This window comes from Arvicanthis niloticus, chromosome 21 (genome assembly GCF_011762505.2).
Source record: "Arvicanthis niloticus isolate mArvNil1 chromosome 21, mArvNil1.pat.X, whole genome shotgun sequence".
Taxonomy (NCBI): domain Eukaryota; kingdom Metazoa; phylum Chordata; class Mammalia; order Rodentia; family Muridae; genus Arvicanthis; species Arvicanthis niloticus.
In genome coordinates this window covers 11,977,985-12,050,073 of record NC_047678.1, presented here as the reverse complement: position 1 = coordinate 12,050,073, position 72,089 = coordinate 11,977,985, and positions in this window count along the sequence as shown.

The following is a 72,089-nucleotide window of genomic DNA, read 5'->3' as shown; positions in this document are numbered from 1 at the left end:
TTATTGATTCTTTGTGACTGTCCTATTATGCTCCTCAGTCCCGCTCATCTCCCTATTCTTTCATATTCATTCTCTGTCCTTGCAATTGCCTTTTCAAAAAAAAAAAAAACAACTGAATAGATAGAATTTTTAAACTGGGGGGGGAGGGGGAGTGGGTAAGAGGATAACATCTGAATTGTAAATAAAATATCCAATAAAAAATTTTTTTAAAATCTTGTCATGGAAGCTGTATTGTGTCACACACTATGTACCCTTTTGTGCATATATCTTTACTTACAAATTTTCATTGCAATGAGTCATTGATCTGGTTTAAAGCCTCTGGCTTCTGCTACACTAGCTATACTGAACCCTTTTGCCTTTCACGCACTCCAGCAGATTATAAATGGGGCAAGTGTTGGGGTGGGCCAACTCAAAGCCCTGCATCTGGTCCTGGGTAATAGCTGAATTGGTTAACCTCTACCCTCGCCTGTGTGCCAGCACTGACATGGCTATGGCTAGCTTACCCGCTGCAGCCAGCAAAGGCCAGGGTCAGCCTTCCTGCCGTCATATCTTCAGGGCCGGCTCCCCTGTGCCTCGGCCACCAGGGCCAGATCTATTGTGCTGCCCAGTCAAGGTACAGGGCCCTGTTCTCCTTAGTGTGCAGTCAGTGAAGGGTGGGCCAGCATTCTTGTTCTCAAGAACTCAGGGCCAGGTCATCTGCCTGTGGAAGGCAGTGAGGGACAGGTTTTGCTTGTGTGTGTGTGTGTGTGTGTGTGTGTGTGTGTGTGTGTGTGTGTGTTGGGCATCTTGGGGCAGGGCCACCACCAGGATAGTTCTACTGTGCTGCCCAGGCAAGGAACTAAGCCAGCTCTCCTGAGTGTGGTGACTGGCCAGCGGTCGGGCTAGCTTAGCACAGCGTCTGAGGCAGCAGTCCAGACCAGGGACATCTGCATGACTTTGGTGGTAACACGAGCCTTGGACATCAACACAGAGCAACCATGTACCCCATAGCTCCCAGCAGCAGCATGGGTCGGAATGTCCTCATGGCCTCAGATGGCAGGATAGGCCACTCAGATCAGCTTGTTCTCCCCTCAGCGCTCTGGCCCTTAGATATCCACATGGTCTATGGTGGCAGCCAAGGCCACGGACATCTGACATCTGCTTAGCCTTTGGTGCTAACTCGGGCCAGAGACACTGACACAGACACCAGCTACAGCAGGACCAAAAACCCAGATATGGCTATTGGCGGCAGGCAACCAGGGCCTGGACCTGTCTTCATGCTTGCCTGTTCCTCACTGCCCTCATCTCTCCAGTTCCAACTTTCTCCACAGTGTAAGAACTCCTCGGCTTTGCTTTCTCTTCCACCTCTCCACCACGTACTCCATCTTTCCCATCTGTCTGTCAGACTTTAGTCCACCGTAGTGTGCCTGCTGCAGGAGCCTGGGTGTCTTTATTCCAGCTGCTACAGGTATTGGGTTATTAAATATTACATTGTAGCTACCTAATATTTTTCTGTATGTGGCTTTTAAAAATAGATTATTATTATTAATAAAATGCTTTCAAATACTATGGTTGTTTAAAGAATATATATATATATATATATATATATATATATATATATATATATATATAGTGTGTGTGTGTGTGTGTGTGTGTGTGTTAATTTGTTGCCTAGATATTTATTTATTTATTTGACTCGTGATGTATCTTCTAAATCAAACAAATTCCAGGAAATATTTTCTTTATAATCAAGAAGAAAGAATAGAGTTACAAAATCTACTTCTTATTTTTTGATAGAGGGCATATATATATGTATATATATACATATATATATATGTATATATATATATATTGCTTTCTTTAATTACTGTCATCATGTGGCTAGTTGCAGTGTCTTCATGACAGCACATTGCAACATAGTATTTGAACATTTCTATGAGTGAGTTCATACAAAGAGTTTCAAATAGGTGAAATTTTTGCTAAGATAGTGTTCAAGAAACCTTTGAACTAAAATGTACTTTCTACACGTTTGTGACTATAGGAAGTAAGATTTGAAACATTGGTACCACTTGCTAGGGCACAGGTCTCTGGGTTTTAACTAGACCTTAGGATATTGCAAGGATTCAGCTTGAATATTGGCACAGCACATTTTTTGTAAGTAAAAATATTTGATCTTATAACAGAAGTATGTGACTTGCAAAAATAAAGATGCTTTGAAAACTTACTTAAAAGATAAATATAAACTTCCAATTGGGACAAAATATAAATTGATGTTTGTGAGAACATGCATGTAGAACATTGTGGAAAATTCACCAACATAGAGATATTTGATTGACTGCATAAAATTATGAAAAATGATTGCAGCCAGCCAAATTAATGAGTATATGACATTAGTTATTTTTCTATATCATTTTTCTCTGTGGAAAGACAGCTAGGAGAATGTGAGCCCATGCTTGATCCTGTATTCTGTTTCTACAGAAATTACATGTTAGCAACATATTCTTTTTATTTAAATGCCTTTATTGTATTAATAGTATGTTGTCTCATTTCGCTTTTCATATCTAGGCATATTGTGGTAGGTTTTAATTTTGTTAGGGATATAATTTTCTTCTTGCACTATTTAATTAATATAATTATGTTTTATTTTTTTTCAAGAACCAGTTCTGAAGGATCATTTGCAACTTTGAAGCTGATTTACCTTTAGCACTTCTCATACCTTTATCACTTATACGTAATCTGAGTGGGATCGCTGATGATTCGGGCTTTCCTAGTCTTTTTCATCAAGAGTTTGTGAGTTTCCCAACATGGATTGAAAATACCATATGTATTGCTCTGTTTTCACCTCTTGATGTTGAACTACCCATATTATCTCTGCAGACATTTTCTTACTTGTTACATATGTGGGCACATGTTGACAATAGAACATATTCCTACCCTCGTGCATCTAATGCCCCTAAACCTCATGCTTTGCTTTGGGTGTGTCTAGAATTTTAGTCATCTAATTAGGCCATTTCTCCCTTTTGTCTGGTCCACCCACTCCCATATAGAACTTAAAATGAAAGTTGTAGATCCCTAAATTCTTTATACTTGAGAGAAGGAAAGAAAATCATTTAAATCTGGTTTCTCAAAGCATAGATTAAAAAAAAAACACCCCCCCCCCACACACACCAAGAATGGCAGAAATAGCATCAGTATATTTTATTAAGTTTTGTGTGGTCCCATGATAAAATCTGGGGGAATTCTGAAAATTTCAAATAAACTGCTCTATCTAGGGGTAGTTTCCCTAGTTATGGACCAAATCAGATTAAATCAGACAGGGTTATGTGGGAGTCCTGCCAGATGACAGCACTATTAGGGTCAGCTGTAAGATCTCATTATCTGCATCTGTCTGGTGACATCACTCTCCCCACGTTTGGATACAGTTCCTGATATAGCAGATACATTTCATCTGGTAACTGTCTAAGCAATCATCACAGTCTTTAATTTTGGGGAATTTTTTTAGCTAGCATCATCTTAACATTTTAGGTAGTCTGTGTAAATAGTTAATGCTTTTTCTATAATCATATAACAGCAATGCAGGTAATAGCTATAATGGTTACTGACTTTTTTTATATATTTGAATGTATTGGCTTCTGAATAGAGTTTGAGTGAAATTTATTAAATATTCACAGCATCCTATGAGCTAGTTGTCATTATCCCGTTTATATTCATGGGACACTGATGCACAAGGAGTTTACATTCCTCCTCTAAGTTTATGAGACTGGTTAATGAGTGCACAAGAGAGCACATAGGTGGCCTTACTTCAGAGGCCTCAGCTATTCTACCTAGGAAGACAAGCTTTCCATTGTTCAACATAAGCAAAGCAGGGGAGAAATGAGGTCATCTCAGACTGATTGCTGTCATGTCATCTCCAAAATCTAAAATTTTTATACAGAATCGTTTATTACCATATCTTTTTATTGACTGTAATCTATTTTGCATTGATTTCTTTTTAAAAAAACATTCTAGATCATATAGAATAAACTAGAAAGCACAAACTCATCCAGATTTTTGTGTTTTTTCTTTTCTTTTTGAGCCTATTGGTATTTTTGGTATCTTGGTATTTTTGTATTTGTACCATTCATATTCAGCTAGAGTTTTCATACATTTTCCCCTCAATTCAGACTGTATCTAATATGAAAATAAGTGTAGTTCTTTGGAAATAATAAATTTCTGTGTAAACTATTTATTTTAGGTCATTCATATCTCAACTTTGTGATCAGATTAATAACCATGCTTCAAAAGAATTTCATCTTTTTATTCCTGGTTCTGTTTTTAAACTCTGAGCCAGCTGTCAAATTCTCCAAAGACACTGTACTGATGTAAATGCTGAAATGTAGAAAGCTTTAGTTATCAGAAACATTTGAATGGGTTAAAAGGTTGTTTCATCATCTAATTTTACATGTTCCTTGATTAATTTACCTCATTTTTCTATTATGCTCCCTTTAAATTTATTATACTTCAAAAATTTCAGAGCCTTCTACTTAGAAAAATGTAAAATTTAGGTATAATATTTTATCATTATGAAATAACCACATAACTAAGGAGTCCATATTTTCCAAAAATACTATCATAAATCTTCATTCAGTGAGAAAAAAAAGATAATTTGACTTACAGTAAAAAGTGATATTTCCTACGTGAATTCCATTAATAAAGAAGATTTTCTTATTAAAATACAACAAAATGAGTCATAAGACAAATCTATAGCATCATCTGAAATTTAAGCTGCCTAAATTTATTTTGTTTATCTACAATCAAAACCAATTGCTTCTCACCTCATAACTGCTAAGGCAGTCCCAAAAGGCTATGCTTAAATGGTACCTACTACAATAAAAAACAGTCATTCCTGCATTGGTACAAAGAAAGCATCTTTAAGATAGTAGACAAACAAACAAAAAAAAAAAAACAATAAAAAACTCCCATAGGAAACATGCCATGAGCATATGACCTCGTCTGTTAAAGGCTCCAACTTGTAAAAGTACAGTTTTGTTTGAAAGACAAGAGAGCGAAGTAGGAAAGCCACTGAATGGCATTCTGGGTGAGAGTCAACTGCCTATGGGAATGTCTTTTCTGCTTGGCTACCAAGGTACACAGAGGACCTTACTGCTGTAGTAAAAGGGGGAGGGGCAGACTATCTCTAGCTAGCAGCAGGGATTGGCAACACTGTTCATGTAGTTGTAAAATCCAATATTGAGGCATCATGGAATCTTTCCCTAAGGTTCCAGAAAGCATCTGGGGTCAGACAATGTGGAACATGGTTAGATCTCATGCAGAGGACCCAAGCACCCATAGAATGAATCTGTGAAGGGGAAACCCAAGTTGCCATGGAGACTGCACGATATCAGAGATGCCAGGTGCGTGAATGGCTTGTGTGCTACACTAGGAATCACGAGTAATGTACTGTTATCAAGGAAGTTGGCACCCTCGTCTGTGGACTCTTAATCTCATTAATAAAAGAATTTAGAAATGGACTCAAAAGGAACTCAATGACAATTTTATTGAAGTTTTAATAAAACAAACAAACAAGTAATAAACAACAGGACAAGCAAATTGTAAGTACCCACAGCTGCCTGGAGTAGGGAGATGGAGAGAAAGCCATGGCTTGTAAGTGAGGCATGTCAGAGAACCAGAGAAAAGAGCTTGAGAGTGTCAGGGAAAAACATGCTTAGGCTTTCAGTTGGTATTTGAATAAAAACTAAAGATGAAAGGAAAGAACCATATATGCTTAGTGTTGGCCATAGATCTGAGTTCAATGGGCACCAGCGTCCAGGGTCTTGTGTCCATGACAAATTGTCTCTTTTACCAGGAATAGCTAGAAATTGACATAGGGTTACTTACTTTAAAAAGAACACTCATTTCTGAGATTAGCAGTGGGTTAGTAAGCTGAAGGTAAAAGTCTAAATGGGGGTTGGGCTATGAAGTACCTCCAACCCTTTATAAGATGTTTCCAGAGAACACATATTTTATTTTATTTCCCACAAATGTTCTGTTTGTTACATGAAGTCCAGATAAAGAAGACCTGGAATTTCTCTATAAACTGGACTATGAACATGGACCATGGTTGCATGAGACCCAGGTGAGGAAAGGAGCCCAGTCTTTTACTGGGAACTGACTTCTCTCATATGCTAGCAGTGTTTCAGTCTCTATCCCCTACTCTGCTGCCACACAGCACTACCACTCAAGGCTGTTGAAGCCTAGATGATACAGTTATGTGCTCCAGATGCCAGACATGGGACTACAGGATGTAGTGTCCTGCATGTCAGGATTTAGTCTTGCTTCTTTAATAGTTTCTTTATGTCTTCTTCTTTCTCCCTTTCAGAATGGGAATGTTTGTCTGTTCTGTGTCATTGTATTTTGAAAGTCTGTAACATGTTCTTAGTTTTTTTTTTTTTTTTCCTTTGTAGGGGCTCAGAGTTAAGAGATTACTTTGTCACAGACTTTGTACTTACATGGTGTTTCTACCTACTGAGTGAGCTAGCTCTCTTGTCCGTAGTTTGTGTTTTGCCTTTCTTTCCTTCCTTCCTTCCTTTCTTCCTCCCTCCCTCCCTCCCTCCCTCCTTCCCTCCCTTCCTTTCTTCCTTTTTTTTTCTCTCTCTGTTAGACTGGATTTGTTTCCAGTTTTAACTTCTTATTTCCAATTCTATTTGGTTGTTCTATTTTCTATGAGTCCTCCTAAAAAGGTGTATGATCTTGAAATTTCATTTCCTGCAGCTATTTAGGGAGCAGATAGAGCAGTGTCCTCCACTTGGGTTGTTTTTTGTTTTATGCTGATTTTACTTTAGAGACAGAGGTTTGGGGGTAATGGTTAGAGAAGATGCAGATTATAAACTTTTTTTTAGAATGAGGAGCATATCAGTATTTAAATAGTGAACCGAGAGAGAAATGAGGAAGAGGAGGAACTTTAGTATGTCTAAGAAGAGAGCACAGGATTTGGAGATGTATATTTCAATATGTAGACTATTATAGATGCATAAATGTAGAAAAGATGACTTTTTGTAGATACAGAAAAATGTGGGGACAATTATGAAGTCTTATTCTGGTAAGATGGAAGATAAATATACAACCTTGTAATTAGTTACATTAAAAAACACAGAAAAACTAGGATACTGTAATGTTAGAAAAAAAAAAGAACAAAGGCGAAACAAAAACTTAAGAAGCATCTCTCTCTCTCTCTCTCTCTCTCTCTCTCTCTCTCTCTCTCTCTCTCATACACACACACCAATAGTTTATTCTAGTTTGTATTCTTTATTAGTTTTATAAAAACCGAACATTCGGCCTGGGTGCTTAAGATTTCTAGAGCCAATTCTTCATGAAGTTCAGCTTTGGGGACTGATGAAGCCTGATATTGATGGCTATATGTTGTTGCCAGTGCAATCCAGTCTAGTCTAGATGGCAACAGAATCAAAGCTCCTGACCCACAGGCTTGTGTCTGCTATGACTGGTTGGAGGTAAAAAAAAATCCCTGGCTCTGCTATGATCTTTGGGTCAACCAGTTAGAATCAAAATGTCCAACCCCACACCAGTTTCTAGGGCTGAGGTGGATCTCCAGTCCTTGACTGGTCTCCAAAAAGAACATTTTGAAAAGGTCATTATTCTGCCACCTTTCCTTGGGCTTCAACCTTTCACATGCTTGGGTTATAATGTGGATTTTTCTATTTTCAACATTTGTGCAGTGAGGATCATTAGACCTGCCATCTGTTGCTGACACATGAACTATCTTCCCACACAGCTGGTTCTAGTGCAACAATGCTTTTTCTAAGTCACCATTCCTTCTGTTTCCTGCAATGGACTCCGCACTAAAATCCTATTGGACCAATGTTTTCTAACTGAAATTTGATAAGCCTTTTTCATTCCCTGCCTATGAGTTTTCAGGCCTGCCCCATCTTGTTCATATTTATCTCTTGTCCTATGAAACATGCACACATTTGCCATCACTCTGAGGTTGACTCTTCTCATTGTGCTCCAAACCATTCCCAGACATTTAATTTTAACAAAACCTTGGGCAGGTCCCTTCTACAATAGTCTGTGGCTTTTTCATAAGCTTCAATTGTCATCACCATCTAGAGAGCCATTTATGTACTTACTAGGACCTTCCCTATTCCCATGTTCATGCACTCAGTCTATTGCTTGAGTTCTTGAATTTACCAGTGGCTACATGACTTCTTTCTCTTTCAATTTTCTTCTATTTTTTTTTTCTTTCAGGGCTCCTTGAATTTTCTTGATAAACTTTTCTGTGCTTCTTTAACACTTAATTTAAGATCGCTTTGTACTCTGGCAAGAGTTGCTCATATCTTCAGAGATGTCTCTATACTTTGAAGGCAACATTTTAAAGATCGTTCTTCTCTTCTTGGATATCGAGTTCTCCTTTTGTATATTATATTCTTGACGTTATTCCCTAGATCTCTTCCTAGCTTGATTGGAGGATTGTGCATTGAATTCAGAAAATACACAGTAGGAATGATAGATGAGCACACAGAAGTCACATGAGAAAACAATTTCCTGTGTCTCATAGCTCCAACATAAAGTTTCTGCTTCTTAATCAGTGTTCACCTGGAAATCAACAATTGAACTGTTCTGTTTTTTCCTAGTGTTAGAAATTCAGTACCTGGAAAGACAAAATCGATTTTTGGATAAGATATACCCACCAAATGATGTCAGTGCTCCTGAAGATTTTTAAATTACTGAGTAAACAAGCTCCCACCAGTGAAGGGTTCATATATTCACAGGAAGTCCATTTGATAAGTTTATTTCAAGATCATTTTTAATGCCTTTTTATCATATCAGTTATAATTAAGCTAATTCATATATATATACATATATATGTATATATATATAATTATGTAGTGAGGTAATGGAGACAGTATACGATTGAACAGTGTAAAACAAGTCAGACAGATTGGTACTTCTTTGGCGCTCTGTTAGTACTTAATCTGCTTCTGGCCACCCACTGAGCTGGCCTGGAAGAAGCTGTCTTTTGATCTCTTTTGTGAAATGACCTTTGAGGGCAAAAATAGATGAGAACAAGCCTTAAAAGGCTTGTTATAAATATTCTGTTTGGATCATGTATCTTTCCAAAATGCCAGAATAAAACACTTAACTAAAAAGGCTAACTTTAATGCCTTATACAAAAAGGCTAAGCCTACTGTTACAGACTGCTTAGAATGTGTGTTAGTCAACAAATTTACCACAAAGGTCCCAACAACTTCCTTGTTCAGAGGCTTAAGAAAAACAAGGAAGAAGAAACTTCCATGCTTATAAATCCTGCAGCTGCTATTTGATTATTTCAGCATCCCTTCTCCCTGTAATCCCCAGTCTTTGGAGTCTATACAGCCACCAAAAGCTCCCATCTGCCACTAGAAGCAACACATGCCCTCAGGAAGGAACAGTGCACTTTAATGACATCAACATACTCTATCCCCCCATAATAAAATCAGTGTTTATTACATCCCGTGTAAAGGCTTCAGGTGAATATGTCTGGTAAAGATCAGATGTAAACGATTCCAAGATGCCTACAAGTTTGTTTTATTAAGATTAAGCACAAGTGTGGTTGATAAGCCAGTGTGAGATTTCTCTTGGAAAAAAAAGGATATGTGAAGGTTGATTCCCTTTTATAGGACGTAATCCATCATTTATTAACTCATTCATCCAATACAAGAGGCCAAGTGAGAGGGATAGTAGCTAGCACCAGAATGGGGGCCCCAAAGTCTCCAATCTCAGCTGAGTCAGGGGTTGTATTTTCATGGTTACTATGATTCTTTTCCATGGACAGCTCTGGATTTGTTCAGGTATGTTTTGTTCAACTTTAACTTCTCGGAATTGGCTTCTGGTTTTGTTTACTTACGCACTAACACCCATTTTTATTATGGAGAAGTGGAACTTTTGTGGAGATAGTGCAGAGAAAATGCCAGTGACTTATTATAGGAAGGATCAGTTCAGAATTTCAGCCACAATAGTTTTAAACCCTGGTGAAGTGGAAAACTCCAATAGAATTGTGTTTGAATATCTGTGTTGGCATAAAGGAAGCTCTGTTATGCATGATGTTAACATGATGTTAAAGGGAAATCAACAATCAAAAGTGATTGAAATGGCTTAAGTGTCTTAATGTAGAAAATGCTTTCATGGACTAAGTTAGTCAGATCACAGGAAAGAAATGGAAAGAGGAATTCTGAAGCAGAATGTAGGTTTGTGAATATTTAAACAAAAATGTTTTCTGTGTGTGTGTGTGTGTGTGTGTGTGTGCATGTGTGTGCACATGTGCATGTGTGTGCTTGTGTGTCTGTGTTTTCCTGTCTGTCTGACATGTAATGAGGAAGGTTTCTATAATGGAAGAAGTGAATAAATAAATGAGTAGACTGATAAAGAAATAAAATTAATGAACATGAATAAAGATAATAGCCCTACTAGAAAAGAGGAATTATATTTGAAATTTATTCTATAATTTTATTTTAAGCAAGTAGGTTATAGTTTGGAAGCTTTGGACACTAAAGTAACACACACACACTCACACACATATATATATTTAATTTTAGTGATATCTGAAGTATAGGTTGTATGTAACTTTATAGAAATTATTACTTAACACAAATTAATAAAAATAACATTTTAAGCCATTTGTTGTGCATAAAAAGATACTTTAAGTGCCAGAAACTTATTTAAATGTCTCCTAGTCATAATATGAGATGTCACCATTCTGACTTTAATAGACATTTTATGTGTTTGAATAACTTGTAGTAATGTTGAAAGTTTTTTTTAAAGCCTAAGATTTTAATTTTTGTGGTAGTAGATGTGCATTTTAAAGAAGATTAAACTTAGCCTTTAAGTATGTATTCAATGCACTTAATGGCTGAAAAAAGAAGAATAGAATAAAGAAAAGTAAACTGACAAATGAGCATAGGTTCATGCTATCACCATCTCAAACCATAGCTACATGTAGCACTTTAGCATCCCTTTTCCAGAACACATATCAGTATACTTGTACTTCTCAAAATAAAACATGCTATACAATATCTTTTTCTTTTCTTTATGGTAATTTATTTACTCAATACCTTGTGAACTCTTTTAACAGTAAAATTAGTGGCTGAATGCTTCATATTTTAACCTGAATCACAATTAATAGAATCAATGATAAACAGTATTTGTATCATTGTTGCCTATAATCCACATACTCTTCAGATATTTAAATGCATCACGAGGCATTTTGGATCCACATCATACATCACTTTTTTAAAATAGTGCTGTAAATTGCCAGATATTGCTTTTTATATGTGCTCAAGCAATATAAGAATGTTTATTTTTTCCCTAAGCTTTGTTTTTTTCCTATCATTTTAATTTTACCACCAGAATAATGTTTCCGTTTTAATTAGTCAAAGGGAAATTTTGAATATATTTTTGTTATACTATATTTCCTCTTTTTGAATACTTCTAATCTTCACTAGTTTTTCTAGTGAAAAAAAAAAACTGGCTTTGTAGAACCTTAAGAATCATCATATCTTAACATTTCACCTTTGACATGCATTAAACATTACTCTTAAATTTTCTATATGCAGAACATTTTAAGAAATCTCTATTTTTCAGTAAATAGAGTAAGCCAATTAATAAAGCTATAAGGAAATTCTTACTTTTTAACTTTATATCCAATAAATAAAAAATAGATCAGGGCCATTATATGTACATTGACTTTATAACAGAATTCTATCACTATTTCATTTAATTTATCCTTAACAAGATGTGCTTTCCACTAATCAGGCTGGCTGTGCAGTATTGATCCTTTATGACATCATTAAACAATAAGTTTTAAGATACAGAATATTTTAGAAATGATATTTAAAATATAGCATCTGTTAGAAGAATTATTCAAATAAGAAGCATCCTTAAATGATTAGAATTTATTCTTTGAAAGATGTAATCTTCAACTTATTATGACTTCCCTAATGCTGGCCGCCAGTCTAAAACCTCAACTCTTATTCATTTGTTTACAGGTAGATTGGCCAATTGTTCTTTTCAAAAAGCAGTTTCAATGTTTATCAATTGGATTATTGAAGCCTGGGTGCTTCGTGGGCAAGATTTCACTGTATTTCTCTCAATGAACTGAGTGTTTCCATTCTGTTTTTATTTCCTGACAGTGCAAAGTATGTCTAGAGTTCATTCACATAATGAATGGGGTGGGAAATTAATTCCGTCGGGACTATGATTGTTTGGTTTGCCACGAGACACATGAGACATTTATGACTTTCCCCTTTTGTGCTATCCCAGTGCCCTGCTGAAAGATTGCAGCATAAATCTAGAGGCATGTTTTGCAAAGTTCATATCTGTATTCGTTACCTTTAATATTAATAGGGATGTATCTTTAAAGTGAGTAAATTGAGAAAGTGGCTGAAACTATAGTTTATAAAAGAAGATTAGTGGGTTTAATATGCACTGGAGAGTAAAAGAAAAATCTTATTACTGTATGGAGAAATTACCTCATAAAGAAGCTAATACTGCAGACTAGGGAGCAATTTTTAACAAGGATTTTATGATGTGCAAGTGTAGGCAAGTTAATGAACTTATCTTTCTAGTTATTTTCAGATTGTAATGATGCTTTTCTTTTCTAGTTCTTGTGCTTTAAAAAGTAAAATACATTTAATCACCTACAATAAACCTAATTCATTACTTTAATAAATCAAGTACAATCTTATACTGTACACTTAAATGTTCTCGCAATAATGCTGGGAGGCAGATCAGGTGCTAAACTTTAGCACAGATTAGAGCAAAAGGTAGCCATGCAGCTTATTTATTATTTAAATTAAACCTTCTCATTTTGATAGTGCAGTCATTTTGAGAAGGTTTGACTCCCTTCCCAGCTATTGGACTAGAAAGCAGAGACAAAAGAACAAGGAAATATTTTGTTCTAATGACCACCCAATTCTTTGCAATATGACCATAAATTCTTGAAATTCACACACACAGAAAACTGTCTGAAGCAATTCTACAGGAAAATTGCACCAACAAAACAAATGTAGTCAGGATGACTCACTCCCAGCAAGTTCTTCCAACCAGGTAGAGTTTGTTTAAAAAGATAATGCCTGAAGTTTTCCACTCAGAGATAAATGATATACTGTTAAACTCTCAAATTAATTACTATAACACTTTCTGTAATGAAACTGGGATGAACTTATTAAGAAAATAAAAGAATAAATGGAAATAGGTAAGAAATTATCTGAAAAGTAAATGACTTCGCACTAATTTATTAAAATTGAATCTGTTATAACAAGTTCAGTTCCTATTTTGCCTTGTATGGTACCAACACATGTGAACACCAAAAGTAGTACCCTCTCTGTGTGTATCTAGTTTGAATTTGAACCAGGATGGGTATTGTGTAAAATAATATATATCACCTTAGACCAAACACATAATTTAGACAAATTTTTGAGGTAAGAACACCCATTCTTCTGATATTAGAATTCTTTTATCATCCCTAAATTCACTATAATTAAAGAATTCATGAAGAAATAGACATGTTTCCTCACCTATAAATCATAATCTACTTGCTGACTATCCCTTGAGCATGAATTACTTAAAATTAATATGGCCTACATGATTTAGTAGAGAAGACATCAAGTCTGTATTATCAGTCAGTATGCTTATTCTGACTGAATGATTCTTCCTTTGGGGGAAGAATTTTGACAGACTGTATTTACCTTCTATAGTCTTGTCAGACTAGTTGGTGATGGAGAAAGTGTCATAATCTCTCAGAAGGCAGTCTAGGAAAATGCAGTAGATGCTTGGGTAGAGTGGCAGAGGCAGGATTGAGTCAGGCTCTGTCTAGGCAAAGCCTACAGGTATGCCCAAACTACTCAACATGTCTGTGTCTCCCAAAGCCATCTCTCTCCAGTCTTTTAAAAGCATTACATTCATCAATGTCACTGTGTTTTAAAGAGAATGAACACCTTTAGAATTTTATTTGTCCTGCTCTAGACACAAAAATTATCCCATAAATATGTAAATGGAACAATGGGATGAAAGTGGGTAGATAGAAGATTAACGAGTTAAGATATGGGTGCTTTAGACCTGCATATCAGTGTGTTGGAAGTGAGTTTGATCCCTCAGCCTTTGACAGTGGAATAGTCTGGTACGCATCTTAACTAAAATAGATAATGGCAAAGGATGGTGAAATGTGACAGACAACTATAAGGTGCTATCTAAAAATCTCTCAAACCACAGAGGTGACAGTTTGGCAAATGCACAGATGTCTGAGGCTGTAGAAGAATTAACTCAGTACATTATTTAATTTCACATAAAATAATGGTTTCACTTTTAATTCACAGAAACTAACTCCCTACTTACAGATAGACTCAAGTGTTTTCTCCTTCTCTGTTCCTTTCTCTTCTTTATGTCCCTCTTTCCTTTCTTTCTTCCAGTTGTCGACAATTACACAGTTATTGTCAAAGATAATTTCTAGAAATAAAATTTTGTATTAAAATGTAACAAAAAGTCAAAATGTTTAAAAATATCTTTAAAATGTTCTCAACAAAACTTTACTACCATCCAATCATCCAATCAACAATAGAGGGTATTATAATTCAATAGTATCTTTTGTGTCTTAAAAAGCATAAGGAAGGAATCAGAAAATGTACTCATACAATGGTTCATATCAAGACTGGGCTGGACTCATCAAAATTCAGTATTTCTTAGAAAACAGACCAGAGTGCATAGTAGTTTATAAGCCACATAATAATTTCTAAGAAATGATTTTACATAACGTCTTTCTGTAAATTATTTATTAGAAAGATGCTTATTTATTTTTGTGTAAGATTTTATTTTTATTATAAATTTGTGTACATGAATTCAGTACATCAGAAAAAGGTGCTGGATCCCCTGGAGCTGGAGGTAGAGGTTATTGTAAGCTGCCTGATGTGAGTACTGGGTCCTCTGCAAAAGTAATAATCAGTTTTAATCTCTGAACCATCTCTCTATCCCTAGTGTTTAAATTTCATTCATTCATTCATTCATTCATTCATTCATTCATTCTCATTCATTCTTCATGAATGCATTGGGTTTGGAGGCCACAATTCACAAGTATGCTTCTATCTTTCCACATTGTGGGTACTGGATACTGAAATCAGATTGTTACTAACACTTGACAAGTGCCTCTGCACATGGAGAAAATGGCTCCATGTGTTCCAGACTCAAGTCTTCATTTCTTAATGTAACAATGCTAATATAAAAATTTTAGTATGGTGATTTACTATAATTAAAAATTCTTCAACTATACTTAAATTATGGTACTGAAAATCAAATAGGTTTGAGAAATTAACTTTTCTTTTATTTCTTTTTCTAGGACATTAGAGTCATCAGAAGCCTTTCAAACATTGTTTGGCTTCATTTCCTTGATGTGTTCTGTAGGCAGTTAATTTAAAATTGGTCACAAGTGCAACTGGTTGTAAGTTCTATGGCATTATTAGTGATTGTCTACCACAGGGTTGCACATCTCAGAACAGTACACTGAAAGTGATATCATCCATATATATATATATATATATATATATATATATATATATATATATATATATATAGCATACATATGTGTATGTTATTCCTGGAACTTAGAATAAGGAAATAGAAAATTAATGTGAATAAATGATTATATAAATCAGTGGTTCTCAATCTTCCTAAAGCTATGACCCTTTAATACAGTTCCTCATGTCATGGTGAGCCCCCAACCATAAAATTATTTTTATTGAGATTTCATAACTGTTATTTTGCTATTGTTATGAATCATAATGTAAACTGATATTTCTGATGGTCTTAGGTAACCCATGTGAAAACACCCTAAGGGTGTCAAGATGCACATGTCGAGAACCACTAATATAAATGCAGAAATTCATTTTGAAATTATTTTTCTTGATAATCATTATTTTGCTGACATGAGAATGTGGTATAATAAATATTCTAATCCATAGTATTGGAAATACAGTTTTTGCTTCACTATTTAGTCCTGCTTAACAAATGTTATGTTTTTCATAAGCTTCTCCAGCCCATATGAAGTCTATGCTTCTTGATTCCCTTCTCCATAACTCAGTTTCAATCCCACTGAACACACTGGCTCTTAGACATGTGGATTGCGTCACCTATTTTGTTCCTGTTAATGTTTTCCAAACATCCCTGCCTCATATTGTGAAATTATTTCATTTCTCTGTTTTATTTGTCTCTATTCCCTCCTGCTCTGCACACAGCCTTTCTCTTTTATTCTGATTGCCACTGAGAATATTCAATATAAAAATTTTCCAATCATAAATTTATTCTATAGATAAATGACAATGCTTCCCACATAATTCGGACTACAGAGGGCCAATCCTCTGTAATATACATGTTATAAATATTTTAACTTTAAATATAGACTTTAAAGACAGGGGCAGAGATTCAATTGGCAAGAAAATGGCATATTTAAAAATCCGTGACTCATATAGCATCAAGCAGGATCTTACATTCTTGTTTGTTATTAGCTTTTGTTATTTGCAAAGCCTTTAAATAAATAAGTACCCACTGAAGACTCACAAAGCACTCTTAAAAACCATATATTAAAACAAATTTTCTGAGTATTTTTGGCAGAAGACAAGTATAAAGAGGATGTATTCCTACACAAAAATAGAGACACTGAGCTCCTAACTACAATAAAACTGGAACACATCTGTGTACGGCAGGTGGATGAGTTATGCTAATCCAAAGGCTTTTCTGACTCATGATCTAAGCCACAACATAACATACACTTAAGACATTCAGGGAAAGAACATGCTCCTCCATGCCCATTCCGAATCAGGTGTATTTGTAATCAAGGCTGCAAATCTCTCAGCCAGAGCTGTCAGCCTCCCAAGCAGCTTTAAAGTCAGCTGACAAATCTGTCTGTGGAGACACAGGATTACATACAGGGCCATGCTGATCTTGGCCAGCTCAACAATATTCATTTGCATGTGTTTCTGCTTTTCAGTTTGGCTCTTGGCCCCACAGAATAGCTTTTCTTTGTCTATACTTTGGATGGACCACAGCATGATACAGAATGTGTTCTGGAGAAGCAGTTTGCAAGAGAAAAAGGTAGAATTACATATGCTACAAATTAAAAAAATTACTTCACTTTTACTGCATACAGTACCTGAAGAAGGCAATAATCCTTGTCCTTACTTACTCATAAGATGATTATATTCAGACAATTTGATAAGGAGCATAAAATACTTTAGAAGTTTCCATGTTCTTCAATATTGTGCCTTATCTCTATTTACAATTTTCCGGTAAAAAGTATATACAAACACATTTGCATGTGTGTGTGTGTGTGCACGCACTCATGGTTTTGGAAACAAAATCTTATATGTCTAGTCAGGGGATAGAGGTATGTGCCATTACAGCTGACTAAACATATATTTTAAATATGTGAAAATGAACCAACATATTTAAAATTTTCTTCCTATATGTGATGTTTGCTGACAAAATGAAATGACTATAAGTCATAAAAGATGGAAGTGACAACTTGGTTATAGATTTTCATAGAGTAGAACTGTACCATGAGGTAAGTTCATTTGTAGAAGCTTGACAGAAAACATATGCTTAAATAATCACTCCTGTTACTCCTCCTCTTCATCCTCTTATTCTTTCTCCTCTTCCTCCTCCTCCTCATTCTCCTTCTCTTCTTCTTTCATTAAAAAAAAGTTAAACTACATTACTAAGTCTTATTTTCTAACTAGGGTCACCCATTTCAATAGTAACCAGTGCATTCTCCACTCCCTTGGTCTTGATCTATCAGAGCAGGAAATTTCTTGGGGTATTGCTGGAGTCATTGTGTCTCCTTCCCTGACCCATAGAACTGAGTTCCAGGGAATAGTTATGGGAGAAGATTCAACCACAAACTTTCATTTTCCTCCATTTTGTTTCAGAATATCTTCTAGCATCAGAAGGAAGGTGTTTGACCAGAGCAAGCAAGACATTTGTCCCAATAAGGAAATGGTTACTGTAAAGGAGAGCTCTTAACCAAATGGTGAAGTGAGTTGGTAGTATATAAACAGGGCTCATAAAACCCTAATAATCTATTTCCACATAGCCTGACTCAGGAAGTACAGTTGTAATGGAATGTGGAAGGATTGAGTCATACCAACAGACTGAACCATATGTGAAGGGTCCTGCAGTTGTGTAGATGAAGGGAATAATTCTAGTAACCAGCTCAGCTCTTTTGCTCACTTTTCTGTTTGGGGAAAGTCTTTGTATTTCAATAGAAAAGGACAACTGCAACCATGTGACTATGAAGAAGAAGGAGATAGCAAAGACTCCAACCATGGGATGGAGTGGAGGGATTCCAGGTCTCTGATTGGAAATGAATATTTCTATCAGGAAACTTGCAAACAATAGACACACTAAGATGGCTGAGCTCTGACCTGTATTTTTAGTGTAGTAGTTTGTGGCTACAGTTTCTCTAATATAAGAGCTGTCACAATGGAGGCTTGGGACAGGATAGACATAGAGTTGAGTGGCTAAGACAGCACCACAGAACCTGTGTATAGTAGGAGAAGATGGAGACTGTGGGAACCAGAGTCCGATTCATTACTTCATGCTCTATAGTTGCTTCCAGACAAGCTCCCATCAAGTTTCCTAGAGAATTTGTTCTAGGACAAACATCTCAGCACCATTTATAACCATTCCTCTGCAGTGTTTTATCAGTGTTTAGTTGATTGTGTGGACCATGTTCTTCTGCTGTACTGGAGCCTTCAGGCTCCCACAATTCTTTCCCTTCTCTTCCATGGGCTTCCTCAATTTCTGAGGATAAGAGCCTGATGAATATCTCCAATTTGAGTTTTGTCTCTCTCTGCCTAAACATTTGGTTGGCTGCCAAAATGTACTTCTTAACTTTCAACTATGCTGTCAAAACTACCCAACATGATAACATTACCCTATGGTAATACTACAGCCTAGTTGCCATCTACAGTGTTACCTAGGATTTGACTGGCAATGAGAGAGGACTCTGGGAGCCAAAATGTTTCAACAAGGGATGGTACTGTGGTAATAAAGAAAGCAAAGGGATACGATTCTGGTTCCTCTAAAACTTAAGAACTACTTGCTTTGTACTAGGTTAGCTGTATTTTAAAAAATAGAGAGTAAGCAAAGAAAGTAGGAGTGCTTATTCTTCATTGTTTCTTCATTTCTAGCCATCTGTCCACCCAAAACAGTCATTTTTAAAGTATACATGCAATGGTTTAATCTTGCCTTTTGTATAGCCCATCTTCCTAAAACTGTGTTGCTATAATCCAGAAATGACATTCACATTTCGACAGAAGTATAAAACCCATAAACTATGTATATATGTTAGTTCTACAATTTACAATGATAGTCATAAATACGAAGAAGTTTAATGACACTTGAAGTACATTTGGCATAATTCTAACACCTCTTGGGATATTTTAATGATACATAGGGAGCTTATGAATTTCAAGAATGCTGCTCTGCTGAGCATTGATGCGGTAGATACTGCAGATAAAATTACACATGGCCTGAGGTCAGTATTTCTATTTGGGTCAAGCTTTAAAAATGGCATATATAGCTTGATCATGCTAGCCCTTTTTGTCCTAGGAATACTTTTATTCCTGCCCATCTTGTCTTTAAAACATCAACATGTTGGCAGCCAAAGTACATAGCTTGAAACTGAAAGGGCACCCCAGACAGAGTTATTAAATCAACATGCTGGCAAGCCAAGGATAGGTAAAATTCTATAAAGAGCCTTACCAACCTAAGGCTGAAATGCATTGTTTTTGTTAGTGCATATTCCATGATGGGTAAGGAAGGCATTCTTTTCAGAACAACCTAAGACAGGCTAAGTCTTGTTAATAAAATAAAAAGGGGGGAGAGGCAGAGAGCCTTTGGGGGCTACTTGGCAAGAAGCTGACATGGGCCAAGGACAAGGAAATGGGCTACTTGACAGGAATATGATATTGGCTAAGGACAAAAGAGTGGACTTCAGGCAGGAATCTGACATTAAGCTAAGACAAAGAAGTAATCTCAGGCAGGAATCTAAATATTAGGCTAGAACAAGGCTTCAGACATAAAAATGACCTTGGACTAGGACAGGAAAGTAGGCTCAGATACTTTGGTCATCCTGATAAGCCCTTAGAAACAGTAGTCACAGGCGTGTTCACTTAACTGGATTTAATGCCTTGCTCTTTCTTTGACTATTTGTGTTTATTGTCTTGCTTGTTCCTTGACTGTTTGCATCTATTGTATTGCTAGACCCTCAACGTAGAACTGACCTTAATACATGCATGTAATCAAGATGGTATAAAAGTATAAACAAGGAAGGGTGATGTGGAAGGGGGTTCTAGGGAGGGGAAATGGGGAAAGGAGATGACATCTGTATTGTAAATAAATAAAATATCCAATAAAAAAATTTTCAAAAAAAAAAAAAAAGAGTATTGACAAGACTAGGAAGACCTATCTTCCTCTGGTTGAATAATGAATTTATTTTAGTGACATTTTGTTTACATTTCTAATGATGTACTAATTGGTTTCAGGCAACCAGATAAAAAGGTTAGAAGTGGGCAGTATGTCTAGGAGGAAAGGGCTTATTATTGTTGTTGTTTTCAAATAGCATAGAAAAGAATGGGTCTTACTTGATTTGTGACTTATTCCATTGCTCTCTTTTAGCCTTCTTGCCACTTCCCTGCCACTTGCTTCTTGATGGCCTCCAGACCATAGATTCCCTTCTGCTCTCATGTAATATGAGAACACCATATCACCACCCCTCCACTTAACATCCATTTGTCTTTTTTCAAGGCCCATTTTCTAGTTTAATACACATGCATACATGTAAATTTTGTTTAACACTAAAAAAAACCTTGAAATTTGTTCCTCTGCATCTAACATATTGTGTTTAATACAATAATTTCCAGTTACATCTTTTGACTGCAAATGTCAGACCATTTTTCTACATGAAATTTTATCTATCAGTTAAATCACAAAATTTAAATGTCAACTGACTGAAATATTCTAGTTTATTAAATAATCATGTGATGGTATAATATGATGGTATATCATAGTGTCCACTGAAGGTTGATGCAGAAATCATAACTTTCACATTAAAGGAGACAAGAGATATTGGGAGCCAACTTTTAGCAGAAAGCGGCTATCAGCTTTGCAGCCATCTTGAGCCATATACCTGACATGAGACTTGTATTACAATAGCCTACAACAGCTGAGCACACTCTGATAACATCTTGCTTTAGATACCCAGGACTTTCCTTGGGTGTGTGAGATTAAAGGTGTGTGACTTAAAGGTGTGACTTAGAGATCAGATTTAGAGACAAGACCTAAGGGCATGCCTTAAAGGCGTGACCAAAAGGCGTGGCTTAGAAGTGAGACATATAAAGGCGAGAGAATCAGACACTTTAGGGAGGAAAGAACAATTTGGAGTATGAAAGAATCAGACACTTTAAAGAGTACAACTTAGAAAACAATTTGGAGTAACAGAGATTCAGACACTAGGAGTAGGAGTAGACATTAGACACTCGGAAGAGAACAGATTGAGTACAACTAGGAACTAGGAGGAGTACAACTAGGAACTAGGAACTAGGAACTCAAGACTTGGGACTTGGACTAGGAAGAGAGACTGAAGAATAAACGGGATTGAAACACACTCTGTCTGGTCTCCATTCTTCGAGTCCGTCCTCACTCTCTCTCTTGCTGAACCCTGACCCGTGGACCAGAGCAGCAGCTTGGGCAGGGATACAGTGGCCGCCAAGGGTGGAGTGGAGAGGGCCACAACATTTTTGGCATCCGAACATGGGGCTAGTGCGGTTCTCAACAGAGATGATTTATTCCGACACAAATATGAATGGCCATGGTCCTGGAACATGGATTTAGGTATCTTCAAATTCTATATTGTTACAGTTCCAGGCAGCTTTTACAGCAATGGAAGAAAGAATTCTTTTTTATAATACACTGAGGTAGGTGTGTTATAGCAAAGTGGGGAAATCTCGGCCATTAGCCTCAGGTTTATCAAATAACATTCTTAGCTTTTTGGCTGATGGAAATTATTTAATCCATTTAAAAAAAGTTTCTACTTCATAGCTTTATGTGGTTAAAGGTATCCCAAGGAAAATTTTAACTAGTCTCTGGATTTGTTCACCGAAGTGCTGGTCAGTCACCCTTTCAAAAGATTCAGTGACAGTTGCTGCTCTTCCCAGGAATCTTTGTTCATATATCATAGAATAAAAGTAGCAAAGATAGCATTAGCTATTTCTAGAAGTGGGAAATTGTGACAACTTTTCTCACTCATGTGAAGGATATGGCCAACACTCCCATAACAACACAAGTTAACAAAGGCAAAGCATAAAAACTTTTTACAACACAGAAATGAAAACTCTGACTCACAAAATATTTCTTATTTATAAGTTTAGCATCAATGAAGACTAGACTGCCATGGAGAAATTAGTTGAACAAGACAGTGTTAAAAAAATTCTAGTAGCTGCAGTACTTTCAAATACACCAATATAATAAGCTCATGGATGAAAGTTGTATTTACAGTGGTCCAGAATGCAGTATGTGTAGAAGCTTCATGAACAAATTTCAGCAAAACCAATATAATGTTTACTTTCATTTGTGATGATATCAACCCAAGTACTACTACTTAAATTGAAGATAAACCTAAATGAATCAACTAACTTCATTTGTTTTTAATTACATGTTTTTATCACCAGTTTTATATGTGGGGAGCCGACAGAAGGCGGCTATCATCCTTGAAGCCATCTTGATCCATATACCCTGACAAGAGATTTGATTACAATAGCCTACAACAGCTGAGCACACTCTGATAACATAACATCTTGCTTTAGATACCCAGGATTTTCCCTTGGGTGTGTGAGATTTAAAGGTGTGTGACTTAAGGGCATGACTTAGCGATCAGATTCAGAGACAAGGCCTAAGGGCATGACTTAAAGGCATGGCTTAGAAGTGAGACATATAAAAGGCAAGAGGCAGACAGAAGAGTTCAGTACAACTTGGAGTTAGGAATTAGGCATTGAGGAAGAAGGATTATTAGGTATTAGGCACTTGGCACTTGGAGAAAAAATTTGGAACTGGGAAAGAGATTAGCAACTGGAACTAGGATTCACTGCTAGGAACTAGGGACCTGGAACTAGAGACGAGGAGAGAAGAAGAGAGACTGAAGAATAAACGGAATTGAATCACACTGTGTCTGGTCTCCATTCTTCGAGTCTGTCCTCACTCTCTCTCTTGCTGAACCCCAACCTGTGGACTGGAGCAGCTTGGGTCAGTGCGGGCTCTAACAGTTTAGCCCCCAAGGCTTTTGGCAGTGCGGGTTCCAACATTGACAGAGACATTTTGGCCCCCAAACGTGGGGCAGCTCAGGCCGCAACATTTATAGATGACATATTATCTCTGTTAATTTTGAACATTGATTGGCTACTTTATACTTAACCAAAAAACAAAAAAACAAAAAACAAAAAACAAAAACAAAACAAACAAAAAAAAAACAACAAAAAAAACCTTTTTAGCAGGTTTGCATACAAATATTGCTTTTTCATTTCTTATTGTTTTTTTCAATTTTTTTGTTTTTTTTCCATTTTTATTGGATATTCTATTTATTTACATTTCAAATGTTATTCCCTTTGGCCATCCCCTCTCCCCCATAAGACTCCTATGCAATCCCTTCTTTTCCTTTTTGCTTTTATACCATTTTAATTACATGCAAGAATTAAGGTCAGTTCTAGGTTGATGCAAATAGTCAAGAAACAAGCAATACAATAAACACAGTAGTCAAAGACTATTACATCATCAATCAGGAGCCATTGCTCATAAAATGAGACAGTATTGCTCAACATTTAAATTAGGTCTTCCCACACCAAATACCCTAATCTAGAAATTCCCTGGCAGACATGTTAGGATTTTTTTTTTTCATGGCGATTCTAAATTCTATCGAGGTGGTAATTAAGATTAACCAGCACACATTGCCTTTGTTGTAAACAGCACCCTGACATATGTGTATGATAGGAAAAATTGACCACATTGCTCTGTAAGAACTTTGATGCAGATCGACCTGGACTTAACAATGACAGGAATCATAGGACTTTTTTTATATATGTTTTATTTACATTTCAGATGTTATCCCTTTTCCCCATTTTCCCCCAACCAAGGACCCCCCTATTCCATCTCCCCTCCTTCTGCTTCTACGAGGATGTGTCCCACCCACTCAGCCACTCCCTCCTCTTCACCCTCTGGAGTGAGCAACAATACCAACCAACCAGAGCTCCCAGGGCCTAAACTACCAGCCTGGGAGCACATAGGGAGGGACCCATGGCTCCAACTGTATATGTAGGGGAGAATGGCCTTATGGGCCATAAAACTTTTTAAAAATAATTGTTTTATTTATTTACATTACCCCCTTTCTCTCCCCTCCCAAAGTTCCTCATCTCATTCTTACTCTCCCTTGCCTCAAAGCACATTTCACTTCCCCAGAAATTCCTCTTCCCTGGGGCCTCAAATTTCTTGAAGATTACGTATATCTTCTCCCACTGAGGCCAGACCAGTCAGTCCTCTGCTTTATATGTGCAAGGAACCTTAGACCAGGACAAGCTTGTGTATTCTGTCTGCCTGTTTGGTGGCTCTGTCTATGGGAGCTCCAAGGGATTTGGGTTAGTTGAGACTGCTGGTCTTCGTATAAGGTCACTCTGCTTCAGCTTCTTCAATCCTTCTTCTAATTTAACCATAGGGGTCCCCTGACTTTAGTCCAATGGTTGTATGTAAATATCTGCATCTATCTCAGTCAACTGTTGGTAGAGTCTCTCAGAGGACAGCCATGCTAGGCTCCTGTCTGTAAGCACAACATGGCATCAGTAATAGTGTCAGGCCCTGGAGTCTCCCCTTGAGATGAATCACAATTTGGGCCTGTCATAAGATTACCTTTCCTTCATTCTCTTCTCCATTTTTATTCCTGAAGTTCTTTTAGATAAGAACAATTCTTGGTCAAAAATTTTCACTGTGGGTTAGTAATACTGTCCCTCCACTTGTGGCCCTGTCTATCTCCTGGAGATAGACTATTCTAGTACCCTCTCCTCACCGTTGGACATTTTGGCTAAAGTCATCCTCATTGAGTCCTGAGAGTGTCTCACCTTCAAGGCCTCTGATACTTTCTAGAGGGTCCCCCCCACCTCCTACCCCCAGAGGCTATATATCTTCATTCATTCTCATGGCCCTCTGGACTTCTCTTCTGTCCACCCCTCCCATATCTGATCCTGTTCCCCCTTTCCCCTCCTCCTCCTCTCTCTCACCCAGATCCCTCCCCTCCCCTGTCTCCTGTGATTATTTTCTTTCCCCTTCTAAGTGAGATTGAAGCACCCTCACTTGGGCCTTCCTTCTTTTAAACTTCTTAAGGTCTGTGGGTTGTATCCTAAATGTTCTGTACTTTTTGGCTAATATTCACTTATCAGAGAGTACAAACTGTGTATGTTTTGGGAGGTATGGGTTACCTCACTCCAGATGATATTTTCTAATTCCATCCATTTGCCTGTAAAATTCATGATGTCCTCCTTTTTGATAGCTGAATAGTATCCCATTGTGTAAATGAACCACATTTTTTGGTATCCATTCTTTGGTTGAGAAACATCTGGGTTGTTTCAACTTATAGGACATTTAAAGAGGCCATCTCCAACCTGGAAGACATTAAGAATGTTAGCCGGAGTTTGGATCATGCTTGTATAGAACACTTTGATCTTCACTCTTTGTTACTTCTACCGGTGCCCATGTCTTAGACCACTTGAGCTGTATCCCACAAACTCACTTAAACCATAGCCTCTGGAGGCAAATTTAGGGCTAACTCTTGTTTCCACAAGATCTTGTTCTCCCTCATTAATAAATTCTTTCTCATTTCAACTTGTCACTTTTGAAGCTTGTCATCTGATTGGCATATTGTGTGGCAGGCAAATGGGCTTCATTCTGCAAGCACTAATTATACAGTTGTATTTGGAGAACATTCAGCTTCAATGTTTTCACCTTCTCTCTGTGTATTGCCTTACTGTTGCTATTTTACTACCAAATGGAAAGAGTCCATTGTGTGCCTGATTTTGCAGGAGGCACAGCACATGAGCTTCATTTGTTGTTTTGTTAGTTTGTAGAAATGTATATTTGGAAGAAGATGAAGAAAAAGTAGGAAAAAAATGAGATGTTAGGTGAATATGTATGGACCTGGGAATTGGCAATGCTATTAACCAAAGAGAGTATTTGAAAATTATAAGTTATTGTTTCTTTTGCTTTTTTTAAATTCTGTGCTTCATTCTAATCAGTATGTGTCTGCCTGGGAGCATGCATGTGTAGAGATTAGACTTGTTGTGGAAGGTACTCAAATGGAAAGAACAAATGCGTAATAGGATTATACATCAAGACAATTGCTTCATAAACCAGGCTATTGCCTTTGAAAAGAACTTTTCCAAATTCCATAACCTCCTTCATTAGCATATCAAAAGCCCAGCATTGAGCTCCTAGAAATTTTGGCTCTGGAAAGTTTCTCTTTAGATTGTATAGATCTTTGGAGGCTTCTTGCTGCTGGCCAAAAAAAGGATATGGTTGGGAATAAGTTTTAAGAACTTGTCAATTTGGGGACAAACAGGAAGAAATGATAGTTAAAGGGGAAAAGTCAGATAATCATAATCTGGGACTTTAGAAAAGAACATTTTAAAAAATGAAGGCTAATCCCAGTTGAGGCAGTCTAATGGGAAGACAGGTTTTAGGAAATCTTTGTATTTAACCTTATATAAAACAAAACTATTGTCACCATGATGTTCATATCAATAGATACGCATATTGCATATAAGTCTTTGCACAGACTTTAGTGTGTCTTTGTATGTGGTGGATACTCAGAAATAGTTATTTCAGTAGTATTTAGATATCTCTCACACATGCATGCAACTATTACTGGCACTTTGATAATTTACCAAAGACAAACTATACTGGATCTTTTTGTCATGTTATTATGATAATACTTACTTTTTGACTGAAAAGAAAAAGTATCTGGATCAACTTAGTAGGTTCTTTTATATCTATCTATCTATCTATCTATCTATCTATCTATCTATCTTGTGTGTGCATGCACACATGTGGACACCAAATAAACATATGTGGCAGTTAGTTCTCCATCATGTGGATCCTAGGAACTGAATTTAGGTTGTCAGACTTGTCGGCTGGCATTATGCACTTCTGTCTGCTGGGCTGTTCTGCTGACCCATCAGTTACTTATCAAATGTTTCTTCTTTGCTTGTTCCTTATCTCCTTTTGTTCTTTCTTTCATATTTTTTTAACTTTTGACAGTGATGGGTCTTGAGCCCTGGGCCTCCTTCATACTAGGTAAGCACTCTACCACTGAAATAGATTCCCAGTCTATGATGGCTAATATTGATTGTCAATTTAACAGGATTAAGAACCACCTAGGGGACAAGCCACTAAGCATCTCTGAAGGAATTTCTCTACATTAAGTTAGCTGGGGCGAAAAGACCTACCCTAGTTATGGTTGACACTGGTCTGTAGCCTGGCGTTCTGGACTGAATAAAAAGGAGCCATAGATTTATGACTGTATCCTCCAGTGGCAGAGGCAGCTTTTGAATATGTCTTAAAATGTAATTCATGAGTCTCCAACTTGGCCAATGACTATCTGCATAGACCATCACTTTGGAGATTATGTTTTAGACCTGTAAAGTTTTAGGGATAACAGAAGCACTCAGTCCATACTATGACCAGAATCACTGAATTCTCTGAACATGACTGATTAACTATAATTTCAGGAAGCAAATTGTTAATATTTTTAATGTATGATTTAAAAAGAATCTCTGTGTAAGTACCTATTTTTCTTTTTTTCTAAGTGCTAAATTCCATATGAAAGTATGCTAATCTAATAAAATGGGTTGAGTTTTTCTTCACACAAACAGTAAATGTAACTCAATTTGGAGCTACGTGTGAAGCCAGTTATTTTTAACCTTAGCAGAGCAAAGTGGGAATATAATGACATCCTGCCTATAGATTTAGCTTTTTTTCCCCCCAAGGAACCTGTTCATTAAATAAAGTGGTATATTTTCTCTTATAGGAAATATGTAATGTTTTCTAATTTAAAATTGTGTTTAGCATTCAGGTATAGCATTCATTATAGCATTCATTATAGTAATTGTATTACAAAATTCAAGTAATACATAAGCATATAAAGTTAGCTATGAACTCTCTCTTCTTGATGGAATTCCTTCATATCCTAAATTCAGGCTGCTTTTTAAAAAGGCAACTCCAACTAGCATTACATTAGCCTGAAATGAAGATTCTCTTCTGTTTGGCACATGTGTTTGTTCCTTTACATATATGTTTTTACCTTAATAAAACTACATATTCTGTGTTTTCTTTTTAAATACTCAGTAAAATATACAACAACTATTTGTGGGTTTGCAATTAGACCATAAGCTTTCTTTTTGTGATAAAATGCTTTCTTTTTGTGCTTCTGCTTTCTTGTGATCTTGACTAGTAGAGCCAGGCAACAGCTACATCTTTCAGGACACAAGTAGTTGGCTACTGCAAAGGTTCTAAACCCACTTGTTCCAATGAAAGTGAGTATATGGCATGACTAACATGCAAGAGAAGCTATAATGTATGCTTCACAAACTTAGAGTCAAGGTCTTTTTCCAGCCAAATCTGATTTCTTTTGTAACTTGAATACTTAATAAGGATGCTGAAATTTCAAAACTATTTTCCCAAAAAATACCCGTTCAAAATAATATTTTACAACAATGAAATATTTTACTTTAAAGTAGTAAAGCTTAAAGTATTAACCAGGAGATTTCCAAATATTTAATATTTCTTAGAGAAACACACTTTTTTTTCTTTTTCTGGTAAACAGCTTAGGATTTTATTTAAAGGAAGAGAGAGAAAGAGACAAAGAGAGATAGAGGGAGGGAGAGAAAGAATTTTATAATGCTTTTCAAGATGAAGATTGATTGCCAGCAATAATATCTAACCTAAACTTTATTATCAAATTTGAGATGACTTTATTAAGTCAGGCCCTTTACCACCTTTATAACCAATGCTAACAGAAAGTGGATACAATTGCTCGATAAATATTTATTTATTTATTTATTTTATTATTATTTTTTTTTGAGACAGGGTTTTTCTGTGTAGCCCTGGCTGTCCTGGAACTCACTCTATAGACCAGGCTGGCCTCAAACTCAGAAATCTGCCTGCCTCTGCCTTCCAAGTTCTGGGATTAAAGGCGTGTGCCTCCACTGCCTGGCTTTGATGAATATTTCTTATAGAAACTTTAAGATGTATTCTAAGCTTATTGATTGGTCTATTGTCCCAAAATAGGGTCCAGAGTTCTGAGCCACTTCATTGAGCCACATCCTCTTTCCACCTTTCAAACAACAGAAGGGAAGAATGCCCACCCAGCATAAGACTGAGAGAGGGAATGCCAGATTTATAAAGAATATGATGTTTTTGGCCAGAAAACAGATAGCCGGACCAGTCCTTTTGTGAGACACGCCAGAAGAATTTTCTTTTCCTTTTGGAACAATCACAGATTTTGGTTTTTCGGAAGCAACTTCATTTCATGAGCATCTTCACTTGTAAACTGTTTTCTTGTTTTATTTTTTTTTTGTTTTTTTTTTTAAACATAAATGACTTGGAATAAATTTTTATGAATAAATCACAATACACCATTTCAACCATAATTTCCACATGCATGCCATTAGCCAGAGCTTAATCGCCAGTTGTAAGAAAGAGCAAGAACGTCATCTTGGCTGTGTGGTTATATGACCAGTAAAATCTCAAGCTTCCCCTACCTAAAGAGTTGTGGCTAATGGAGGACCTGCAATGCAAAAATAAGACATAGTTCTTTATTCTCAGAGAGTGTCTGTGTAATCATGGAGATGGACAATAGAATAGCAGACCATAAGGCAGGGCATTCAACCACAGGGTATGCATTCAATATAGATACCTAACAAGTACACAATGTCTTCAGCGGGGAGCCTCTATTTGAAACTGAATCTCAAATCAAAGTTCATGCTATGTACATTAAGAGTGACTAGGAGTTTAGATAGATAGCAGGATACGGTAGTGCATTTGGAATCAGAGAACAGGGATTTCCTCATTGAACAGAGAATTCTTCATTTATAACATCAGCTCGTCTATTTTCATGTAGATGACATGATAAAAAATGAAAATTTGCTCCCCAAGAATCTGGCATTGTAGTGGTGGGAGACAGAAAGTTAATAAGCAATGAAACAAACTGAAGATCATTGCAGAATGAGGCAATGTTTGTGCTTTATGAGTACATCACATGGTGCCACTCTGCTGAGATGGGATGACTGCTACTTATCCTCATCCTCTCCTTTTCCTTAGTTAGAGGACACTTGAGTTTTAGCTGGTCACATAGCCACCCAACCAAGATGGCCTTCCTGCCCTTTCTTACAACTAGTGATTAAGCTTTGGCTACTGGTATGCATGTGGAAATTATGTTTGAAACTGACTATTAATTCCTCTTGTCTTTTCTCCTTCCCCAGTGTCTAAAAGATGAACACTGTGATGTAAATGTCATAGTTGTACTATACTGCAAGAAAGACACTACGTCTTGAAGTCCCTGATGATAAGGCACAGCAGCAATAGCTTTGGCCCACTAATATTCAGACTGATATATGAAAGCCAAACAAACTGGGTATTTAATTCACTGCTGTTTTACCCTTTGTTATTGAAGCCAGGCAATTACATGCTCAAGTGGATAGAAGGTGCATGTGAATGCTGCTAGAAATAAGTGGGCAATCATGAGATTATATAGACAAAAACTATTCTTATTAAGGATCCAGAAAGAGAAAAAAGCCTTCAAATGGACTGAGCAATTACAGTTAGGAAGTGAGTGGGAAGGGAGTTGGAAAGTGGGGAGTGTGTGATTTGCTGAGGTTAAGAGACTCACAGGGGACTAACTCTCACTGACTCTTTCAAGGTCATGTAGCCCATTGTAAGGACTTTTGATTTTACTCTGAGTGACAATGGAAGGTATGGACAAATGTTGTATAATAGCACCATGATCCAGTTTATGTTGTACATCAGTCTGTTGTAGAATGGAGAAGATTCATGAGAATAAGAAGAAAAGTGTGAGATCAACTCATAATATAGCATCAGTCCAGTGAATGATTGGGCACAGAACTGGAGGTAGTGAAAATTGATGTTTTTAAGCAATAGGATTTGCTAATTGCTTGCCATTAAGAAAAAAGGATTTTGACATGCAGCTTTTGAAACAGAGATGCCTTTTATGAAGACAAAGAATCATTGTAAAGGCAGTTTGTAGAGTAGAGCTTATACGAAAGAGCTCGATTTTAGAAGTACCATATTTTTGGTATGTATTAGACAACAAACAGAGATGAGAAGCATTTGGAAGAAAATAATAATAATAATAATAATAATAATAATAATAATAATAATAATAACAATAATAATAAAGCCTGGAATTTTGGCAGAATGTCTGGGTTCCTGACATCATTTGAGAAATGTGAATAGACATGAGAAATGAGAGATGACATTTAAAAGCACAAGGACAAAGCATATGAGGTCACTAGAGATGGAGGACGAACAGTATAGAAAAAGATCTGTGTATAAGGAAGGGCAGCATCTAGGCATCTATAATGTTCAAAAACTGGGGAATGAGTATGCATCGGTACATGAATCTCAGAAGAAGCAGTCATATTGAGGAGAACCAGGAAAGGACAGTGTCCAAGGAAAAGTTTTACCACAGTAAGGAGCCAGTTGTGCTTAATATTTAAATAGGTCAAACATGTTGAAATGAATACCAAAGCTGCCTTCAGCTGGTGGAGTGAATTGAGGACATTGACAAGAGAGTTCTGAGTGCATGCAGTAGGAGATAAGAACAAACAAGGCAACCTGAAGCGTGGGTTCTTGAGGCTTCTTTTTCAGGCAGTAAGAATTAGCTTTGATGGCAATTAATATTGTTTTAAATTATCATTACAATTTGATTTATGCTAATAAAAGTAACCCTATAGGAAATGCAAATGATTTTGGAGAAAAAGAGAAATGTGTACGAATGCCTGTGTGAGTAGTAGAGGTTACATGAGTATACATGTCATGAATATCTTTGTGCCTTAGAATAAAGATGTTATCTATTGTGACAGAGAGGACAAAAAAGGTCAACAAATAAAGAGTAGATACTGGTGACTAGGATGGTTTGGTGAGAGAAACTAAATGTCTTGTTTCACAAAAATGGAGTAAAGCAAAATGAGCATGAATGTTAAGATGGAGCAGACTAGAAAGTTAGTAAAACGACAACTTTGAACCAAATATGACAAATTCCCTACCCTCTGGGTTCTCAAAAATACATGAAAGCCCCATTTCCTCAGCAGACATCTAAATTGCTGAAACACATACACATGCACGTAGGCTCAGCTATGTGCAAATCATTTGTTCTAAAATCGGAAGACTTTATACTAACATTTATTAGCTGTAATATTACGTAGAAAATTAAATCTCCTCTTCAAGCATTTATTTACATTTGCAAAAGTCAAGGCAGTGGTATTATATTTATGTGTAAGGTATGAACACAAATCTTTCCAACAAATCACTTGGATATCTCTCTATTTAATCCTCATGAGTACACTTATAATTGAAGTTTTTATTGTCCCTAATTTTCCCACTTTACTGAATAGCCAAATCATAGGTAAAATTATCTAACTAACCCACCTAAATCATAGTCAGAAGTAACTGTCCTTCCAGCCAAACAATCGACATCCTGGGGAGTTCATATATATGTACTTGCTTGCAAAAGGTCAGTCCAGCCCTGTTGATTGATGGCTTACACCATAGTATAGAGCTTGGGGTCTGTCACAAGCTAATCAGAACATCTAGCTGATCTTTACTGCAAGACAACACCGCAGGTGGTCTGGGAGAGGGGCTAGAGCATGTTAGTTGGGGAAGACTAGAGCAGTGTCCCCATGTATGTGAATACCAGGAAGTCCTCACCCCTGCAGAGGAAAGAGTGCCCACATCCCTGTAGGCAACTCCTCACCTAGGCTCTGTAAGAAAGCCTAATACATCCATTAGTTCCCCAGAGAGAACTTGTGCCTATTAGCTGTTAGAACCTTGGGAGGAAGGATGATGTTCTGGCTCCTCCTGGGAAGGAGTTTTTAGCAACAAACCCCCCTCTCTCCCACCATTTCAGTTTGTTTAACGATCCTGTGAGTCCCACCTCATTAAACATGTCACTTTGCTTTAATTAGTGCTTCCCAAATCTGGATATATGTCTTTGTAGATTAAGCAAAACAAGCCAATATAATTTTCCTTGGATTTTTAAAGTTTAGGCACCACTATTTCCTAAACTATATTTAGAAAGTGCATTTTATGTTTGCTTTCCCCGTAAAGGTTTGGCTTTTATTCTTTTCCTACTTAAAAATATAGATATGAAATTTTTTCTAGTGAACAGTTCTATATATAGTTTATAACTGTTTTCATAAAATAATGCATCTACTGAATATGCACGCATACACTAATGTACACTACATGTCAACCATCTCTTAGGTTTTATGAGAGTTGTGGTGCTCTGTCCTTCAACTTTGAACTTAAGGTCTGGCACCTGGATTTCCGGCTCCTGCTTTTGAAAAACTAAGTCACAGAGCCCTATGGGTAATTTGGTCCTTTGTGCAATTAGAACTTTCTCCTGCATTATAATTTAGTGTAGGGTTGAATTGAACAAAATATAATGAGTCATTTTACTGAGGCTTTTAGGGAAGTTATTTTTTGAAGGTCTGCCTAAAAGGCTCAAATATACCTGAATTAAAAAGAATGGCAGGCTGCAATCAGGACTATAAAATAAAGGTTCTCAGTAAGCAGCCATATTACAATCAGAACGTGAATGGAGCAGATCCCTGTCTTGTGTGCAGAGGCAGAGGAAATGATGAATACCTTAGGTAACTCATTCTGTGCAAAATCAATCTTTCAATGTCAATTTTAAATGAACTAATTTGTCCACAAATCTGCTCCGTCAGTTTGGAAGGATATTCTGCTTCTTCATATTAGTAAATCCTTTAATCTTGACTAGTCCACTGAGCAAGAAATCCGGAAATGTGTTAATATGAATGGACATATGTAGTGGGATCAAATTTGAGTCTTTTAATTAGTGTCTGCTCAAGTTAGAGCCCCTTTCTTGGTTGAACTATTGACCCATTAATAATATGTAGGAAGAGATTATAACTAGCATTGACTCAAAGTTCAATTTAACTTTTTCTTTCTTTCTAAAATTGATATATTTTAGCATACAAATAGGTTCTATTATAGATTTGCAAGACATATATATCATTATAGTTTGTTCTTTTCTGTCCATCTTCCTCCCTGACTTTCTCATCTGTTAAACTCCCTCTTCACCTTCTTTTTCCGTTAAAGCAATCTCTCCTTCTGCTTTCATGGTACCTGCACTCCATTAACCAACCCTGTAAGATGTCACCTTTCCTCTTCATGAACCCCCTTCTACTTTCATGACCTATACATACATCTACATATACACATATTAATTTAAATGCAGATTACAAATAAGAGAGAAAATATGCTGGACTTGTCATCCAAGTCTGGGTATAGCACTTAACACTGGTTATGTTCCTTTTTCTGGTAAATATTATTCTCTGAATTTTCTCTTTGCTGGATTATGTTTCCATTCTATTTGTACCACAATTTCTTTATCCATACTTCTGTATGTTCTGTTTTGTGGCTAATACACATAGCTCAACAATGGACATGGATGTGCAAATATCTCTTTGGTATGCTAACTGGAAGCTCTTTGGATGAATATACAGAAGTGACAGCTAGTCATATGACTGTTCTATTTTCAGTGTTTTGGAGAATCTCCAGAACTGACTTATGTGATGACTACATCAGTTTACAAACCCAGCAGGAGTGTGTGAGTCTCTCTTTCCCAAACTCCTCACCAGCATTGGTTGTCATTTGTTTTCTGTCTGATAGCTACTCTATTCTGATTGGGAGAAGAATGAATTTCAAAGCAATTTTAATTTGCCTTTCCCCTAGGGCTAAAAACTGAACACCTTTTCAAATATTTATAGACCATGTCTATGTCTTCTGAGAGCTGCCTATTCAGTTTATTTGTCCTGTTACTGATAAGACAATTTTAATCTTAGGTCAAAAATTTGCAGTTCTTTTAAAAATAATTTTATTAGTTATTAGAGATTGTCTTGCAATATGTCTTAGAATATCATCTACCTCTCCCTCAACTCTCCCCAGATTCACTTCCTTTCCATGGTCTCTTAAATTCTATTTTTTTATAAAGCAAGAAAGATCAATTTGTGCAGTCCAAATATTCTTGGACATGTTTTGTTCTTCAGGAACTTCCACTAACCAGGGCTTCTACTGCTAAAGAAAGCTGACCCTCTGTCTCAGAGTAACTAACAATCCCCAGCAGCTCCTTAGCTGGAAATGTGTTTGTGCCAAGCTCTTTTCTCCATGCTAGGATTACATGCTTTTGGTTTGCATAGGTCTTATTTATGGTACCATAACTCTGTGAGAGCATGTGTGCAGCTGCCCTGGTGTGTCTAGAAAACAGTTTCCTTAGTAAGCATAGACCGTGGTTTTTATCCTGTTTCTGTCCTTGTATTTTGCAATGATGCCTGGATCCTGTAGGGAAGCTGTCTATTTTATAGACTGCATTTAGTGATGATAAATCTGCAGTCTCTTATTTTTTCTGCACTGTGGCCACTTGTGGGTCTCTGTTAACCATAGTGCACTTCAAGTAGAAGTTTCTCAGATGAGGGAAGAGATACACATTTATTTATGAATATAATAAGTCATTAAGGGTCAGTTTAAAACTGTGTCCACCTATTAGATAATAGAAGTAGATCCTCCCCTAGAGTCTTTGACCTGTCTAATTATAGGTTCTTCATCAGTAATGATGTTATATATGAGTTTTATAGGGCAGAACTAAAATCAATCAGAAATTGGTTGATTTCCCTCATGACATTCTTGCCAGTATTGAACTAATGGATATGTCTTGCGGACCAGCCATTATTGTAGCTCACATGATTCAAAGTGGGTAGAACTGATGCTGTCCTTTTACCTCTGGAAGTATGTATAGTACTTTCCAGCACCGTGAAAGGTAGCCAGTAATGATGTTGTTTTTATATCAGTAACCCCTTGATTTCAACAAGTTCTTTAACTCATGTATATGGTGTCTTCAGCAGTAAAGTCCTATTGTCAAGCTCCGGAGTGAAACCAAGAGCATTGACAATAGCCTGTAATGTGTAGGAGTCTATTGGACCTTACTGGTCAACAATTCATTCTCCCCAAAGGAAATAACTTATTCCTGATATGACATTTAGCTTTTTTGTGAGCCTGTAGTATCTGGTAGAAACATTGTTGCCTGTTTCAGGACACCTCCCTGCCCATACTACCCTTCCTGTGTGGATCTGTATGTATATGTAGAAAGGTTCTATCCTAGTAGGCTTCCATATAACTTCTAGAATCAATACTAAAACTTCCACCATGAGGCTTCAGAAAGCATTCTGACAACACCTATAAAAGTCTGGCACACAGAGAAGTGATCAGTGCATCTGTCGCTTGAAGGTGGCATCTTGATGAGTTGTTCTTGTCTCTCTACTTGTTCTCTAATGCTGAAGACTTTCCCAAACCAGACCTTAATCATTTGCCAAGCTATCCCACATCACTTTGACTACACATTGTGCATTCTCACTCTGATGTCTAAGCATTCCAGTTTTAATTTCTACAGGTATCCGAGGGTTTGGTATGAACCACATGTCTTCAATATGAACTATGTAATAGTTAGAATGCAAGAGGGAAGAATTTTAGGTACATCTCTTGCCACTGTTCACATTTTGAAAACAATCGAAAAAGTTTTTCAACTGAAACTTATATTTCCATGTTAATGAACCAAATTATTATTTCACTAATTGTCATACTGTGTTGTATTGTCAGAAGCAATGGTGTATACTTATTCACAGAAAATGTTCTCTCTAGAGAAAGAATCCATCTCCCATGTTGGAATCCTGAAGAGTAGATTCTAATACCAGTGAAGGCATGGCTCAGCAACATGATAGATAAACTTCCTCATTGGGAATAAAGTCAAGCAGACAAAAGGCAAAAAATAAATTCTTTCTTCTGAATTTCTAAGGTGGGTTCCCACCAGAAGTTGTGGTCTATATTTTGGGTAAGTCTTCTAATTTAAAACAATTCAAACAAGAAAATCCACCCCCCAGGTGTGTTAGTTGCTTGTGTTTTAGTTAATTTTAGACACAGTTAATAACCAATATTAGCCATTACAACTACATTTAGTTGGAAATATGAAAGAATATTTTCACAATTCTTAAATTCAAAATGATTAGTCATACATTCCTAAGAATGTTATCTAAATTCTAGACAGCCTTCCACATTTTTTTCTCCATGTTTTAAAGTTGGGATTTCCTCAGAAATCAAGGTTCTGTCCTACTGGAATAAGTTAGCTGTCATGGGTACACAAGAGACTCCTAAATGAAATACTATAGGCAATTAATAGCTTCCTTCTGCATTGAGCAAGGAAATAAGCATTCTTTAGGGATGAGCCAAGTCAGACTTAATACATATACATATGAGCTGTTGTTAACTAAAAGAACTCAATAGGTTGTATTTTTAACTGTATATTTGAAAATTTATAACAATCAAAAATTGTTATGTCAAAAGTAAAAGATTTTATTTAGTTGAATTCTTATAGATATTGATCTAGTGTTATGAACATGTTAGAAGATATTTAGTAAGTGCCATTATGCATTGGGTTAAAACAAAGTTGAAAGTCACATGAACTGAGTGACATAGCCATTTCTGTGGGAAAGATCTATCTATCTATCTATCTATCTATCTATCTATCTATCTATCTATCTACCTACATACATACATACATATATATGTGTATACACACACACACACACACACACACACACACACACACACACACACACATATATATATATATATATATATATATATATATATATATATGTATAACCACAAACAGCTAGCTCCCATTCCACAACAAGTCCTCATCATTTTACAGAAATCATGTAAATGATAGCAGCCTTGAGTCCCTTTGTCAGGTGACTACCTTGACAATAAGGCATTTTGCTATGATTTGATTTTTATGGAAAATATGGATTAATAGTAAAGTCCTGGGGGAAAGTCTTACATTCGTAAAATGCTCTATCAGTAGGCTTCCTTATTGTCAAGTGCTGCGGTTCCTCAAACTAGAAACTGTTGAAATGAGCTCTGCTATCCAAACTTCCACTACCTCCCTCTGAAATTATCAAGGACATTTTACTTGTGCTCAAAAGTTTCTTTTCTTTGACGATTTAACATGGAAACCAAGGAAATTCTGCTTACATTTTTCCTTTCTACTTGCTTTAGGTTAGTCATGGATCAAGATAGACCTCAATAGAGTGAGGTGGTATATAAAAATTCATTGATTGTGTCTATTAATAGCTTAGCTACATTTGAATGAATGAACGGGCTTTCTATTGTTCAGTAACAAAACAAATGAACCAATTGTCACCTGACACTGTTATTCTCTACTAGTGTCTAAAATATCTCAATTACTTTTTTAAAATAAAATTTCAATAGCATACATTATGATGCAGTAAAGGAATTAAATTATAGCTGTTTTTGTTGTGTGTTTCCATTATTTTGGACTTCAGAATTGTTTTCCAGTTTATCTAGAAGAATTTTCTGAGCTACTCTACAGTGATACTGTGGTCTGGTTCCAATAAAGAACGTAGTGTAATAAAGTGAGCTAAGTAAAACTTTTGACTCTGAGTACATATGAAAGTTATGTGTAAGTCTAGGCTAAAGCTCATTGGAAGAACGAACATTGCTATCAGGCATGAGCAACAATGGCAAAACTACAATTATGAAGTAGCAAAGAAAGGAATTTTACGTTTGAGGGTCCTCAAAATTCACAACATCAGAAAAGTTAAAACCACTGCTGCAATCTTCAACTATGCTATATCATTAGTACTAAAAAAGTAATCCAGGTTACTAACAATAATATTATCTTTTTTTTTTTTTTTTTTTACAATGGAAAATCATCCTCAATGCCAAGTGGCTGCTGAGTGATGAGTGGTGGCTCCCAGAAGGGCTGGAGTTACTGAACAACTTCTTAACTTAAAGCAAGATATAGATGAGGTTTTCTTCATCACTTGACTCTTCCTTTCACAGTGGAGTTTTCTGTAGCATGTGATGCTGTGCCAGTCTTTTCCCACACTAGTCCCATTTTTATCAGCCTTCTACTGACACTGCTTCATCTACCAAATGTAAACAAATACTTTGTTGTTATGCAAATAATGTTCTACAGTGTCCTCACCAGGAACACCTTATAATTTATGCATTTACAAGCAGCTCCTTATCTTCTAAAGTTCTACCATGAGATGCCAGCAAATCAGTCTGCTCTTCAGGCTCTATTTTAATTATAATTCTATTGCTGTTTATATTATTATTATTATTATTATTATTATTATTATTATTATTAAACCATATCTTAAGTTACTTCTCTGTAATTCTGAAGTCTTTAATGTCACAGCATGATTAGAATAAGCACGTTCCAAGCCACTGTCTACATTTATATTTTTAAATTCTTCCCAAAAGGTGGTCTTTTTTAGAAATTCAAGGTTTTATTCATGTGTATTTGAGTGTCTGAATCAGTATGTACCACAGTGTGGCAGTACCCAGGGATGCCAGAGGTGGTATTGGATCTCTCTGAAGCTGGAATTACATTTGTGAGTGGTTCAATATGAGTTCTGGGAACCAAACTGGGGCCCTCTGGAAAAGCAGCAAACACTCCCCAGTTAATGATATCTACAATGGCAAACAATTTCTAAAAATGTTCGATTTTCTTAGACCAGATTCATCAAAGGAATCACTGTTTCTGCTCTTGCAGGTATAACATTAAGCAAAAGAATGAAATTCTAAATTACCTCTTGATCTATGGGTTGAAAGATGGATATGGTTTGTTACTAATTTTAAAATCAACGTCACTTTCACTGTATCTCCAGCTCGAGTGACTAGTGCATTGTCATTGATCAGTCATATTCTGTAAGATGATGTATCAGTTTTCTTAAAAGTGGCTCTAAAATAGTCAGTGAACCATAGTAGCAACAGATGTTTCATTTTCTAGGCTTTGTTATTCCCTTCCAAGCACTGACAAGTATCTTTAGTGTGCTCTTGAAGGGCCCATGGGTTCTCAGAACGGCAAGTGAACAAGAGCTCCTAAGAGACACAGCTTGCCCTTTGATGTCTTGAAACTGAGCATTGAAACCATTAACTTTGGCTTTTTAGCTATGAAAGCTCTTGATCCATGGTTGTCAACCTTCCTAATACTGTGACCCTTTAATATGGTTTCTCATGTTGTGGTAACCCCTAACCATAAAAATAATTTCCCTTGCTACTTCACAACTGTAATTTTGGTACTGTTACAAATTGTAATGTAAATATTTTTGGAAATGAGTTTGCCAAAAGGGTCTCAACTCACAACTGGAGAACTGCTGTTCTAGATATCAATCTGTTCAATGGAAGGCTGCTACAGAGGCGTAGGAAATTCTGCTAGTCTCATTCATTGGTTATGTTGGCTTGTCTCTGATGATCATTTTATGAAAATTTCCTGCATTATTTTCCTGGTTATGGATTTTTTAAAATTTATTTTTAGTCAACTTGCTACAAACTAGTTATTTGGAAAGAGGAACCTCAATTGGGAAAACATCGTTACCAGATTGGCCTGTGGGGAAGCCTGTCAGGCATTTTTTTGATTAATGGTTGGTATGGGAAGACTCAGTCCACTTGTGTGCTACCACTTTTGAGTAGATGGTCCTAGGTGTATAAGAAAACAAACTGAGCAAGTCAGTTAGCTGCATTACTCCATGCTTCTGCCTCAGTTCCTCCTACCTCCAAGTTCTTGCCCTGACTTTCCTCAGTGATGGGTTACTATCTGGAAGTAGAATATGAAATAAATTACATTTCTTTCCCAAGTTGCTGTTGGTTATTCTGCTCTATCCTAGGAACAGAAACCCTAATTAAGACAATTACCTTACTTTTCAGGTGACTTTTTTTATCTAAATCTCTTTATCCACTGACCTCTGTTTTTCTCAAACTTTCCTCTTACAGTTTCTATAGGTTTTTGCCGACCTTAGACTTTAAGAGAATTGGGGTCTTCTCTATAATACATAGCAAATAAAGGCAGAATTTGGCTGTTTTGATATTGTGTATAAACCACTGAAACTTTAGACCTCAGTAATAAAGCAATTTTGCTTTGTTTCTACTTACATGTTAACTGGAGCAAGTCTTAATTTACTTCAAGAATTTCATATTGCCTTCATAACTTTGCTGACTGGCACAGTAAGCCTACTTTTCAGCAGGTCTTAGCTTTTGACATGCCTTTCCAGTAAGCTTAATTACTTCAAGCTTTTGAAGCAAGAGGCATGTGACTTTTATGTTCACTTGACCTTTAGAGGCTGCTGTGAGGTTAATATGCTCCTCTGAGAGTACTGGGTCATATGAGAATAAGAGATGGGGCTGGCTGGCTCAGATCACATAACACTTGTTGGTGATTCTTACCAACTTCCATAGGCATACTTCAGTACAGTTACAATATTAGCAACAAATTCATTAACCACATATATTGAAGACAAAATGACTAAGCTTCTGGAAGAATTATCAAGCTGTGATACACAGACAGGCAATGAGCATATATTATTGGAAAAAATCAATGACAGACTTGTTGAAGTCATCAATGTGTAGGGCAGGCACTATCTGTGTAGTGAAATAGAATGAAGGACAGTAAAGTAAGCTATGTCTGTATTTGGGAACCAAAGACTTCCTCAAGTGAGAACTGTTGGCTTTACCAGTGTTCACTTAAATTGTCTGCCTGATACTGCAATCCTCCATAAACTTTATGTGGCTTTACAGCACAGGGCCATTTAAATTCATACTCCACTGAAAATTCTGGACATTTCAACAGAAATATTAATCCCACTTTTATATAATTTTTAAAGCACATGAAAGACAAATTAAATTATTGAAAGGCTTATAAATGAAATGTCAAATGTACAAAAGCCATGAAAATAATAATACTTAATGAGTTTCAATATAAAAATTACTTCTATTTTCAACCAATTTGAGAGTTCCTGAGTAACTTTATAGTCATACTTTTAAAAGATTAATGCTTATTGATAGATTTAGTAATAAAACACATGTAATATCAAATTTGCATTTGAGCTAACAGTGAGATTTTAAACCTTATTTAAAACATTCTTCCTTTATATATTTTTCATTGTTTACCCAAATTCAAATTCTACTTTATATTTTATTTAGCAACATGGTTTGGATCTTAATGAATCTATGTTAAAATCTAAAGGTTAAAAATATCAGAACCCTCTAACATCATGACTTACTACAATATAAAAATTATTAAAGCCAAATAATGTGTCAAAAGTAGTATCTACATCAAGAAAAGACTTATTACTTGTTCCCTTGTTTTCATCAAAGTATGCTAACTTGGTGACCATCTGTTCCATCTCAGAAACTATACATATCAATTTCAATATATCCATTGAGCAAGATTATCCTTGCAACTGACTTGAGAAGCTCTGCATTCAAGAGATACTTCTTTAGAAGTGATGGCATCTTTAAGAATAATTAGTTAAAAGAGAAAATGCCTAGCACAGGATCTCAAGAACAAGTGCTTTTTAACATTTAAGGGCTTACAGAAGACTAGTATATAAAAACCAAGGTCACCACAAGAAAACCCATGGAATCAACTAACCTGGGCTCATAAGTGCTCACAAGGCTGAACTGACAACCAGAGAGCCTGCATTTGTCTGACCTAAATATTCTGCACATATGTTACAGTTGTGTAGCTTGGTCTTCTTATGGGACCCAGAACAGTGGGAGCAGGGGTTATCTCTGATTCTTTTATCAGCTTTTGGGAGCTTGATCCTCTTACTGGGTTGCCTCATCCAGCCTTAATAGAAGGGAGGTGTCTAGTTTTATTGCAACTTAGTATGACATGTTTGGCTGATAACCATTGGAGGAGGAGTGGATGGTGGAGGAAGAGAGAAGTGGTGGGGAGGATCTGGGAGAAGAGGAGAGAGGACAAATTGCATATGGGATGTATTATATGAGAGAAGAAAAAAATTACAAAATAAAACCTATCAAGTGACAACAATAACAACAGCAGCAACAGCAAAATAGGCATCAAAGAAGCCATTGAATCATTGGCCTTTGAGCTTCCCCTGACAAAATAAACCACAGTTCCTGATTTCAGCAAAAAGAGAAGTATCTGTGACACCAGAAAAAAATACTGAAGAAATGATATAGAAATGTCCCCTAAGATACAGGAGTCAATTCTAAGAGACTCTTATAGCCTTATATAATAATAATGTATTAAAAATCGTTAAATAAAGTTGAATTTCATCAATCTTTATAAAAATATTAGTTTGAGCTAAATATATGAGATGATAGATAAATGATACAAATGATAGATCATGGTATAGATAGTAGGTAGATGAATGAAAGGGGTGATAACTATTTAATGCTGAAGCCTGAGGTGGAGATAAACAGTCTAAAGAGAAATATATGCACAATCTGGGGCCCAGGACTTCTCCCTAGGAAAGAACTAGTTATCCTGTCTTATTGCTAAATGTAAAAATGACCTGGCTTTTTTGTCATATATCTTTTAATGAATTGCAAGATGGTCCAGAGGCAAAGGGTAGAAATAAGGGAGAAATTAGAAAATTAGACTTCTTTCTTCCTCTCCTTGTTTTGACAAATGGTAAACAAAACTATTTTCTTTACCAATTTGTTTTTTAATCTCTATCTCTCCTTCCGCCTCTTTTTCTTTCTCCCTTGGTCACTCTCTGTGGGATATGTGAGTGTGTGTATGTATGGGGGGTGTGGTTTGTATGAATATGCACGTGTCTATGTATATGTGCAAGTATATATGTAGTTACACATATAATGTGCATATGCATGTGGAAGCAAGAACATAATGTTAAATATCTTCATCAATTTATCTGCATTTGATTTTTTTAACACATCGTTTTACTTTTTTTTCAGTTTTGAATACTAATACCAAATGTCCAGTCATGAAAACACACATGCATGTAGTATTATATGAACTAAGCAGATTTTATATTTATACATGAACATCAATGCATGCACCTTGTTTTTTAGGATGGGGGTCTGTTACTGAACATGAAGCTTATCAGCTAGTCTATTTGAACAGTGAGCTGCAGGGATCTACGTGTCTCTTCTTTAGAGTTCAGGTTGTAGACACCCTTCTGTTTCTAATATTTTTACATATTGGTTTGAGGTATCTGGACTCATGTCTTTATGTTTGTACTGCAAACATTTTATTTACTGAGCTATCTATCCAGACCCAAGTGTCTCAACTTCATTGTGATATAGGGAAACTGAGGTGTATACTTGGATGCCAGGTTTATGATATACACGTTTACTAATGGACAGCTTACATAGAAGTGATAAATAGACAACAATGAAAACAGTTTTTAGAGAGATCAGATGAGTCACAAATATAAAAAGGATGAAGTTGAAAATCATTATTGTAAACAGGTATTGTGATAATTACTGAAAGAACAAGGATCAGCATGCATGATAACACTAAGACTGCAGAAGTACCATGCTTATCTTGGCAGTCACTAACAGGTCTCTTTTGGGACAAACTGGAAACCTAGCTGAATACCCAGGGCTAACAAAGCCATGGATGTTGGTAAAGAATGAATAGCTGCCATTTCCAACACCAGCACAATCTTGTACTACATTCTACATATTTGTCCTTATACCCATGGAATAGTGGAGTCCTCACCTCTCATCAAGGAAACTTCTTGGAACAAACAGAGAACATTATAGAAAACCACAAACAATCAAATGTAATTGTGGAACCCAGTCCAAACTGTAACATCTGCTCTAAAACACCTGTACCTAAGGTTCAAGGATCATAGTTAAAGAGGAAGGCAAAAAAAATTTAAGAAAATGAGGATCAAAGAGTTGTTTTTGTGAGATTGTGTATACAAGGAATGTCAAAGCTACATTCATAAAGTCTTACCAGCATGACTACTTAAGCATGAACTGAATAGAATAATCCAAATAGAAAAGCTAACATGGTAAGACAGCTACTTTTGTTAATTGTTTAGCAAAAAATAGTACTAATGTATTGAATATACAATAGGATTTAGATAGGCATTTGGAAGAATGGATTGATGTTCTTATCCCCTTCAAATTACTGGAAGGATATTCAGAATTTAAGAGTAGGAAGCCATCTTGAGTATCATATAAAGTACCATTAAATTCATGTTAGTTCTAAAATTTACAATGGTAGTCATTACAGTTAGGAAGAAGTTTAATGACACTTGCAGTGTATTTGGCATAATTCTAACATCTCTATGGATGTTTTAATGATACACAGGGAGCTTATAAATTTCAAGAATGCTGCTCTGCTGAGAATTGATATAATAGATACTGCAGATAAAATTACCCATGGCCTGAGGTCAGTATTTCTATTTTGGTCAAGCTTCAAAAATGGCATGTATAGCTTCATCATGCTAACTCTTTTTGTCCTGGGAATATTTTATTCCACCCCATCACGATAAAGCTTCTTTTTAACAACATCAACATGTTGGCACCCAAAGTACACGGCTTGAATCTGAAAATGAACCTGGAGACAGAGTTATTAAATTAACAGGCTGGCAAGCCAATAACAGGTAAGATACTGCACAGAGCCTTACCAACCTAAGACAAAAATGCATTGTTTTGATAGTACATATTCCATGACAGGTAAGGAAGGCATTCTTGTCTGAATGACCTAAGATGGACTCAGCCTTGTTAATGAAATAAAAAAGGGGAAGAGGTGGAAAGCCTTTGAGATTGCTTGGCAAGAATCTGACATGGGCCAAGAACAAGAAAATGGGCTGCTTGGCAGGAATATGACATTGTCCAAGGACAAGAAAGTGGGCTTCAGGCAGGGATCTGACATTAGGCTAGAACAAAGAAGTAATTTCAGGTTGGAGTCTAAATCATAGGCTACAACAAAGAAGTGATCTCAGGCAGGAATCTAAATATTAGGCTAGAACAAAGACGTAATTTCAGACAGGAATCTAAATTTTAGGCTAGAACAAGGAAATAGGTTTCAGACATGAAAATAACCTTGGGCTAGGACAGGGAAGTAGGCTCAGATACTTTGGTCATCCTGATAAGCCCTTAGAAACAGTGATAATGAGAATGTTCATGTAATTGGGTTTAATGCCTGACTTTTTCCTTGACTATTTGTGTTTATTGTCTTGCTTGTTCCTTGATTATTTTCATCTATTGTATTGCTAGACCCTCAACCTAGAACTGACCTTAATTCATGCATGTAATTAAAATGGTATAAAAACATGAGGGAGAGTGGGTGGGATAGGGGGTTCTAGGGAGGGTAAATGGGAAGAGGGGATAGCATCTGTATTGTAAATAAATAAAATATCCAATAATAAAAGTTAAACAAAAAGAAAAGCTAACATAGAATAGGGAATGCTCATAAAACTTCACCCCAGACAAAAAAACTACAGTCAACTAAACAATGCTGAAAACGTAGGAAAAAAAGCTTTAATCAGAAAAGAGAGCAATTGGTTATTAAATGCCAAATACAATACAAAATTGTTAGTATGATTGTATTTAAGTAGTTAGGCACACACACACACACACACACACACACACAAACACTCAGTGCCTGTGTGTGTATGTAATAAAAAATAATAAAAGGCCATGACATAAAGAGCAAGAATGGATATATGAGAGGTTTTGAAAGACCACAAGAATGAGAAAATGATTTCACTACATTATGATCTCAAAAAAGAAATTTTAAAAAATTAATTATAATTATTGGATAAAGAGAGACTAATAAAATTCAAGTATATAAAATAGTGATAAGAATCTAAAAATTAGAACTCTGAGATGGAAGTTAACAAAATATATTTAATATAAAAATATAGGAGTGTAGTTACTAGGTATGATGGTTTGAATGAGAGTTTCCATTGGCTCATATATTTGAATGTTTGGGTTTTGGTAGACTGTTTAAGAATAATTTGGGGAGTGACCTTGTTACAGGAGGTGTATTACTGGAGGTGGGCCTTGAGGTTTAATAAGCCCATGCCAAGCCCAGCCTAGCTCTTTCTGTCTGTTGCCTGCAGATCAGGATATAAGCCTCTAGCTGCTTCATCATCACCACCTCCCAGCTGCCATGCTCCCTGTCATGATGATCCTAGACTAACCCATTGAAACTAATCAAACCACAGATTAAACATTTTCTTCTATAAGTAGCCTTAGTCATGGTGTTTGAGCATTGCAATAGTAACTCTAAGACACTAGGAAAGGAATGTTTTTAAAGATGATTAGGCAGGGACATAGGAAAAGGTGGAGATGGGTAGAGGTTCAACCCAAACTAAGGATGCATGAAAATGTGTAGGCTTAGATTTTTCAAAACCCACTTTAACTAGGGTTCTTAAATGCTAAACCTCCAACCTAGCCCACTGATCAGAAGTAGCCAAGAAAAAAAATTAATACAGCAAAGAAGTCAGAAATTTCCACTTTAAAAATGCCAGGCAGAACTTTTGGCTGGGGCAGACACCTAGCTGGACTGCTCCCATGAAGATAACATCCTGAGCCATCCTAGAGAAACCACTGTACTCAGAACAATGGGTAAGAACCCTCTCCCACAACCCTATACACCAGAGCTACAACTGGGAGCCTGGGGTACTCAGGACCCATCAGCCACCCAAACCCTGCACCTCCCAAATACCACTCCACTTCCATCCCACACTTGGTCCTTTTGGCTATGGCAGACACCTAGCTAGACTGCTCCCATGAAGACACCTTATCCTGAGGCATCCTAGAGGAACCACTGCACTCAGAGCAGAGGAGGAACTACTATACTCAAGGAAGGGAGAGAACCATGATACTCAGAGCAGGAGGATTTCAGGATTTCAGAAGCAGCCTGAGTGCCAGGAGCTCTTCCCATAGGATCACAGAGACATCTGAACCCTGAGGAGTTCTGACACAAGCAAGATAACTGGAAAGACAGGCTCCAGTCTAAGATAGTGAATGCAGGTACCACTAAAGTTAACCATATGGCAAAGGCAAGCTCAAGAACATAAGCAACAGAAACCAAAGTTACTTGGCATCATCAGAGCCCAGTTCTCCTACAATAGCAAGCCCTAGACACCGCATCACACTGGAAAAGCAGGATTCAGAATTAAAATCACTTCTCAGGATGATGATAAAGGACTTTAAGTAGGACATAAAAAAAACTCCCTAAAAAAAATACAGGAGAACACAGGTAAACAGGTAGAAGCCTTAAAGAGGAAACACAAAAATCCCTTAAAGAATTGCAAGAAAACACAACCAAACAGGTGAAGGAATTAAACAAAACCATCCAGGATCTAAAAATGGAAGTAGAAACAATAAAGAAATCTCAAAGGGAGACTACCCTGGAGATAGAAAACCTAGGAAAAAGATCAGGAGTCATAGATGCAAGAACCACCAATGGAATATAAGAGGTAGAAGAGAGAGTCTCATGTTCAGAAGATACCATGGAAAACACTGATACAACTGTCAAAGAAAATGCAAAATTCAAAAAGCTCCTAACCCAAAACATCCAGGAAACCCAGGACACAATGAAAAGGCCAAACCTAAGGATAATAGGTATAGAAGAGAATGAAGATTCCAAAATTAAAAGAAAACTTTCCTAACCTAAAGAAAGAGATGCCCATAAACAAACAAGAAGCCTACGGAACTCCAAATAGACTAGACCAGAAAAGAAATCTCCCCATCACATAATAAGCAAAACACCAAACGCACAAAACAAAGAAAAAATATTAAAATCAGTAAGGGAAAAAGGTCAAGTAGCATATAAAGGCAGACCTATAAGAATTACAACAGACTTCTTACCAGAGAATATAAAAGCCAGAAGATCCTGGAATAATATACAGACACTAAGAGAACACAAATGCCAGCCCAGGCTGCTATACCGAAAAAAACTCTCAATTACTATAAATGGAGAAACCAAGATATTCCACGAGAAAACCAAATTTACACAATATCTTTCCACAAATCTACCCCTACAAAGGATAATAGATGGAAAACTCCAACACAAGGAGGGAAACTACAACCTTGAAAAAGCAAGAAATTAATCTTCCAACAAACTCAAATGAAGATAGCTACACAAAGATAATTCCACCTCTAATAGCAAAAAAGGAAACAACAATCATTTTTCCTTAATATCTCTTAACATCAGTGGACTCAATTCCCCAATAAAAAGATGTAGACTAACAGAATGGATATAAAAACAGGACCCAGAATTTTGCTGCATAAAGGAAATAGACCTTAGTGACAAAGACAGACACTACCTCAGAGTAAAAGGCTAGAAAAAAAATTTCCAAGCAAATAGTCCCAACAAACAAGCAGGAGTAGCCATTTTAATATTGAATAAAATCGACTTTCAATCAAAAGTAAGCAAAAAAGATAAGGAAGGATACTTCATACTTATCAAAGGAAAAATTGACCAAGATGAACTCTCAATTCTGAACATCTATGCTCCAAATGCAAGGGCACCCACATTCATAAAGGAAACTTTACCAAAGATCAAAGCACACATTGCACCTCACACAATAATAGTGGGGGATTTCAACACCCCACTCTTAGCAATGGACAGATCATAGAAACAGAAACTCAACAGAGACAGTGGAATTAACAGAAATTATGAACCAAATGAATTTAACAGATGTCTATAGAACATTTCATCCTAAAACATAAGAAGATACCTTTTTTCTCAGCATTCCATGGTACCATCTCCAAAATAGACCATATAATTGGTCATAAAACAGGCCTCAACAGATAGAAAAAGATTGAAATAATCCCTTGCATCCTATCAGATCACCACAGACTAAGGCTGGTTTTCATTAATGACAAAAAACAATAGAAAGCTCACATACACATGAAAACTGAACAACGCTCTACTCAATGATGACTTGGTCAAGGAAGAAATAAAAAAAAAGAAATTAAAGACTTTTTAGAATTTAATGAAAATGAAGATACATCATTCTGAAACTTGTGGGACACAAGGAAAACAGTGCTAATAGGAAAACTCACAGCTCTAAGTGCCTTACAAAAAGAAACCGGAGAGAGCATATACTAACAGCTTGAGGGCATACTTGAAAGCTCTATAACAAAAAAGCAAATAACCCAAGAGGAGTAGAATCAAACTCAGGGCTAAAATTAACCAAGTAAAAGCAAAAAGAACTCTACAAAGTATCAATAAAACCAGGAGCTGGTTCTTTGAGAAAATCAACAAGATAGATAAACCCTTAGCCAGACTAACCAGAGGACACAGAGACAGTATCCAAATTAATAAAATCAGAACTGAAAAGGGAGACATAACAACAGAACTTGAGGAAATTTAAAAAATCATCAGATCCTACTACAAAAGCCTATGCTCAACAAAATTGGAAAATCTGGATAAAATGGACAATTTTCTAGACATATACCAGGTACCAAAGTTAAATCAGGAGCAGATAAATCATCTAAACAGTCCCATAACACCTAAAGAAATACCAGAAGTCATTAACAGTCTCTCCACCAAACAACAACAACAAACAAACAACAAACAAACAAACAAAAAACAAAAACAAAAAAAAGGCAAAAAAAAAACAACAACAACAACAAAAAAAACCAAACCAAACCAAAACCCAGGAACAGATGGTTTTAGTGCAGAACTCTATCAGAACTTCAAGGAAGACCTAATATCATTTATCTTCAAACTACTCCACAAAATATAAACAGAAGGAATACTACCCAATTTGTTCTATAAAGCCACAACTACTTTTATACCTAAACCACACAAAAGCACAACAAAGAAAAGAAAAACTTCAGATTAATCTCCCTTATGAATATTAATGCAAAAATACTCAATAAAATTCTCACAAACTGAATTCAAGAACACATCAAAACAATCATCAGTCATGATCAAGTAGAGTTTATCCCAGGAATGGAGGGATGGTTCAATATTCAGAAATTCATTAACATAATCGACTATATAAACAAACTCAAAAAAAAAAAAAACCCACATGATCATCTCACTAGATGCTGAGAAAGCATTTGACAAAATTCAACATCCCTTCGTGGTAAAAGTCTTGGAAACATCAGGAATTCAAGGCCCATACCTAAACATAGTAAAAGCAATATACAGCAAACCAGTAGCCAACATCAAACTAAATGGAGAGAAACTTGAAGCAATCCCACTAAAATCAGAGACTAGACAGGGCTGTCCACTCTCTCCCTACCTATTCAATATAGTACTGGAAGTCCTAGCCAGAGCAATTAGACAACAAAAGGAATTATGCCAAATACACTGCAAGTGTTAATAAACTTCTTCCTAATTTTAATGACTACCACTGTAAATTTTAGAATTAACATGAATCCAATGGTATTTTGCATGACACTCAAGATGGCACCTTACCATTACATTCTGAGCGTCCTTCCAGTAATTTGAATAGGATAAGAGCATCAATCCATTCTTCCAAATGCCTGTCTAAATCCTCTTATATATTCAACATATTAGTAACATTTTTTGCTAAATGATTAACAAAAGTAGCTGTCTTAACTTCTTCTGTCACAGCAATTGCAGAAGCAGTGGTGCTAGCAATTAATGTTATTAAATCTGTTATACTAGCAATAATCAAGCCCACTACCCTCTTGCTTCTGCTTAAAACCTGCCTCATTTCTTCCAGTACTTGCAAGCTATCTTTAGAATACCAAGTTTCTGTGATACTCAGGACACTAAAACAGAAGCTGGTTGATAGACCTCTGTAACTGACATGCTGGATTTCAAAACACAAACACAATTAGAAGTGTACAATCAATGCAACTTACATTAAATACTGTAGAAGAAACAAAAGTATTTTTAACTTGACAATTAAAAGAGCATTGACACATGTGTTAACACCTGTTTGAAATCCAGATCCTGCCCAACTTTATCTCTTGCTAACATAACATAACAAAAAACTGCAGCTAACTTCCATATATGTCTCTGAAAATGTCCAGACCTAGCCTTCCAAATGAAGACTGTTATTTCCAATATTGGATTGATTTCAAGACCAGTCCATGATTAAGTCTGAATAACTGGTCACATTTAATAACAATACAAGAGGTATTATAACTTCTCTTTTTGATTTTTTGTTCCACAAAGTCTAAGAACTTGAGTCAAGGCAGCTTGTCCCATCAGGGATATAGGTAAGCAATGGTGGGTTGGGAATTTATGTGCAATAGAGCTTCCCAGTCACCATTGTCAGGGCACTCAGCAAGCTCACAGGTCAACATCATTCTTTACCCTGGCATAACATGTCTCAACCATTGCTCTTACAGCCACCACGCTCCTTCAGCATTCTGCAGAAAAAAACACAAACATGCCCTCTTCACCATATTTAATACCTGATCAGGATCATGCCTTATGCCAGTGGATCCTTACCTTTTACCTATGCATAAGTATGGCTAGTTGTAAAACGCCACAGACACTTAGCAGAAAGTTCCTTGGCATCCAAAATTTTTTTAAAAAAAAATTAAAATAAAAAATAAAAAGAACATGATTTAAATAAATTTGTGGTGTACAGGGATATATCTCCCCCTTTTTTATTTTATGAAGATATTGTTTAAAGTTCCATGAGCCTGTTCCACAGTCTCTTGTCCTTAAAAATTATAAGGAATCCCCATAATATGAGTAATGTTAAATTGCTGCTAAAAAAAAAAAGCCTCAATTATTCGACTACCATAGTCAGTTCCATTATCTGTGTTTGTTTGTTTGTTTGTTTTTCTTTTCTTTAACAACATCAACATGTTGCCAGCCAAAGTACATGGCTTAAACCTGAAAATGGACTCCTAGACAGAGTTATTAAACTAACAGACTAGCAAGCCAAGGACAGGTAAGATTCTTCACAGAGCCTTACTAACCTATGACATAAATACATTGCTTTTGATAATGCATAGTTCATGATGGGTAAGGAAGGCATTCTTCTCAGAACTACCTATGACAGGCTCAATCTTTTTAATGAAATAAAAGGGGGGAGAGGCAGAGAGCCTTTTGAGCTGCTTGGCAAAAATCTGACATGGGCCAAGGACAAAAAAAATGGGCTGCTTGGCAGGAATCTGACATTGTCCAAGGACAAGGAAGTAGGCTTCAGGCAGGAATCTGACATTAGGCTAGAACAAAGAAGTAATTTTAGGCAGGAATCTAAATTTTAGGCTAGAACAAGGAAATAGGCTTCAGACATGAAAATGACCTTGGGCTAGGACAGGGAAGTAGGCTCAGATACTTTGGTCATCCTGATATGCCCTTAAAAACAGTGATCATGGGAATGTTTACATAATTGGGTTTAATGCCTGGCTTTTTCTTTGACTATTTGTGTTTATTGTCTTGCTTGTTCCTTGATTATTTTCATCCATTGTATTGCTAGACCCTCAACCTAGAACTGACCTTAATGCATGCATGTAATTAAAATGGTATGAAAGTATAAAGGTGATGGGATAGGGGATTCTAGGGAGGGGAAATGGGGAAAGGGATGATATCTGTATTTAAATAAATAAAATATCCAATAAAAAAGAGAAAATAAGAAAATAACAAAAAACAAAAAACCAACAATTCATAGGACATCAAAGGGATACAAATAGGAAAGGAGGACATCAAAATTTCACTATTTGCAAATGATTTGATAATATACTTAAGTGACACCAAAACCTCCACCAGAGAACTCCTAAACCTGATAAACGACTTCAGCAAAGTGGCTGGATATAAAATCAACTCATACCAATCAGTAACCTTTCTCTACTCAAAGGGTAAACAGGCTGAGAATGAAATTACGGAAATGACACCCTTCACAATAGTCACAAATAATATAAAATACTTTGGTATGAATCTAACCAAGCAAGTGAAAGATCTGTATGACAAGAACTTCAAGTCTCTGGAGGAAGAAATCAAAGAAGATCTCAGAGGATGGAAACATCTCCCATGCTCTTGGACTAGCAGGATTAATATAGTAAAAATGATTATCTTGCCAAAAGCAATCTACAGATTCAATGCAATCCCCATCAAAATTCCAACTCAATTCTTTATAGAGAAAGAAAGAGAAATTTGCAAATACATCTGGAATAACAAAAAACACAGGATAGCAAGAACTATTCTCAACAATAAAAAAAACTTCTGGGTCATGGGACTATAAAAAGTATAGCTTGGTTCCTGGTCAAGCACAGGCCTTGAACCTCATACCCTAATGGGACAACAGTAGGTGTTTGGCCTCATTCTCAGACACCAGGCTCCTGACATGAAGCCAAAGACCTCCCCATTGATACGCACCTTTCAGTCAAGTAGGGCAACACCCCTACCAGCTCCTTCACTGGTAGAGGGCATGACTACAGGCCTCAACCTCAAGAGATTTTCATATTAATGAGTTACCTAAAGGCCAGAGGGCATAGCCAATTAGGTATTCATTCCCAGACCTTCTTCCCTCCTCACTCCATTTTTTAACTTAGGTCTGCCTTGAGGGGGGTGGTACAGCTAGACTCATCCACTTTCCACCATGAAAATAAACCTTTAAAACCATGGACTCCTTATGTCTTTGGGGCCCAGCCATGGGGAACCATGGAGAAGCCCTTTAACTAATGAGCCACCTAATCTCCCCCTGAGGACTTTTCTATGTTCCCTCTGTGGAGGCAGCCAATCCAAGCAAGCTAGCCAAGCCGAGCCTTGATTGAGCAAAGCAAGTACTGTACCAAGAGTGCCTATTCTTGGGGCACTGTCAGGGCTTCCCTCCCCCCTCATTCCTCTCAGCTGCAGGTCAGCCAGTACATCCCTAGTCTCAGTTTTTCAGTGGCTCCCAACAGTGTCTGGGAGCCTAAAGACAGAGACTACTGGTCTTCTGGTCAGCTGCTTTGGCCCAGAGAGCCTCACTCAGAAGCCCTGCCCTGTGGGACTTCAGACTGACTTCTCTTTACTCCCCTGCAGAGCCCAGCAGCGTGGAGTGAACTCAGTCAAATTCTCATTCTTCTGCTCTCCAGTGACACTGTTTCAGCCAACTGGGGTGGCAGACACATGGAAACCACAACAGCCCAACAGGACCCAAAGCCAGCCTGCACATTGACACAACAGCCCCACACTGGGGGAATCCTTATCTCTGACCTCAAGCTGTACTACAGAGCAATAGCGATAAAAGTGGCATGGTATTGATACAGAGACAGGCAAGTAGATCAATGAAATAGAATTGAAGACCCAGAAATGAACCCACACACCTATGGTCACTTGATCTTTGATAGAGGACCTAAAACTGGAAAAAGAATAGCATTTTCAACAAATGGGGCTGGTTCAACTGGAGATCAGCATGTAGAAGAAAACAAATCAATCCATTTTTATCTTCATGTACAAATATCAAATTCAAGTGGATCAAGGACCTTCACATAAAACCAGATACACTGAAACTAATAGAAGAGAAGGTGGGGGAAGAACCTTGAATACCTGGGCAGAGGGGAAAAGTTCCTGAACAGAACACCAATGGCTTATGCTCTAAGATCAAGAGTAGACAAATGGGACCTCATAAAATTACAAAGCTTCTGTAAGACAAAGGACACTGTCAATAGTACAAAACGGCAATCAACAGATTGGGAAAAATATTTAGCAATCCTTCATCTTATAGAGGGCTATTATCCAATATATACAAAGAACTCAAGAAATTAGACTCCAGACAACCAAATAACCCTATTAAAAATGGGGTACAGAGCTAAGCAAAGAATTCTCAACTGAGGAAACTTGAACAGCTGAGAAGCACCTAAAGAAATGTTCAACATCCTTAGTCATCAGGGAAATGCAAATCAAAATAACCCTGAGATTCTACCTCACACCAGTCAGAATGGCTAAGATCAAAAACTCAAGGGCCAGCAGATGCTGGTGAGGATGAGGAGAAACAGGAACACTCCTCTATTGTTGGTGGCATTGCAAGCTGTTACAACCACTCTAGAAATCAGTCTAGATGTTCCTCAGAAAATTGGACATATTACTACCTGAGGACCCAGATATACAATTCCTAGCCATATACCCAGAAGATGCTCCAACATATAAAAAGGACACTATGTTCATAGCAACCTTATTTATAATAGCCAGAAGCTGGAAAGAACCCAGATGCCCTTCAACAGAGGAATGGATACAAAAAATGTGATACACTTACACAGTGGAGTATTACTCAGCTATTAAAAATAACGAATTTGAGAAATTCTTAGGCAAATGGATGGAACTAGAAAATATCATCCTGAGTGAAGTCACTCAGAACACACATGGTTTGCAGTCACTTATAATTGGATATTAGCCCCACAACTCACAATACTCAAAATACAAACTCACAGACCAAATGAAGCTCATGAAAAAGGAAGACTAAAGTGTGGGTGCTTTGGTCTTTCTTAGAAGGAGTAACAAAATATTCATGGGAGCAAATATGGAGACAAAGCATGGGACAGAAACTGAAGGAGGGGTTGTCTGGAGACTGTTCCACCTGGGTATCCATCCCATGTGCAGTCACCAATGGTAGATTCTGATGTGGATGCCAGGAAGTGCATGCTGACAGGATTCTGATATAGCTGTTTCCTCAAAGGTCTGCCAGAACCTGACATATACAGAGATAGATGCTCACAGCTAACCATTGAACTGACCATGGGGTTCCCAATGGAGGAGTTAGAGACAAGACTGAAGGAGCTGAAAGGGTTTGTGGCCCCATGGGGAGAGCAACAATACCAACCAGTTAGAGCTCCCAGGGTCTAAACCACCAGCCTGGGAGCACATAGGGATGGACCAATGGCTCCAGCTCTATATGTAGGGGGAGGGGCCTTGTCGGGTATAGGTGGGACAGGAGGTCCTTGGTCATGTGAAGGCTGGATGCCCCAGTGTGGGGGAATTCAAGTGTGAGGAGGTGGTAGTGAGCTGTTGGGTGGGGGCACATCCTCATAGAAGCAGGAGAAGCGGGGATGGGAGAGGCAGTTCCGGGTGGGGGAAAATTGGGAAAGGGGATCACATCTGATATGTAAATAAAATATCCAATTAATATGATGTTTAAAAAAAGGTACTTCAGTGGCTAAGAGCACTTGCTTTTACAAAGGACCCCAGTTCAGTTCTCAGCACCTATATCTAGCAGTTCACAAATACTTATAACCGTACCTCTAGAGTACCTAACACTCTCTCTGGCCTCCATAGAAAACTGTACATACATTCACCCATGCATACACATGAGTGAGTCTGTACACACACATGCACATGCATTAGAAAATAATACAACCTTTAAAAAAGAGTTTTAATAGACTTTGCTTGTGTAAGACATGATTATAAACCCAAGTCTCAGTACTTAATGTAGGACACTACCTTATGAATAGCTGTCCAGGGAGCATCCTGATGTTCTTGAACAGCAGGTCATTGTCATTACTCTTCATTGCCCTTCAGAACCAGATAGTAAGTGTCTCTTATTGAGGACTACAATATTTTGGCTATGAAATCAAGCCGGGTATGATTTGGAAGCTCTTTACCCTTCTGGTGAACATTCATTGTGCTGCGAGAGGATATGTAGGTTATTGTTGGAAAAAGTTATCAATAGTCTTACTCATCTGTGGAGTCTTTCTGCTATAATACAAAACTGGCAGGCACAATATATCCCCCTGGTGCAACAGTGGCACAAATATTCTGTTGGATCAGAGCCCTGCTCCAAGGAGGGGAAAACAAGTCTGGTATTATAGACTTAGTCAAAAACCTTCAACTAGGGATGTCATAGGCCCTATGGGGCAATATGCTACTGACATTTTGCTAAATGGATATGTAGTTAAACTGCCATCTATATACTTACGTTAATACCCATAGATTCTCTTAGTTTTGGCCAGAAAATCTTTTTGGCAGTGGATGACAGTCAAAGCAGGGACTCCTAATTAGCCAAAGTGTTGAAATAAGTGACTAACTGATTGGCCCAAAATGAGACATCTATTTCACTTCCCCTAAGACCCAGACAGCATCACGGAAGAGGCAATGGTAGGACTGTGTGAGTCAGAGGATAGGAAAAGAGGAACCATCTTCAGAATATGACATGGCCTAGATCAGGAACACACAGAAACTATGATGAGTTGCATAAGACCTGTACCCAAGTACAATAATAAAATAATATAAAATAAAATACAATATAATAAAATAATATGGAAATGAAAAATAGAAGTCTAATATGGAGCTAGTTGGGAAGAAGGAGTTTAGTGGAACTGGGAAGAATATGAGAGCAGGAACTGAATGTGATCACAGTGTATTATATAAAAGTATAAAATTTTTAAAAAGAAAAATCAATAATAAACCTCCTAAGATCCCACAGACACACATTTTAAAATGCAATATAAAATTATAGTACAAAAAATTAGGAGAAGTTTTATTATTTTACAGGAGAAATTGCAGTTTACAACAGATTATCAGTATCTTTTTTTTTTATGAATATTTTTTTTATTTTTTTTTGTGCTAAATTTTATCAGCATTTTTTTATTAGATCTTTCATTTACACTTCAGATACCATCCTGTTTCCCCATTCCCCCCCTTAGAAAACCCCTATCCCATGCCCCCTTTTCATTTTGCATTTACACATTTTTTTAAGAAATGTTAATCATAGGCTTTATAAGTTTGGTATTGTTCAATCAGAGGTGTAACCCACTACCCAACCTAGATATATCAACTATCTTTGACTGGTGGAGATACATGAACATCTGCTTCCCTGTCTCCCCCCTCTATCTCTCTTTCATCACCTAGCTTCTCCTCTCCTTCTTCTTCTCCTCTTCTTACTCCTTTTCTTTCTCTCAGTACTCCTCCCACCTTAGCTCCTCCTACACATCACCCTTCCTGTTAAAAGGAAACTTTTCTCTCAAAATACAATTAGAGCATAATTATGCCTATTTGTACCAGTGAGGTACAAGATAGTCCTAATACCCAGTCCATCCTTTTGTTGACTAACCAGCACCTCTGTCATCTATCCTAACTAAAACACTTAGTTCTGAACCTGGCTTTTTCCTTGGCTTTAGGATGAATGTCAGCTGATGACCATACACTCAGATCTTTTCTCTCAAAGTAAATAGCTATAAGTTTTCAACCCCATCAGAAATCCAGAATGACTGAGTTGACTATAATTGTGGGAAGCACAAAGCATAGCTTCTAAAACTTAGCCAATTTATAGAGACCTCTGAACACCTGGACACTCGCTCTACTTCAAAACGTTGGAGCATCTGTTCTTCTGCCTTCTGGCCCAGGATCATCTGACAGACCTTAGTGCTGCAGAATTATTAAGGGCTGATTACTCTGTCTAGGCAGATATAATCAGTCGACTATTCTGCAAGTGTGTCCTTTTCTGGACAGTAATTTGTCTGTAGAAGGAAAGTGGCAATTCTTGCCTAGTGGCTGTCTCACCACAACTGGAGTAACTCCAAGGATGCTCAATTTCTTCTTAGAATTTAACATAGGAAGCTGTCCGGAGCAGACAGGTCTCTAATGAAAATGAACATTAATACTGAAATGTTTGTCATGTCAATTCTAAGGATTTCTGATGTTTTGAAAACCAGCTATCCATGTAAGGTAATCTGGACTGTTGCCTGTTAACTCCACTCAGCTATTTCTAAATAAAACATAGAGAACACCCTTATAATAAACTCCAAGTCATGAATTTGCTATAGTCCCTTAACTCACAGGCTGACCATCTCAAATCAGTTAAAAAAGTTAAAGAAGGACTGGGTCTAAGCTTTGTATTCCTAAGTGTGTTATACTGGTACAATGCCTATGAGAGTAACAATATTCATCTCACTCTTATATCACTAAGAAGCTCATGCCAATGAAAACCTTAAAATTTGTAAACAAAGTAAATTGGTGCCATTTAAGAATTTATATCTTCATCTTGATATTAATTATACAGATTTCTACTAATAGGTTATGGCTATGCAATAAACCCTAGCTAATCCTCTCTATTCCGACAAAACCACTACTTTTCCCTAGGGAGACAGCCAAACATTTACCACCTTAGTCCCCATGCCCAGGGAATCGGGGCGCTGACTCATCATTAGCTTCTTCAAGCTGATTATGGGCGTTGAGATATTAGAAGAGGAGTGGGGGGGGAGAGCAAGTTGACAATCCTCTGATGCTGTGTCTTCGCTGCCTCCAGATGGAATTCACGGACCTCAGAGGTTTGAGCAGGTCTGCCCATCTTGCTTGTTGAGTAGATACACCAAGGCTGATCATTCTGCAATATACAATTCTCAAAACAAATTTTAGTATCAAGATAGTTTTTTTTTTAAAGAGGGCTGACATTTTATTAAGAATGTTGGTTCTAACCGCTTTTCTATTTTTCCCCTCTTTTATTGGATATAATATTTACATTTCAAATTTTATCCCCTTACCATATTTCCCCCACCACCCAGGAACCCCTTATCCCATCCCCCTCCTCCTGCCTCTATGAAGGTGTTACCCACCTACCCCCAGCCTCCCTCCCCACCCTCAGATTCCCCCCCTCAGTGCTCAGCCTTCAGGGTACCAATGATCTTGTCTCCCACCTATGCCCAACAGGGCCATCCTCCCCTACATATACAGCTGGAGTCATGTGTCTCTCCCTATGTGCACCTGGGCTGGTGGTTTAGACCCTGGGGAGCTCTGGCTGGTTGGTATTCTTGCTCTCCTCACAGGGCCACCAGCCCGTATGGTTCACGGTTCCCTCAATTTACTCTCTAACTCCTCCATTGGGAACTTTGATCAGATTAATGGATAGCTGTGGGTATCTGTCTCTGGGTATGTCCGACTCTGAGAGACCTCTAAGGAGACAGCCTTATCAGGTTGCTGTCAGCTTTCCCATCCTGACATCCCTATCAGCGTCTATTTTTGGTGACTGCCTATGGAATGAATACCCAGACACAATGGTCTCCCTACAACCCCCCCTTATGATTCTGACCCACACTGTGTCTCCATATTTGCTCCCTTGGTTATTTAGTTACTCCTTCTAAGAAAGACCTAGGCATCCTCACTTGTTCTTTCTTCTTCATGAGCTTCGTGTCTTCTGGTAGTTGAATCTTTGTTGTTTCAAACTTTTGGGCTAATCTCCGCTTATCAGTGAGTAAATACCATGTGTGTTCTTTTGTGATTGGGTTACCTCACTCAGGATGATATTTTCTAGATCCATCCATTTACCTAAGAATTTCTCGAATTCATTATTTTTAATAGCTGAGTAATATTCCATTGTGTAAATGTACCACATTTTTTGTATCCATTCCTCTGTTGAAGGGCATCTGGGTTCTTTCCAGCTTCTGGCTATTATAAATAGGGCTGCTATGAACATAGTGGAGCATATGTCTTTGTTATTTGTTGAGGCATTTTCTGGGTATATACCCAGAAGTGGTATAGCTGGGTCCTCAGGTAGTGCTATATCCAATTTTCTGAGGAACCGCCAGACTGACTTCCAAAGTGGTTGTACCAGCTTGCAACCCCACCAACAATGCAGGAGTGTTCCTCTTTCTTCACATCCTCGCCAGCATCTACTATCACCTGAGTTTTTGATCTTAGCCATTCTGACTGGTGTGAGGTGGTATCTCAGTGTTGTTTTGATTTGCATTTCCCTGATGACTAAGGATGTTGAGCATTTCTTAAGGTGCTTCTCGGCCATTCGAGTTTCCTCAGTTGAGAATTTTTTGTTTAGCTCTGTACCCCATTTTTTAATGGGGTTATTTTGTTGTTTGGCGTCTAATTTCTTGAGTTCTTTGTAAATATTAGATATTAGCCCCCTATCAGATGTAGGATTGGTAATGATCTTTTCCCAATCTGTTGGTTGCCGTTTTGTCTTGTTGACAGTGTCCTTTGCCTTACAGAAGCTTTGCAATTTGATGAGGTCCCATTTGTCAATTCTTGATCTTAGAGCATAAGCCATTGGTGTTCTGTTCAGGAACTTTTCCCCTGTGCCTAGGTATTCGAGGGTCTTCCCCAACTTCTCTTCTAATATTTTCAGTGTACCTGGCTTTATGTGAAGGTCCTTTATCCACTTGGAGTTGAGCTTTGTGCAAGGAGATAAGAATGGATTAATTTGCATTCTTCTACATGTTGACCTCCAGTTGAGCCAGCACCACTTGTTGAAAATGCTGTCCTTCTTCCACTGGATGAATTTAGCTCCCTTGTCAAATATCAAGTGACCATAGGTATGCGGGTTCATTTCTGGGTCTTCAATTCTGTTCCATTGATCGTCCTTTCTGTCTCTGTACCAATACCAAGCAGTTTTTATCACTACTGCTCTGTAGTACAGTTTGAGGTCCGGAATGGTGATTCCCCCAGAGGTTCTTTTATTGTTGAGAATAGTTCTCGCTATCCTAGGTTTTTTGTTATTCCAAATGAATTTGTAAATTGCTTTTTCTATCTCTATGAAGAATTGATTTGGAATTTTGATGGGTATTGCATTGAATCTGTAGATTGCTTTTGGCAGGATAGCCATTTTTACTAAATTAATCTTGCCAATCCAGGAGCATGGGAGATCTTTCCATCTTCTGAGATGTTCTTCAATTTCTTTCTTGAGAGACTTGAAGTTCTTGTCATACAGATCTTTCACTTGCTTTGTTAGATTCACTCCAAGATAATTTATTTTATTTGTGGCTATTGTGAAGGTTGTCATTTCCCTGATTTCTTTCTCTGCCTGTTTATCCTTTGAGTAGAGGAAGGCTACTGATTTGTTTGAGTTGATTTTATATCCAGCCACATTGCTAAAGTTGTTTATCAGGTTTAGGAGTTCTCTGGTGGAAGTTTTAGGTTCACTTAAGTATACTATCATGTCATCCGCAAATAGTGAAATTTTGACTTCTTCCTTTCCTATTTGTATCCCTTTGACTTCCTTTTGTTGTCTAATTGCTCTAGCTAAGACTTCCAGTACTATATTGAATAGGTAAGGTGAGAGTGGGCAGCCTTGCCTAGTCCCTGATCTTAGTGGGATTGCTTCCAGTTTCTCTCCATTTAGTTTGATGTTGGCTACTGGCTTGCTGTATATTGCTTTTACTATGTTTAGATACGGGCCTTGTATTCCTGATCTTTCCAAGACTTTTAACATGAAGGGATGTTGAATTTTGTCAAATGCTTTCTCCGCATCTAGTGATATGACCATGTGGTTTTTCTCTCTGAGTTTATTTATGTAGTGGATTACATTGATGGATTTCCGAATATTGAACCATCCCTGCATTCCTGGGATAAAGCCTACTTGATCTTGATGGATAATTGTTTTGATGTGTTGTTGGATTCGGTTTGCGAGAATTTTATTGAGTATTTTTGCATCAATATTCATAAGAGAGATTGGTCTGTAGTTCTCTTTCTTTGTTGGGTCTTTCTGTGGTTTAGGTATGAGTGTAATGGTAGCTTCATAGAATGAATTGGGTAGTGTTCCTTCTGTTTCTATTCGATGGAATAACTTGAAGAGGATTGGTATTAGGTCTTCCTTGAAGGTCTGAAAGAATTCTGCACTGAAACCATCTGGCCCCGGACATTTTTTGGTGGGAAGATTTTTAATGACTGTGTCTATTTCTTTAGGCGTTATGGGACTGTTTAGGTGGTTTATCTGCTCCTCGTTTAACTTTGGTACCTGGTATCTATCTAGAAAATTGTCCATTTCCTCCAGATTTTCCAATTTTGTTGAGTATAGGCCTTTGTAGTAGGATCTGATAATTTTTTTAATTTCCTCTGTTTCTGTTGTTATGTCTCCCTTTTCAGTTCTGATTTTATTAATTTGAATGCTGTCTCTGCGCCCTTTGGTTAGTCTGGCTAAGGGTTTGTCTATCTTGTTGATTTTCTCAAAGAACCAGCTCCTGGTTTTGTTGATATTTTGTATAGTTCTTTTTGTTTCGACTTGGTTGATTTCAGCCCTGAGTTTGACTATTTCCTGCCGTCTACTCCTCTTGGGTATACTAGCTTCTTTTTGTTCTAATGCTTTCAGGTTTGCTGTCAAGTTGTTGATGTATGCTCTTTCCACTTTCTTTTTGTGAGCACTTAGAGCTATGATTTTTCCTCTTAGTACTGCTTTCAATGAGTCCCACATGTTTTGATATGATGTGTCCTCATTTTCATTTAAATCTAAAAAGTCTTTAATTTCTTTCTTAATTTCTTCCTTGACCAAGTTGTCATTGAGTAGAGCATTGTTCAGTTGCCAAGTGTATGTCGTTTTTCTGATGTTTTTGTCCATGTCAAAGACAAGTCTTAATCCATGGTGGTCTGATAAGGTGCTGGGGATTATTTCAATCTTTTTGTATCTGTTGAGGCCTGTTTTGTGACCAATTATATGGTCTATTTTCGAGAAGGTACCATGAGGTGCTGAGAAGAAGGTGTATTCTTTTGTTTTAGGATGAAATGTTCTATAGATGTCAGTTAAGTCCAATTGGTTCATAACTTCTGTTAGTTTCATTGTGTCTCGATTTAGTTTCTGTTTCCATGATCTGTCCATAGCTGAGAGTGGGGTGTTGAAATCTCCCACTATTATTGTGTAGGGTGCAATGTATGCTTTAAGTTTTAGTAAAGTGTCTTTTATGTATGTGGGTGCCCTTACATTTGGGGCATAGATGTTGAGAATTGCAAGTTCCTCTTGGTACATTTTTCCTTTCATGAATATGAAGTGTCCTTCTTTATCTTTTTTGATTACTTCTGGTTGAAAACTGATTTTATTTGATATTAGAATCGCTACTCCAGCTTGTTTCTTGGGACCATTTGCTTGGTAGATTGTTTTCCAACCTTTTACTCTGAGGTAGTGTCTGTCCTTTCCACAGAGGTGCGTTTCCTGAATGCAGCAAAATGTTGGGTCCTGTTTACGTATCCAGTCTGATAGTCTATGTCTTTTTACTGCAGAATTGAGTCCATTGATATTAAGAGATATTAAGGAAAAATGAGTGTTGTTTCCTGTTATTTTTGTTATTGGCAGTGGGGATATGTTTGTGTAGCTACCTTCTTTTGCGGTTTTTGCAAGATTACTTTCCTGCTTTTTCCAGGTTGTAGTTTCCCTCCTTGTGATGGAGTTTTCCACCAATTATCCTTTGAAGTGCTGGGTTTGTGTTGAGATACTGTGTAAATTTGGATTTGTCATGGAATATTTTGGTTTCTCCATCAATAATGATTGACAGTTTTGCTGGGTATAGTAGTCTGGGCTGACATTTATGTTCTTTTAGGGTCTGTATGATATCAGTCCAGGATCTTCTGGCTTTTATGGTCTCTGGTGAGAAGTCTGGTGTAATTCTTATAGGTCTGCCTTTATATGTTACTTTGCCTTTTTCCCTTACTGCTTTTAGTATTTTTTCTTTGTTTTGTACATTTGATGTTTTGACTATTATGTGGCGGGAAGTATTTCTTTTCTGGTCTAAACTATTTGGAGTTCTGTAGGCTTCTTGTATATTTATGGACATCTCTTTCTTTAGGTTAGGGAAGTTTTCCTCTATAATTTTGTTGAGAATATTTACTGGTCCTTTAAGTTGGGAGTCTTCCCCCTCATCTATTCCTATTATCCTTAGGTTTGGCCTTCTCATTGTGTCTTGGATTTCTTGTATATTTTGGGTTAGTAGCTTTTTGTATTTTGCATTTTCTTTGACAGTTGTGTCTATGTTTTCCATGGTATCTTCTGCACATGAGATTCTCTCTTCCATCTCTTGTATTCTGTTGGTAATACTTGTATCTATGACTCCTGATCGTTTTTTTAAGTTTTCTATCTCCAGGGTGTTCTCCCTTTGTGATTTCTTTATTGTTTCTACTTCCGTTTTTAGATCCTGCATGGTTTTGTTTAATTCCTTCTCCCGTTTGGTTGCATTTTCTTGTAATTCCTTAAGGGATTTTTGTGTTTCCTCTCTAAGGGTTTCTATCTGTTCTTTGAGAGTGTTATTTATGTCTTTCTTAAAGTCCTCTATCATCATCATGAGAAGTGATTTTAAATCTGAATCCTGCTTTTCTGGTGTGATGGGGTGTTCAGGGCTTGCTATGATGGGGGAACTGGGTTCTGATGATGCCATGTAACTTTGGTTTCTGTTGCTTACGTTCTTGCGCCTGCCTTTTGCCATCTGGTTAATTCTAGTGCTACCTGTACTTCTGTCTCTGATTGAAGCCTGTCTTTCCAGTTGTCTCGCTTTTGTTTGGTCTTCTAGGAGTCCAGATGTCTTTGTGGTTTTTTTCCAGCTGCCCTGATTACAGTGGTATCTCTAGGATGCCTCAGGATATGGTGCCTCCAAGGTAGCAGTCCAGCTAGATGTCTGCTGTTCTGGGTGCAGTGTCTCCTCTTGGATATCTCAGGGTATGTTGTCTGACACTCTGAGTTCAGTTGTTCCTCTGTGGCTCTGGGTTGAGCGGACCTTCCAGTATGTCTCAGGTGGAATCCGGGGTCCACACAACTGCAGACCTGGTAGAGGTCTGGTCTGGGACTCAGACCCTGCAGGCCTCAGACCGGAGGGGGGGCGAGCAGCAGAAGGAGCGTGCTAGTGCTGGCTATGGGTTCTATGGATCCCCCAGAATGTGTCTGGGGGACTCCTGGGTGCACTCATCCGCAGGCCTCAGACTGCAAGAGGGGCGAGCAGGGGAAGGGGCGTGCTAGCGCTGGCTATGGGTTCTATGGATCCCCCAGAATGTGTCTGGGGGGCTCCTGGGTGCACTTACCCGCAGGCCTCAGACTGCAGGAGGGGCGAGCGGGGGACAGGGCGTGCTAGCGCTGGCTATGGGTTCTATGGATCCCCCAGAATGTGTCTGGGGGGCTCCTGGGTGCACTTACCCGCAGGCCTCAGCAGATTATCAGTATCTTAATAAATATAATTGAATTAGCAAAAAAATATAATTTCTCCACAAATCCTTACTACTTGTAGATCTTGTACTTTGAAGTTCGTTTAGCCTTCAAAATTTGTTTGTGCAAATCAAAATCTATGCCCATTAACTATTTCACAGATAAAAAAACCTATTTCATAGATATGTACAAAGTCAAGAGAAGATTTAGTTGCCTGATAGACGTGTTCCCAACTGCAGCAGAACAATAATGTCTAGCCTACATATTTCAGCTCTGCTACATTAAACATGCATTCTTTTATAATTTTAATGGGTGTTTTTACATTTTGTGCTTTTTATTTATGTTTCATTGTTTGAAATGTCCTAAAATGAAGTAATGAAGATCTTTATACAGTTCCTGAACATAATAATACTGTACATACATGTGCTAACAAAGCATCCCAGAGTCTTGAGTTTAAATACCACTAGCTCTAAATTAATACAAGTCAATTGTAAATCATGTTAAATAAGAAACCCTTAAACAAACAAAACAATAATAAAACTCTATTTTGAATTTATTGATTTGCTGAGTTGTTGTGACCAGAGATGAATTCTGTTAAGGCTAGAGGTCATGTTTATAATTAAAGGAACTCTAGTGTGTTTTCAAGTCTTGTAAAACAAAATAGACAAAAACAAAACAAAACAAACAAACATAACAAATCAAAAAACAAAAAAACCAAACTACCAAGCAACAACAACAACAGAACTATGTAAAAAATGACACCAGCCAGGGAGTCAGATCAGCCATCATCAGAGAACCTTCCTCCTGCAGTTAGATGGGGGGGGGGGGGGGGGGGGAGAGGGGGAAAGAGATCTACAATTGGACAATGTGTAGAGAGTGAAAGAGCTTGAAACAGTTCCAAATGGGATGTCAGTCATTTAATCCCTCATCTCAGGACTCAAGAAGCTGTCTACAAGAGGAGGTGAAAAGGGTGTAAGAAGCAGAGGGTTTCTTTGTCACTGAAGGAACAAGGCCTTCTAAAACACAGCACAGTGGATGCACATTGGCTGCTTGCACAGGGCCTGTAAAATCTAAGTCAGATGTAGTCTCAGTGCTATGAAGGAAATGGACAAAAGCCCCAACTCTAACCAAGAAGCTGGCTTAAATGATAACTTCTAGCCAGTGAAAAACTAGTTTTCTATGACGAAGTCTCGATAGGAATACAAACCAGTCTTAAAGCCAAGCCATTCACCTGGCAGTAAACGGCCAACAAAAAGTGAGCTCAGTGGGACTTTTGGAGGTTCTTTGTTTTTTATTTATTTGTATGTTTGTTTTTATTAACTCGCAGGTTCTTCACATGCATATTATAGTTTCTGGCTTTGAGTTTTTATGGGATTTCTGTATGTATGAACATGTATCTCTCTGTGTCTATCTGTGTTTTTTGTGACTTTTCTTTTTTGGTTTGTTTGAATGATAAATTATATAAGTAAATTCTTTACTCTTCCAAGACATTGATTCATGAGTCACAAATATCAAGAAAGATATAGAAAGAAATGGTTACAATCAAAATATTTGCTATAAGAAAGCAGAACATTCAGATGTTTTTCTGTTATTATATATTTAAAAGTTAGTTGACTATTATATATGTTTATTCTTTTAATTTCTGGAGCCTAGGCCGTGTGCCACGTACATCACAAACTTCATCCTATGTTACACCCCTCCCCCTTTGGACAAATGTCCATGACTATTTAGAATCTCAGAATCTAGAGAGAGAGAGAGAGAGAGAGAGAGAGAGAGAGAGAGAGAGAGAGAGAATATATTTACTTTAGAATAATGTCTATCTTTGGAAGAAGCACTTTTAAATTTTTACAACAAGATTGTCATTTAACAGGCAAGAAGTTGTTATATATTTATATTTTTGTTGGCATATCTCCAGATTTGTTAAAACAAAACATAAAAAAGATTTGATGTTCCTTTTTATCGTCCTTTTGCAATACGTAACTACTAACATTTGAGAAATCTCTTTTAAACCTTCACATATAATGGATAGAACAGATACTTTAAAAAAATATCCAAATAAACCCACTCCCTCCCCACCCCCAATTCACAAAATAATGACTCTTATAACTTACATTTGTTTGCCATGGAAATTGGAAAAGTGCCTTATTGCTGGGTCACTTTAGAAAATGATCTGAAAAAATATGGTGTAAGTTGTAATTCTTTCTAATTAAAAATGAAAAAAGCCCTTAGGTGGGAGTCACAGTAAGCCACCTCTAGATTTTTTCCCAAGCCTAACAATAGAGAGAAGGGCTTGCATGGCCTGAGCCTGCCAACCTTGCATTGTGAAAGGGATCAAAATAAAGAGGCAAGAGGGTCAGGGGTGAGGGGCTCACATTTCCTCTCTACAGGGCCCTGACTCAGGCTGGAGTGTTCCTGTCGTCTGTTTCTGAAAGTCTCTCAACACAAGAGTCCTCTATCCCTTTTGACGGAGTCTCATGTAGACTGTGCTGGTGATTAATGCAAAGGGCTCACAAGAGACCTTCCTTCTTCAGATGTTTTGGACAAAAGGGTTTCTGGCAGGAGCAGTTCAGAAAAATACCTGCAGACTTAACTGTTTAGAGGATACAGTGTTGGGGGGAACTGCATTTTCTACCCACTCCACGTTCTAACATATCAGGCTTGATAAATGGGATGCCAACTTCAATTCTTGTTACAGGCTATCATCAGAATACTCACTTTGTGCTCACAGCTAATTTATAAGTTGTACAATATTCAATGCCTGTCTTGTTTTCAGGATTTCAAAGTTGAGTTACCATAGAACTGAAGTTTGAAATTTTACTTAAAATCACAAAAAGGAAAAAAAATCACTTTTGCCAATAACATTTAAACCTACAAAATAAACCGGATCTAAATGTTACAAATGACAGTATACATTCTTAATATATTTTTCTTGTAGCATTAGAAATGTCTAAGTAAAAAAGCTCTCAAGTACATATTTCAAAGTTTGCCATCACCATGTTCTCATTGACTGCCTTCCCAGAGTTCTCAGGAGATTATTAAAGATATTAATACAAAATCCAAAACTGCTCTAAAAAAGATTCTTCTCTGAGCACATACATCTCAGTGAAATTAAGCAGGCTGTGGTTGTTATTCCTTCTAGTGGTTTGGGACAGTGAAATAAGACATAAGCCCCAGTATTAAGAGCTACCAGGGGTCCAATTTCTGGAAACCCTAATGTCTAATGCCTAACCCATAGCTGTACTGATTAAGACAGTGCTGGCCAATTCCACACTGCTTCCACTAATGAGCCTACAGAAAACTAGAAATTATCAGTTAAGGCTATTCCTAAGCTGTTCCCCAACCCCGTTATATCAGCTATGAGACTTTTCTCTCCAGCCTATAGTTCAGTGCAGCATCCCTCTAAAATAGTTAGAGTCTAGTTAACATACATTTGTTGTAGAGGGAAAAGGAAACAAAAAGAGGCCATTTTTAATAGTGCACTCTGTCAAATGCCATTTGTTCACTGTATGTACATGAAAGTTTTTAGAAATATACTTCAAATAAATGATATCTCATGTGCTTTCATTTTCTGTTTATCTTGGCTTTCCAAAGTAGAACAGGTCAGGTGTCCTGGCACTGGAAGCACAAGCTGGAGCTATGAAACAGTGAGGTCAGCAATGCTGACTACACTGAAAAATTCAAGAGAAACACAGAATTCTAACTAAACTCACCCAGGGAAGAAGTAGCAAATCAGAAATCAGTCACAAGCATCTTATCAAATAGAAACACAGCAATAAATACAACAAAATTTGTGTGTGTGTGTGTGTGTGTGTGTGTGTGTGTAGAATTACAATAACAAGATTTTTTGATTGTTTTCAGGGATCATTACTAACTTTAAAGTATCAATGACACATATTATCTTTTTCTTCCAAAATGGTTCTTCGGGTACATCTGGGCAAGTGCTCCACTGAGCTTCGAAATCTTCTGCTCCTCACTTCTATTCTTGTTCACTTCTGTCATTTTTTCAATTGTAGGTTAAATATTGGCAGATGGCATGGTGGGTAGAAACCGCAGGTTCCTGAAGGGAACAAAACTTCCAGGACATGGGTGTGACATGTGCTCTCTTTTATCAGCTGTGTGCCTTTAAGAAGTTATGGAACTTTTCTATGCTTCGTTCATTATCTACAAAGTGGAGATCACAATAGTACTCAAATTGTAGGCTCACTTAGAGAACCACTTTACTAATTTGGGTAAAATGTTTAGAACATTATTACCAGAACCCTTATATGCATGTGCTCACCTTACAAGCTCGTTGAAGACAGAGATGATATCTTCTTTTCCTTAAAAAAAAAAAATCCTTAATTACTTTATTCAGTGTACAGCAGCAACAGCCCTGGAGTAGATATTGAAAGAAAAAATTAATTTTAATATATTGTTACTATGAAAGCTTTTACTGTGTGATACTGGTTGAGTATATTTTTGCTCTGTTTCATTTTTGCTTAAGTTTTTCTGGGATTACCACTTAGAGATGGTAAAGCAATGGATCTTCATCTGGAACTTCAGCAGTAGATATTTATTTTTAAATTAATGAGCTAATCTGTTAATGCACATCCTCTCCCTTCACACATATCAATAATACATTTCTTAGAACAGTTTGGACAGGAAATACTATTTTTTTCTGGAAATATTTATTTAAACATAATAAGCTTATTACCTGTGTTATAGATTTGTTCACCATTGTTCACATAGCAAACTATCTTAGCTACCACGACTCCACTGAATTATGCAGAATCATTGAAACAATCAAGGTTTTGTTTTTGTTTTTCTGAATGATCAATGAAATAGAAAAAAATCCTTAAAGATAAAGTCAGCTGCTGAGTGGAGCCTCTCAGGGGACAGGTATGCTAGACACCTGTCTGCAAACATAACAGAGTATCATTAATAGGGTCAAGAATTGATACTTGCCCAAGGGATGGGTCTTTAGCTGGATCTGGCTGGTTATTGGTTGCCCATTCCTCCTCAGTCTGCACTTCATCTTTGTCCCTGCATTTCATGTAGACAGGACAAATTTTGGGTTGAAAGTTTTTTGGAAGGGGTTGGTGTCTTTACCCCTTCACTGGAGGTCCTGCCTGGCTACAGAAGGCAGCCTCTTTAGGTTATATGGTTATTGGGAACTTTTCTTTG